Source organism: Oncorhynchus clarkii, chromosome 1 (assembly GCF_045791955.1).
Source record: "Oncorhynchus clarkii lewisi isolate Uvic-CL-2024 chromosome 1, UVic_Ocla_1.0, whole genome shotgun sequence".
NCBI classification, from domain to species: Eukaryota; Metazoa; Chordata; class Actinopteri; order Salmoniformes; family Salmonidae; genus Oncorhynchus; species Oncorhynchus clarkii.
In genome coordinates, this window is record NC_092147.1 from 37,776,959 (window position 1) to 37,849,047 (window position 72,089).

General features: G+C 43.9%; 1 pseudogene; it reads right to left on the reverse strand.

The window, feature by feature from the left end:
* Positions 1-20,980: 20,980 nt before the first annotated feature.
* On the reverse strand, positions 20,981-25,812 carry LOC139385779 (V(D)J recombination-activating protein 1-like; annotated as a pseudogene).
* Positions 25,813-72,089: the final 46,277 nt, after the last annotated feature.

Below are 72,089 nucleotides of genomic sequence, written 5' to 3' on the forward strand. Positions count from 1 at the left end.
CCAATAGGTTCACTGATGATGAAATCACCATCATATTGTACACTGCCCTGTCCCTTCTGGTCAAGAGGAATACCTATGTAAGAATGCTGTTCATTGACTACAGCTCAGCATTTAACACCATTGTACCCTCCAAACTCGTCACTAAGCTCAAGACGCTGGGTCTCGACCCCGCCCTGTGCAACTGTGTCCTGGACTTTCTGATGGGCCACCCCAGGTAGTGAAGGTAGGAAACAACATCTCCACTTCGCTGATCCTCAACACTGGGGCCCCACAGGGGTGCATGCTCAGCCCCCTCATGTACTGCCTGTTCACCTATGACTGCGTGGCCATGCACGCTTCCAACTCAATCATCAAGTTTACAGACGACACTACAGTGTCATCTGATTACCAACAACGAAGAGACGGCCTACAGGGAGGAGGTGAGGACCCTCTGGGTGTGGTGTCAGGAAAATAACCTCTCACTCAACGTCAACAAAACAAAACAAAGGAGATGATCGTGGACTTTAGGAAACAGCAGATGGAGCACCCCCCCATCCACATCGACGAGACAGTAGTGGAGAAGGTGGAAAGTTTTAAGTTCCTCAGCGAACACATCACGGACAAACTGAAATGGTCCACCCACACAGACAGCGTGGTGAAGAAGCCGCAACAGTGCCTCTTCAACCTCAGGAGGCTGAAGAAATTTGGCTTTTCACCAAATACACTTTACAGATGCACAATCAAGATTATCCTGTCAGGCTGTATTGCCGCCTGGTATGGCAACTGCACCGCCCTCAACCACAAGGCTCTGCAGAGGGTAGTGCGGTCTGCACAACGCATCACCCGGGGCAAACTACCTGCCCTCCAGGACACCTACAGCACCCAATGTCACAGGAAGGCCAAAAAGATCATCAAGGACAACAACCACCCGAGCCACTGCCTGTTCACCCCGCTATCATCCAGAAGGCAAGGTCAGTACATGTGCATCAAAGTTGGGACCGAGAGACTAAAAAATAGCTTCTATTTCAAGGCCATCAGACTGTTAAACAATCATCACTAACATAGAGAGGCTGCTGCCAACATACAGACTCAAATCTCTGGCCGCTTTAATAAATTGACTTAAAGGTATCACTAGTAATAAAGGTATCACTAGTCACTTTAAATAACACCACTTTAATAATGTTTACATGTCCTACATTACTCATCTCATATGTATTCTAAACCATCCACTGCTTCTTGCCTATGTCGCACGGCAATCGCTCATCCATATATTTATATGTACATATACATATTTATCCCTTTACATTTGTGTGTATAAGGTAGTTGTTGTGAATTTGTTAGATTACTTGTTAGATATTACTGCATTGTCAGAACTAGAAGCACAAGCATTTTGCTACACTCGCATTAACATCTGCTAACCATGTGTATGTGACCAATACAATTTGATTTGATTTGATGATTTAATGAAACAATATCAAATAAAACAAATGTAATATACACAACAACTGAAATATCTTTAAAGTAAAGTAACGTAAATAAATTATGGTTAAAACATTTTAAGCAGTAATGGGCAGTCACTGCCATAATTGTATTCATTATCTGTCATCACATTTTATTTCCCCCCTTCTCTCTGTTCTCTACACTCTTACAAAAAAGTCTTCCAAAAGGGTTCTTCGGGTGCCCCAATCAGATAGCCCTTTGAAAACCCTTTTTAGCTCCAGGGAGAACCCTTTTGGGTTCCATGTAGAACCCACTGTGGAAAGTGTTTTACACAGAACCCAAAAGGGTTCTACCTGGAACTAAAAGGGTTCTACCTGGAACCAAAAATTGTTCTTGAAAGGGTTATGCTATGGGGACAGCCGAATAACCCTTTTAGATGCTAGATAGCATCTTTTTCTCTACGACTATATGGTGACCAGTAGTCTAGTGGTTAGAGTGAGGAGCCAGTAAACAAAAGGTCACTAGTACAAATCCCCAGGCTGTCAAGGCCAAAAATCTGCTGATGTGCCCTTGAGCAAGTCACTTAACTGTAATTGCTCCCACCTAATTTGTATTATTTATCTAAACAGGACTCTTTGAGAGACAACATATGAGCCAGCTTTCAAATACAGAGCCTCACTATGAACTGTGTCAAAGACCCATGTTTCCTCTGACAGTTTCTTCAGAATACAGATACTGCAGCACGCAGCAGGAGGAATCAACAGCGGCATGGGAGAAAGGGTCACAGACAAACGGTGAGGGATGGTTGGATGTCAGGCATATGAAAGACATCTTAGGGGTGGAAGACCTTTATTTGTATTAAAAAGGTCTTGGTCGGCTATATTCAGAAAGAGAGAGAGAGCGAGCGAGCGAGCGAGCGAGAGAGAGAGAGAGAGAGAGCCCAAATAGCAGGACCCAAAACATGCTCCTGGTGATAATGTGGCCCTGACAAAGACATCAGGGCAATGGAGAGCGATCAGACTGAAAAGGACAGGCCTAGACTAGACAGCTGTCAAAGAGAGGGTGGGTATACGATTATGTGTCCCTGTGCGTTCATAAAAGGGAATTTTAATTCATTAGAGAAGAGCAGAGACCATTAAATATTGCCACTCTCCTATTTGGCTTTGCTTGGCAGCCACATCGACAGTGTTGATCTTAATTAAACAGCTAATTACTCTCACTGTGAAAGTCACACTCTGGGATGGGAGGAAGGCGGGGGGAGGGAGACGAGAAGGAAAGTGGGGAGGATAAGGAGAAAATGAGGAAGCCGAAAAGTAGAGATTAGGGTTGCAAATGCAGGGTATATTACTGGAAACTTTTACCAGTAAAAGTAAGTTTACCAGTAAAGTACCAGAATTCTGTACCTTTTGGGTACTTCAGATTATCACGTTTATGTAATTATCTTTGGCCCTCTGTGTGACCTTATCACATGTCAAATAAATTCAATAATCAAATAAGATTATAAACAAATATGTGAATGACAAAGCTGTAAAACCTGATCCTAATCATAAACCATCAACTTAGTGAATACAATTTGTGTTTTATATGAGGGTTTCTGCATGTAATATCAATTATATTTTATACACTTGTATTTGTTTTACTATGTCACTCTGTCTTTGTTCTTAATGTTGTGAAAAAGTAAATTGTTGCAGAGTTCATTTAAAATAATGCATATGCTTTTTTCATTAATTAGGCTATATTCTCTTGAACCATATGGTCTATCCATTAAAAACTCATGGACAATATGGACATAGATTTTATTTTTTTAAATAATTATTCAAGTATAAATTACCAAAGATAACATAGATTGACATAAATTACCTGTTATTTACAAAATGTTCAGATAACTTTGTTAAATTACGAGTAGCTTTGCAAACCTAGTACAGATGTAAGATGAAGCATGAGTGGGTGAAGGGATGCCATATTGTGTAGTCTATGCAGATGACAAAGTCACATTGTTCTTACAGCTAGGGGTTTCCGCTGAAAAGGCAGAGCGCGAAATTCAAAAATATTTTTGAAATATGTAACTTTTCTACATTCACAAGTGCAATACACCAAATTAAAGCTTAACTTCTTATGGCTGGGGGGCAGTATTGAGTAGCTTGGATTAATAAATTGCCCAAACTAAACGGCCTGCTCCTCAGTCTCAGTTGCTAATATATGCATATTATTATTAGTATTGGATAGAAAACACTCTAAAGTTTCCAAAACTGTCAATATATTGTCTGTGAGTATAGCAGAACTGATATTGCAGGCGAAACCCTGAGGAAAATCAAACCAGGAAGTGGCTTCTATTTTGAAATCTCCATGTTCCATAGCCTGCCTTTGCTCCATTTAAAGGGATATCAACCAGATTCCTTTTCCTATTGCTTCCTCAAGGTGTCAACCGTCTTTAGACATAGTTTCAGGCTCTTATTTAGAAAAATGGGCGAGAACGATAACATCGCGTCATTGTATGGCCGGGTGCCAGCAGCGTTTTGTATGCGTAACAGAGTTTGGGCAGCCATTGTCTGTCCCTCTCCTACTGATAAAGACAGTTGCGGTTGATATATTATCAATTATATATTTTAAAAACAACCTGAGGATTGATTATAAAAAACGTTTGACATGTTTCTGTGGATATTACGGAAACTATTTGGAATTTGTCTGTGTTGTCGTGACCGCTCTTTCCTGTGGATTTCTGAACATAACGCTCCAAAAAAATTGAGGTGTTTTGGTGTTACTGTAATTTAATTATACCAATGTGTTTTCATTAATTGAATTCCCTTAATATATTTCATGAGAATTTGTAAGTTTCTTGTTTGCATAAAATAGACGGAGACCAATCTTATCAATAATAGGTAACAGAATTTATTCTCGGAGCGCGCTGCCACGTTACCACGAGCAACAGTTTATATACAATAACATGACGTCATTTCATTGCTCCTAAAGGGAACTTTAAAGGTTCATTCTGAGTTCATTCTGACCCCCCTAGCACATACACAGGACACACAACATAACTGAATGAACTTTAGACCCCTCAACATTATCGATCACCACTTAGCTGACAGTTCTAATTAACAGAAAACCTAGGAATGCACTCACAGCCTTATCTAAAACACCCCAGAGCTCAGTTTCGGCGGTTCAACCATAGGTTAACTACCTTATCTGCTTACTTAATCCACAACCCATTCGTTTCTGCCTAGTTGGAATGGTGTTCATTAACTTTAATTACTCCTTGTCCGTGTCACACAATCCCTTCTTATGAACTCATATTGTTAATCAGATATAATAAAACAGAGTATAAGTTTACTTAGTTTCAGTTCAATTTAAGATGAAATCCAAACTCACTAGGCGCATGCAAGTCCAGACGAAAGTTCAGACAGTTATATTACAGTTCGTAGAAACATGTCAACCAATGTATAGAATCAATCTTTAGGATGTTTTTAACATAAATCTTCAATAATGTTCCAACCGGAGAATTCCTTTGTCTTTAGAATTGCAATGGAATGCAGGTCGCTCTCACGTGTGCACACGTGATCAGCTCATGGCACTCTGGCAGATCTCTGGTTGAATCAGCTCTCATTTGCCCCCTCTTCACAGTAGAAGCCTCAAACTAGGTTCTAAAGACTGGTGACATCTACTGGAAGCCTTAAGAAGTGCAATATGACCCCATAGACACTGTATATTCGATAGGCAACGAGTTGAAAAACTACAAACCTCAGATTTCCCACTTCCTGGTTGGATTTTTCTCAGGTTTTCATCTGCCATATGGGTTCTGTTATACTCACAGACATCATTCAAACAGTTTTAGAAACTTCAGAGTGTTTTCCATCCAATACTACTAATAATAATATGCATATATTAGCTTCTGGGCCTGAGTAGCAGGAAGGTTACTCTGGGCAGGCTTTTCATCCGAACGTGAAAATGCTGCCCCCTATCCCAAACAGGTTTTAAAGACCAAGTTTGAGAATGACAAAATGACCAAGTTAGTCTCTTATGACGAACATAACCTGGAGGCCACAGCTACGGTAAGCTTTAATGTCTCGGCGATAGATACCTTGCATATGCTCTTCTCAGAAACTACTAAAACACATGACAGCAGAAGTGTAAAAGCCATCATCCCTGACAGTCAGATTGATTCAGATGCCAAATACAGAGTGGTCATCGATCCTGATGTAAAGGCAATTACGATGTGCTCCGTGTCATAGAGATACAGTCGAGCCGCCTTCCACTACACTCCCCCCTCACCTCTTCTCCCCCTCACCTGATTTTACTCCCAGCGCAGCACATTGATAATTATACATGCTTATCCAGGTGGGAGTTCACTGTCAGATATTTGTGGGTGTCAGCACCTTGGACTTGTAGCCAGGGAGGCAATGTCGTGACTTGACTATCATTAATGTTCCTCTGTTCCTCTTGTGATGTAGAGGTTAATCCAGGCCCTGCAGCCCCAAGCACCACTCCCATTCCCCAGGTGCTCTCATTTGTTGACTTCTGTAACTGTAAAAGCCTTGGTTTCATGCATGTTAACATTAGAAGCCTCCTCCCTAAGTTTGTTTTATTCACTGCTTTAGCACACTCTGGCAAACCTGATGTCCTAGCCGTGTCTGAATCCTGGCTCAGGAAGGCCACCAAAAACTCTGAAATCTCCATCCCCAACTACAACATTTTCTGACAAGATAGAGCTGCCAAAGGGATCAGAGTTGCAATCTACTGCAGAGACAGCCTGCAGAGTTCTGTCATACTATCCAGGTCTGTGCCCAAACAATTCGAGCTTCTACTTTTAAAAATCCATCTTTCCAGAAACAAGTCTCTCACCGTTGCCGATTCATAAGGACCCCCCCTCAGCCCCCAGCTGTGCCCTGGACACCATATGTGAATTGATTGCCCCCCATCTATCTTCAGAGTTCGTACTGTTAGGTGACCTAAACTGGGATGTGCTTAACACCCCGGCCGTCCTACAATCTATGCTAGATGCCCTCAATCTCACACAAATGATCAAGGAATCTACCAGGTACAACCCTAAATCCGTAACCATGGGCACTCTCTTCGATATCATCCTGACCAACTTGCCCTCTAAATACACCTCTGCTGTCTTCAAATAGGATCTCAGCGATCGCTGCCTCATTGCCTGTGTCCGTAATGGGTTCGCGGTCAAACGACCACCCCTCGTCATCGTCAAACGCTCCCTAAAACACTTCAGCGAGCAGGCCTTTCTAATCGACCTAGCCCAGGTATCCTGGAAGGATATTGACCTCATCCCTTCAATAGAGGATGCCTGGTTACTCTTTAAAAGTGCTTATTAACTCACCATCTTAAATAAGCATGTCCCATTCAAAAAATGTAGACCTAAGAACAGATATAGCCCTTGGTTCACCCCAGACTTGACTGCCCTTGACCAGCACAAAAACATCCTGTGGCGTTCTGCATGAGCATCGAATAGCCACCACAATATGCACATTTTCAGGGAAGCGTGGAACCAATATACACAGTCAGTTATGAAAGCTAAGGCTAGCTTTATCAAACAGAAATTTGTATCCTGTAGCACTAACTCCAAAAAGTTTTGGGACACTGTAAAGTCTATGGAGAATAAGAGCACCTTCTCCCAGCTGCCCATTGTCTATCTATTATTACTTTTATTATTATGTGTTTTACTTTTCTATTAATTTTCTATTTTCTTTCTCTCTGCATTGTTGGGAAGGGCCCTCAAGTAAGCATTTCACTGTTAGTCCACACCTGTTGTTTACAAAGCATCCACCTCTCCATCCCTCCGTCCCCTGATCTCTCCATCTCCCCAGAGAGATGACTGGGTTCGCAGGGCAGCCTTGTTTGTCCACTCCTAGTACTCCCTTTGAGGAGAAAACAGCTGTCTGCGTATCAACCTAATACACTACTGTAAGGTATCTGCCCTATATGATCACATCCTGCGGGCCTGTGAAAGGCTTGGGGTCCATTCAGTTTTCAATTGAATTGGAAAATTCCTCATTGACAACCATGTCAATTTAAAATTAATGTCAGGTGTGTAAAGACTGTGACTGACCACGAGTCAGCAGGTGTTTGAAGGAGACTGACCTGGAGTCAGGTATGTGAAGGGGACAGACCTGGAGTCAGATGTTTGAAGGAAGACAGGAACTGGTATTAGATCTGTTCTGAAGGGCTGCAAAAATGCTTGAGGGCCTCCAGGGGGGGGGGGTGGGGGGGCGTGAAACAGAGACAGAGATGTAGACAGAGATTAGAGATAAGGTAAAGTGAGAGTGGTGAAAAGACAGGGAAAAGGTCAGAAAGAAATAGATAGAAATGAGCAGTGTTGGAGAACAGAGAGGGATAGGGTCTGATTATATAGGAGAGAGAGCAGAGCTGCAGCAGTATCGAAGGCTCACTTGTCGCAAAGAGGCTTATGAGTTCAGCATCATGGCGGCCATATTAGCCTGGCCCAGGTGGAATTACCCTGAATTATCCCGTTGCCAACTCTGTTCTGCTTAATCCCAATCACTACAGGGGGAGTGATTAGCATTACATTGAACAGCGATAAACATTGCAGTAATTATGATCGCAGAACATCACCACTCTCACTGCACCCATTTGTCAAAACATGCAGGGGAAAACACGTCAGGTAGTGAAACATTATAACGGGGTCAGAAACAGGTGCTGGAGCACTTTCTAATTACTCTGTTCTAGAAATCAATTATACACTGCAACTCGCTGCACAGCTCAGGGTCCATGGCTCACTGCTGAGCCTCCCATACACAGCACTGCACAGCACTGCACATACCCAGCAGTAGCATAAAGCATACCTTCGACAGAAATGTGTTGGTAAGGAACTGACTGACTAAGCAGGTTTGTTATTCCGTGCTGATTTGGATGCCTATAATCTTAACTCATGGAAGAAACATTTCCACAGTGCCAATTTAGCTGTTAGAGGAATGCTTTATTTCCTGTTTCTGGTGCTGTAGCGTAAATAGATTCTCCTTTCCTCCACCCCTCCCCACCCTCCTTGCCACTTCAAGCAACAGCTCAGAGAGAGACACAGGTGTTTCGCTGCTTGTTTGTTTTTAAGTTCTAACGTTCTTCCAGACAATCGTGGTTGCAGCCTTTGTTTTGCAAACTACCTTCTCACAGCCCCTCCAAAAAACACGAAAACATTATCTAATCAGTGGCAGACGTGTGTGTGTGTGTGTGTGTGTGTGTGTGTGTGTGTGTGTGTGTGTGTGTGCATACTTGGGAAGGAAATAAAGACAGTTTAATATGTGAGTCATGCATCAGGTGAAGTGTACTGTGAAAGGACATGTATCACAGTCCCACTGACTGCACATGGTACTACACGCCTGACACTCAACTGTGTTGTGTGAAATGCCAAACTGTTCACAGAGGGGATAATGATGGATGTCTCTCCAGATCATGGTTTTGTAGGGTTCACTGACAAAATGGGATACATACAATGATGCCCCTTAATGATCCGCAGCTGCAATGACAGACACACACACACACAGAGCAAGACAAAGAGCTAATATCCACCTTCACTTAGATGTGAAAGAGGTTTGCCAAATAAAACCTGGCTGTATGTCTGTGACTCAGTGTAACAAATCCAGCATTTACACTGCCACTGTGAGGAGTCCACAGCTGAGACCTGGGCTAACTCAGTAGAGGTATGTGATTGAACAGAGAGGATGAGCTGAAGAGAGAGAATAGAACGTTTGGTGCACTACAGTTGCAACAGTATGAAGGACTGGCATTCCTATTAACTCATAAACAGATTGTCTTCAAGGCTACCTTTGTTTATTCAAGTTTATATCACCAGAACAATAACAACACTGAAGCAAATGAACAAGAAAATCTTTCTTTGCAGAGAAACAAACTGTACTGTAAACAACCTAGCTACGGTTCAAATTAACGTTCTGAAATCATTTAACATAATCATTGTTCTTCAACTGTTATTACATGAACTGTAATTGGACTACCAGCTCATTGTTATTGCAGTATAATTTGAGCAGGCACCTCTCCGATTTAACTTAGTTAGTTGTCCGGATCTAGTACCTAATTGTTTCACTGTTGTCACCGTAAATATTATATTAAAAGCGATCAGCGTTAAATCAAGTTGCCTCCTCATTATTTCTCCTGCCTCCCAGAAAGACCATCACGTAAAAGCTTGGTGATCCTTCTGTGTAATCATCATATCCTGCCACACTGATTCCAGACCTGCTCTCTTATTTGTACATTGAAGTTATGGGGAGGGCCGGTGAAGTTAATAGGGGAGACCGAGGATGGTTATAACACTTTTAGCAGTTTTGACTTTGTCTCAAATATAAGGAGTGAAATTATCATTTACCTCACAGGTCAGTTGTAACAGGGCGAAATGTAACAGCTTGAAAAAATGCATAAATCATGACATGCAACAAAATATTGGAAGCCTTTATTGAGAACCTGAGAACAATTTAGGGTAATTAGGGGGGTATTTTAATCTCGCCATACCCTCTGGGTTTTGTGCTGGATTGCTACGTTAGCTGTCATTTTGTTTGGGTTGCGTTTTCTTGTGTTCTGTTGAACAGGTTTTTTTCTGGACGGTGTCCGGTTGTTTTGAGGCTACTGTTGTAGTCCTGTTCCTGTTCTTTGGACTTGTTAATAAAATGACCTTGTTCCGGAATTTGCTCTCTCCTGCACCTGACTCCACACCCACTTTTCCTTGGGGAGATTACTGACAGTTTGTGGTGTCCCTAATGAATTCCACATGTGAACACGTGAACACATGTGATCTTGTGTGATTACATGTGATTTTATATGAAGTTAATGTGACAACATGTAACTACACGTGACGACGTGAGCACATGTGAGAACACGATCTCATGTTAAATAAATGTAACATGGGGATGCAAAATTTCAACATGTGATACCAGAAACTACACGTGACATTTCACATGTGAAAACATGTACGCATGCACACCTGCCTGTCAGCAGTGGTCACAGACAGTTAACCTCAAGATCTGAAACGTATCTGAGTCAATCAAGCACCACAAGCTCTGTCAACCACTGTCTGTCTACATAGCTTAAAGCTACACAAAGCCTATTGCCTAACTTATTACAACATTCAATAACATTGGAGCCAAATATTCAAGTGCCTCGTGAAGCTCAGACAGTAGCTAGCTACATGAGCAGGTAAGCAATGCTGAAATTCTGATTTCAATGGGAGATTTGACACTGATTGTAGAAGCTAGCTATGAAGAAGATCTATATACGTTGATTGTCTGTATAACCTTTTTTTGCTAGATTTGACACTGATTGTAGTAGCTAAGATTATAGCTAGCTAACTCCAATGCCTGTAGACATTGTGCATTGTCTATATATAACGTTAGCTAGCTACATATACAGTGGGGCAAAAAAGTATTTAGTCAGCCACCAATTGTGCAAGTTCTCCCCTTAAAAAGATGAGAGAGGCCTGTAATTTTCATCATAGGTACACTTCAATGATGACAGACAAATTAAGAGAGAAAAAAATCCAGAAAATCACATTGTAGGATTTTTTATGAATTTATTTGCAGATTATGGTGGAAAATAAGTATTTGGTCACCTACAAACAAGCAAGATTTCTGGCTCTCACAGACCTGTAACTTCTTCTTTAAGAGTCTCCTCTGTCCTCCACACGTTACCTGTATTAATGGCACCTGTTTGAACTTGTTATCAGTATAAAACCAAAACCTCAAACAGTATATATAGACATTCGTTTCACATTGGAGTCATAGCCATGATTAGCATCAGCTAGAAGACAGCTAGCATTTATTGCTGTCTGAATGAGCAATGAGCAGGACATTTCAATGGGACCTAAAGGGATTGAATGTAACGGAACACTTGCTGTGTTTATCGTAGCTAGCTAACGTTATAGCTCTGCACATCAGAGACACACAGATGACTAACATTAACTAGCTAGCTACTGTCATGACGTTGCCCTCTTTGGGTACAGCAAGCCCATCCCCCTCTCCCTGCCTCCCCCTGCCTCCTTCAATTAGGCTGCTGTGGTCAGAGAGAGGTCGTAAATTCCTGAGAAGACCCTGCCTCATGGCCACACAGTATAAGAGACAGAGTGAATTTTCATAGAGAACAAAGGAATTTCATCCACCTCACAGAACTTGAGGTCAGAACAAATGTCATGTTCCGGACAAGGTATAAAAGATCGGTGAAGAATCCAGCTACGAACTGGTCCGTTTGTTACATTTTGGGGAAGCTCATGGGAGACGGTGTGGCCACATTGCCATAACGCTGTTTATATAATAGCCTCAGATATGAGGTTTACATCTAATTGTTATGTAAGATGAATGAGTGAGTATGATACTGTTTGTAAAATTGTGTGATGTGATTTTGGACTGTTTAATGAAGGAAACTCCAATTCCCTTTTGAGTTTAACTAAATCAGAGGACCACCCTGAGCCCAGTTAGGGTCAGGCATCCTGGGACAGCCCTTTTCTGCAATTCCGAATAAAACCCAACTTTGAGAAATTATCACCAGACCAGGTTTTCCTCCATTACGAGGGTACAAAGGTTGTAGACCATTGCTGAATCTTTTAACCATACCACGTGGTTAAACTCTTAGACTATCGATACCAACAGAATAAGAACAAGTCTTTGATATTAATTACTAGTCTGCAGATAGGAATTCGGTATCATTGAACTCGAAGAACGACAACCGCCAAAACATCCATTCTATAACGAATGAATGAATGTCAGTCTGACCCATCCACTCTAACCACAACACAGAGAGAGCAAGGACACCTTGAGGATGCGATAGGAAAAGGAATCTGGTTGATATCCCTTTAAATGGAGCAAAGGGAGGCTATGGAACATGGAGTTTTCAAAATAGAAGCCACTTCCTGGTTTGATATTCCTCAACTGCTCTGGTGGACATTCCTGCAGTCAGCATGCCAAATTGCACACTCCCTCAAACCATGAGACATCTGTGGCATCGTGTTTGATACGTTCCCCAGGTTCTGTGTTGTTGTGGGTTTGTATTTGTTCATGTGTGTATTTCAGGAAATGGCTTCCTGAAGTTCTAAGCAGCTGATTGGTCGGACCCATCAATAATTGGCGCTCTGACCCCGCCCTCTCTTCAAAGGATACAGCTGTCTTCAATTTGACTCCTTCTGCAGATTAAAAGCCAGAGTTCCTTTGTAAGGAAGAGAGAGCTTCTGGGTATGCCCCAGTATTGTTTGTTGCTAAGGGAGAGCTTCTTTGATGGCCTGTGTTAGTTGTTGCTCAGACAGTTTTTGTGAAGTATTTTGTAGCCGGTCCTGCTGAGGTATGTTTATGTCAAAAGGAATGTTTTGATTATTGAAATTGTTTGTATTATTCTGTTTAATTTGTTCCCAGGGGGAAGGGGAAGGCACCTTGGGAGTGCTTAGGCAAGAGGCCTGCGGCATACATATACCTCAAATCAAATCAAATCAAATTGTATTTGTCACATACACATGGTTAGCAGATGTTAATGCGAGTGTAGCGAAATGCTTGTGCTTGTCACGCCCTGACCATAGTTTACTTTGTATTTTCTATGTTTTGGTTGGTCAGGGTGTGATCTGAGTGGGCATTCTATGTTACATGTCTAGTTTGTTCAGTTCTATGTTCGGCCTGATATGGTTCTCAATCAGAGGCAGGTGTTCGTCATTGTCTCTGATTGGGAACCATATTTAGGTAGCCTGGGTTTCACTGTGTGTTTGTGGGTGATTGTTCCTGTCTATGTGTTTTCACCAGATAGGCTGTTTAGGTTTTCGTTACGTTCATTACGTTCTTTATTTTGTAGTATTTGTATTGATTCGTGTTTTACATTTGTTCATTAAAACATGGATCGCAATCTACACGCTGCATTTTGGTCCGACTCTCCTTCGCATCAAGAAAACCGTTACAGAATCACCCACCACCAACGGACCAAGCAGCGGGTCAACAGGCAGGAGCAGCGCGAGGAGAAGCGCAATAAGGATTTCTGGACATGGGAGGAAATCCTCGACGGGAGAGGACCCTGGGCTAAACCAGGGGAGTGTAGCCGCACTAAGGTGCAGCGGGAGAAGAAACAACAGGAACAGCCCAAGGAGGAGTACAGTATGGAGTATACTACTTGGGAGGAGATCGACAGGTGGGCAGCCGACCCAGGGAGAGTGCCGGAGCCCGCCTGGGATTCGCTGGAGCAGTGCGAGGAAGGTTACCGTAGAATGGAGGCGGTGAAAGCAGAGAGGCGCTGGTATGAGAAGGCAGCACGGCGACGCGGATGGAAGCCTGAGAGGCAGCCCCAAAAATTTCTTGGGGGGGGGCTAACAGGGAGTATGGCTATGCCAGGTAGGAGACCTGAGCAGACTCCCTGTGCTTACCGGGGGGCTAGAGAGACCGGACAGGCACCGTGTTATGCAGTGGTGCGCACGGTGTCTCCAGTGCGGGTGCATAGCCCGGTGCGGTATATTCCAGCTCCGCGTGTCTGCCGGGCTAGATTGAGCGTCGAGCCTAATGCCATGAAGCCGGCTCTACGCAGCTGGTCCCCAGTGCGTCTCCTTGGGCCGGCTTACATGGCACCAGCCTTGCGCTCGGTGTCTCCGGTTCGCCTGCATAGCCCAGTGCGGGCTATTCCACCTCGCCGCACTGGCAGGGCGACCGTGAGCATTCAACCAGGTAAGGTTGGGCAGGCTCGGTGCTCAAGAGCTCCAGTGCGCCTGCACGGTCCGGTTTTTCCAGTACCACCTCCACACCCCAGCCCTCCGGTAGCAGCTCCCCGCACCAGGCTTCCTGTGCGTGTCCTTGGCCCAGTACCACCAGTGCCAGTACCACGCATCAGGCCTACAGTGCGCCTCGCCTGTCCAGCGCTGTCGGAGCCCTCCTCCTCTCCAGCGCTGTCGGAGTCTCCCGCCTGTTCAGAACTGCCAGTTAACATAGAGCTGCCAGTTAGCATAGAGCTGCCAGTTAGCATAGAGCTGCCAGTTAGCATAGAGCTGCCAGTTAGCATAGAGCTGCCAGTCTGCAAGGAGCTGCCAGTCTGCAAGGAGCTGCCAGTCTGCATAGAGCTGCCAGTCTGCATGGAGCTGCCAGTCTGCAAGGAGCCGCCAGAGCTGCCTGTCTGCAGGATGCCGCCAAAGCTGCCAGTCTGCAAGGAGCCGCCAGAGCTGCCAGTCTGCAAGGAGCCGCCAGAGCTGCCAGTTAGCATGGAGCAGCCAGGGCCGCCAGTTAGCATGGAGCAGCCAGGGCCGCCAGTCAGCATGGAGCAGCCAGGGCCGCCAGTCAGCATGGAGCAGCCAGGGCCGCCAGTCAGCATGGAGCAGCCAGGGCCGCCAGTCAGCATGGAGCAGCCAGGGCCGCCAGTCAGCATGGAGCAGCCAGTCAGCATGGAGCAGCCAGTCAGCATGGAGCAGCCAGAGCTGCCAGTCAGCATGGAGCAGCCAGTCAGCATGGAGCAGCCAGAGCTGCCAGTCAGCATGGAGCAGCCAGAGCTACCAGTCATCATGGAGCAGCCAGTCAGCATGGAGCAGCCAGAGCTGCCAGTCGACCAGACTCTTCCAGATCTGCCAGTCGTCCAGACTCTTCCAGATCTGCCAGTCGTCCAGACTCTTCCAGATCTGCCAGTCGACCAGACTCTTCCAGATCTGCCAGTCGACCAGACTCTTCCAGATCTGCCAGTCGACCAGACTCTTCCAGATCTGCCAGTCGACCAGACTCTTCCAGATCTGCCAGTCGACCAGACTCTTCCAGATCTGCCAGTCGTCCAGACTCTCTCAGATCTGCCAGTCGTCCAGACTCTCTCAGATCTGCCAGTCGTCCAGACTCTCTCAGATCCGCCAGTCGACCAGATTCTCCCAGATCCGCCAGTCGACCAGATTCTCCCAGATCCGCCAGTCGACCAGATTCTCCCAGATCCGCCAGTCGACCAGATTCTCCCAGATCCGCCAGTCGGCCAGATTCTCCCAGATCCGCCAGTCGACCAGGATCTGCTGAAACCGCCAGCCAGCCAGGTTCTGGTAGTTTCTACTACCTGCCTGGGCTTCCTCTCAGTGCTGAGCTTCTTCTCAGTGCTGAGCTTCCTCTCAGTGCTGAGCTACCCATCTGTCCCGAGTTACCTCTGTCCCGAGCTGTCCCTCTGTCCCATGTTATCATTGTGGTGGGTAACCTATTTAGGGACGTTTAGGAGGGGGATTAAAACTGTCATGGAGTGGGGTCCACGTCCAGCGCCAGAGCCGCCACCGCGGACAGATGCCCACCCAGACCCTCCCCTATAGGTTCAGGTTTTGCGGCCGGAGTCCGCACCTTGGGGGGGGGGTACTGTCACGCCCTGACCATAGTTTACTTTGTATTTTCTATGTTTTGGTTGGTCAGGGTGTGATCTGAGTGGGCATTCTATGTTACATGTCTAGTTTGTTCAGTTCTATGTTCGGCCTGATATGGTTCTCAATCAGAGGCAGGTGTTCGTCATTGTCTCTGATTGGGAACCATATTTAGGTAGCCTGGGTTTCACTGTGTGTTTGTGGGTGATTGTTCCTGTCTATGTGTTTTCACCAGATAGGCTGTTTAGGTTTTCGTTACGTTCATTACGTTCTTTATTTTGTAGTATTTGTATTGATTCGTGTTTTACATTTGTTCATTAAAACATGGATCGCAATCTACACGCTGCATTTTGGTCCGACTCTCCTTCGCATCAAGAAAACCGTTACAGAGCTTCTAGTTCCGACAATGCAGTAATAACCAACAAGTAATCTAACTAACAATTCCAAAACGACTGTCTTATTCACAGTGTAAGGGGATAAAGAATATGTACATAAGGATATATGAATGAGAGATGGTACAGAGCAGCATAGGCAGGATACAGTAGATGGTATCGAGTACAGTATATACATGAGGTGAGTATGTAAACAAAGTGGCATAGTTAAAGTGGCTAGTGATACATGTATTACATAAGGATGCAGTCGATGATATAGAGTACAGTATATACATATGCATATGAGATGAATAATGTAGGGTAAGTAACATTATATAAGGTAGCATTGTTTAAAGTGGCTAGTGATATATTTACATAATTTCCCATCAATTCCCATTATTAAAGTGGCTGGAGTTGAGTCAGTGTCAGTGTCAGTGTGTTGGCAGCAGCCACTCAATGTTAGTGGTGGCTGTTTAACAGTCTGATGGCCTTGAGATAGAAGCTGTTTTTCAGTCTCTCGGTCCCAGCTTTGATGCACCTGTACTGACCTCGCCTTCTGGATGATAGCGGGGTGAACAGGCAGTGGCTCGGGTGGTTGATATCCTTGATGATCTTTATGGCCTTCCTGTGACATCGGGTGGTGTTGGTGTCCTGGAGGGCAGGTAGTTTGCCCCCGGTGATGCGTTGTGCAGACCTCACTACCCTCTGGAGAGCCTTACGGTTGTGGGCGTAGCAGTTGCCGTACCAGGCGTTGATACAGCCCGCCAGGATGCTCTCGATTGTGCATCTGTAGAAGTTTGTGAGTGCTTTTGGTGACAAGCCCGAATTTCTTCAGCCTCCTGAGGTTGAAGAGGCGCTGCTGCGCCTTCTTCACAATGCTGTCTGTGTGAGTGGACAAATTCAGTTTGTCTGTGATGTGTATGCCGAGGAACTTAAAACTTGCTACCCTCTCCACTACTGTTCCATCGATGTGGATAGGGGGGTGTTCCCTCTGCTGTTTCCTGAAGTCCACAATCATCTTCTTAGTTTTGTTGACGTTGAGTGTGAGGTTATTTTCCTGACACCACACTCCGAGGGCCCTCACCTCCTCCCTGTAGGCCGTCTCGTCGTTATTGGTAATCAAGCCTACCACTGTTGTGTCGTCCGCAAACTTGATGATTGAGTTGGAGGCGTGCGTGGCCGCGCAGTCGTGGGTGAACAGGGAGTACAGGAGAGGGCTCAGAACGCACCCTTGTGGGGCCCCAGTGTTGAGGATCAGCGGGGAGGAGATGTTGTTGCCTACCCTCACCACCCGGGGGCGGCCCGTCAGGAAGTCCAGTACCCAGTTGCACAGGGCGGGGTCGAGACCCAGGGTCTCGAGCTTGATGACGAGCTTGGAGGGTACTATGGTGTTGAATGCCGAGCTGTAGTCAATGAACAGCATTCTCCCATAGGTATTCCTCTTGTCCAGATGGGTTAGGGCAGTGTGCAGTGTGGTTGAGATTGCATCGTCTGTGGACCTATTTGGGCGGTAAGCAAATTGGAGTGGGTCTAGGGTGTCAGGAAGGGTGGAGGTGATATGGTCCTTGACTAGTCTCTCAAAGCACTTCATGATGACGGAAGTGAGTGCTACGGGGCGGTAGTCGTTTAGCTCAGTTACCTTAGCTTTCTTGGGAACAGGAACAATGGTGGCCCTCTTGAAGCATGTGGGAACAGCAGACTGGTATAGGGATTGATTGAATATGTCCGTAAACACACCGGCCAGCTGGTCTGCGCATGCTCTGAGGGCGCGGCTGGGGATGCCGTCTGGGCCTGCAGCCTTGCGAGGGTTAACACGTTTAAACGTCTTACTCACCTCGGCTGCAGTGAAGGAGAGACCGCATGTTTTCGTTGCAGGCCGTGTCAGTGGCACTGTATTGTCCTCAAAGCGGGCAAAAAAGTTATTTAGTCTGCCTTGCAGCAGGACATCCTGGTCCGTGACTGGGCTGGATTTCTTCCTGTAGTCCGTGATTGACTGTAGACCCTGCCACATGCCTCTTGTGTCTGAGCCGTTGAATTGAGATTCTACTTTGTCTCTGTACTGACGCTTAGCTTGTTTGATAGCCTTGCGGAGGGAATAGCTGCACTGTTTGTATTTGGTCATGTTACCAGACACCTTGCCCTGATTAAAAGCAGTGGTTCGCGCTTTCAGTTTCACGCGAATGCTGCCATCAATCCACGGTTTCTGGTTAGGGAATGTTTTAATCGTTGCTATGGGAACGACATCTTCTACCTGTAGTAAGTACTCTGTCTATGGACTCTAGGTAAGACCTGGGCGGACCACCCCCTGTATTTTGGTTAGCATGGCAGGTGGCGTTAAGAATACAGTGGGGCAAAAAAGTATTTAGTCAGCCACCAATTGTGCAAGTTCTCCCACTTAAAAAGATGAGGCCTGTAATTTTCATCATAGGTACACTTCAACTGTGACAGACAAAATGAGGAAAAAAAATCCAGAAAATCACATTGTAGGATTTTTAATGAATTTATTTGCAAATTATGATGGAAAATAATTATTTGGTCACCTACAAACAAGAAAGATTTCTGGCTCTCACAGACCTGTAACTTCTTCTTTAAGAGGCTCCTCTGTCCTCCACTCGTTACCTGTATTAATGGAACCTGTTTGAACTTGTTATCAGTATAAAAGACACCTGTCCACAACCTCAAACATTCCAGAGGCGCCCCCCCCCCCCCTCAGTCCAGATCGGGGTCCACGTCCCACACCCGAGCTGCCGCCGTAAGAAGGCCCACCCGGACCCTCCCCTTTAGAGTCAGGTTTTGCGGCCGGAGTCCGCACCTTTGGGGGGGGGGTACTGTCACGCCCTGGCCATAGAGGCTTTTTATTCTCTGTTTTGGTTAGGCCAGGGTGTGACTAGGGTGGGCATTCTATGTCCTTTTTTTCTATGATTTTCTATTTCTATGTGTTTGGCCGGGTGTGGTTCTCAATCAGAGGCAGCTGTCTATCATTGTCTCTGATTGAGAACCATACTTAGGTACCGTCAAAGTTAACTTTGAGGGCAGGGCACATAGCCCAAAGCTTCACGGTTTGGTTTTGTTCTTAGTTTTGTCGGCGTCATTTTTAATAAAAATAAAATGTACGCTTACCATGCTGCACCTTGGTCCAGTCCTTCAGCCAGCCGTGACAATTAATCAGTTCACACAGATGTAATTATATATGAATTGCCCCATCTGTAAACTGTCGAACACCTATGCTCAGTTATCAATAACATAATCACAATATATTTGGACTACAGGAAAGGTTAATACATTTTTGCTACATTTACAGTACATTAACAGTTTTGTAGAGGTGTAGTGTGTATATATATATATATATACAATTAATTCAGTGATCATCCAACAATAAAAAGGTAAATAAAACCATCAAATACACATTAAACAAATGAACAGTTAATAAATGTGCAGTATGCTACATGTTGTTATTTTCATTCAAATAATTGTTTTGGTAACATTCCTGAAATGTACTCTTGAAACATGACAAAACAGCAGATTGAATACACTGCTGATATGAGATTCACACAAACCATATAGCATATCATTCTATATGTAGTAAATGCTTTTCCATAAATTAAAATAAATTAAACCTACTCATGTAAAACATTATTTTATTGTGTGACTGACAACTGTTGAATGAAATATTACATATGAAAATATGTACACCATATGGTTAAACTAATGACAGTAAAATAGAATCAGAACATTGAAAGCCTCCAAAATACACAGTAAAGGGTGGCTACTTTGAAGAATCGCAAATATGAAATATATTTAGAGTTTAACACTTTTTGGTTAATGTGTAATTTCATATTTTTGATGTCTTCACTATTATTCTACAATGTAGAAAATAGTCAAACTAAAGAAAAACCCTGGAATGAGTAGGTGTGTCAACTTTTGACTGGCACTGTATATGTTTTAATTGCATGTCACAAGTTCCTCTCAATGGTCTCTCTTCCCTCCGTTTATTTTTGAAGTAAATGGCTGTGCTTGGCCCCAGAAGAGTCCTAGAGTCAGGGCGTGTGATGATTCAATAAAGATCATCTAAATACTTCTTGAGGCAAGTTTAAGGGTGTTAGGCCTAGTAGTGTACCATACAGCATCTTCATGCGATCAACGAAACGTGCAGTTTATTTTTTATTTAATGAATGGAGGTAGAGTGGTATCATTTCTCAAACGCTAAAACAGATACAAATGGTTTCAAAGACAACTAGGCCCACATTTTGGCCCTTGGGGACCCGAATATAAAGCTCTAAAGCAATATTTATTCAGAAGGCAGCCCTGAAACAAATACAATCTAAGTCTTCATGATTCCATTTTGCTACAGCTCTGCAGATAAATTAATACAGCGATCATAAATGTGAGCCTCTTTAACACAATTCTCTCTCCATTACAGTGCTTTTATTTGCTCCCATAAATAACCTCTCTGGATAAATTCATGGATGTGTCATAACCCATTCAATACAATACACTGTCTCGTATTTCACAGACACCCAGAGATAAAACACCAACTATCTTCTTGCTAAAAGCAAGAGGAAACGATGTCTGATCTCTGCACTCAAATTATTAACTCAAAATTAAGAAATATAAAACACCGATATAAAGTGCAAAGGCTGAGAAGGACAGTCAGAAACCTATTGGAAATGACGAATGAAAATGAAATGTAAGATAAAGCCTTTTCAAATTTCCTCAAAGTATATAATGGATCAAAGACATTTTGGGGCATTTTTAATAATATTGTGTCTTAGAGAATAAAGTATCTTCCTCCTACATCACTACTAATACATATATACTGTAGTTCATATTGTAGAGTAAATATTAAGTTTGAAACAGAACAGTACAAAACAGACTAGAATCATGCATGCTGTGGCTAAGACATATTCCTGACATAATCCACGAATTCCCAAAGAACTGTCAAATCAAACAATATTTGTAAGTCTGGGACATCTAGTGAGTTGCCAGCATCCTGCTGTGTCTCCTGACTCTCTAAAGGGTCAATCGTGACCTACACGGCTTTAGCAGAGTTTTGTGAGACTCCATGAACTTCTCCAGGTACTTGGAGTTGTAGAGCCGGTGGTGCTTCAGCACGTCCTCCAGCTCAAAGGCCTTGGACTGGCAAGCGTTCATCTTCCTGAACCGTCTGAAAATTTTGTTCCCAGACTTATTCCCCTCGCTGGTCCAGACACAGATGGAGCCATTCCTCTCCACGATCTCCGGCACGTGGGCCAAGGTCTTGTGCAGGTAGTTGGTGATCTTGCCGTCATACCTGTTCTTGAAGACAGTGGCGAACAGCTCTACGAAGCACTGGGAGTTGAAGTTATACCGGCAGAGCTGGTCTGGGCACTCCTTGGCCGAGCAGGTGGAGCGCCACACAGGCTCCATCTGGAGGTAAAGAACCATCATCTCCCTCAGGGCTTCCTGCCACTCCGCTTTGTGCACCAGCTCACACACCACCTCCACATCTTCATCTTCTTCCTCAGGGTGGCCTGCCAGCTGACTGGGGTTGGTATTGTGGTAGACCTCCCCTATCTCATCCTGGAAGATGTTGACGTTGCAGTGCAGGGTGGACTGGGTCTCCATGAAGGGCTTAGCAGAGACACCTTTGACCGGGTCTCACAGCAACATTCAGAATAAGGGTTGGTCCTCCAGAGTACGTAGCGCTCCAGGTTTTCGCCATGGCTGCGAGTAATAGAGTAGAGAGTCATATTGTGGGAGGCCTCTGCCTGAGTGGCGTCACACAGCATGCAGTAAGTGGAGCCTGAAGCCTCCAAACCCTCTATATCTCACACCATCATCTTGACGTTACCCGTGCCCCTGAAGTGGAAACCGATGGAAAGACAAAGGCCGCCCACAGACAGAATGAGACGACTGTGCCTCGTAGTGTTCCTTTCGGCCACCACGTGCCCCAGGATTTCTATGAGTGTCTCGTGGCCCGACTCGTCCACAAACATCAGACATCTCTGAGATGGGCATGAGCGCCCGGAAGATGGTGATTGCCTCATCCTCACCCTCAGCCTGGATAGAGACTGACATGATGGTGATGGAGAAATGCACAGCCTTTTCCAGGATGGCTGGTCCTCCACCTTGCTTCTCACTGATGTTGCCCATGCCATCGTAGGACTCCTCGATCATGACACTAAAGCCAGAGGTGCAGGTGCTGTCCTCCGGGCCTCGTATGTCTTCCTCTAGGTCAGGGGTGTCAAAGTCAAATGGACGGAGGGCCAAATAAAAAAATCAGCTACAAGACGAGGGCCGGACTGTTCGAATGTTCATTGAAAAATTTTTAAATGACGCATATAGTCTAGTGAACCTAATTGAACCTACTGAAAACCTAACAAATATATTACAATATGATCAGATAAATAAAGCAATATTTTCTTATGGCTCTGTCAGTAATCTTTAATTTTCAACAGACACAAAAGACAAATTTCCTTTATATAAATATCCCCATAACATGAACATTAAATGAAAGAAACCGGTATTCAAGGCACCATCAGTAGACTATATTTTCTATTTTAGCAAAAGTGGGCTAAATTTACTTCAAAGAAAAAACAATAATAGCAATTTTCTATCATCCACTCAACTGAAATATTTTTAAAATATAATTGGATTGAAATACAAAAAAATAAAGTGCAAAAATCTATTAATCAAAAACAACACTTTGTTTAAGGAGAAGTAACATGCAGTGAAAACAAATATTAAATTTTAACTTTTAAACTTGAACTGAGTAAAAACTCTAAATATGTGATTGCACAGTAATGTTCACTTGTTTGAGGTTGAGGGTGATACTTGGTGGTGTCCCATCTTTTCCACAAGTTCATCAATGTTCGGGGTAAGGCTCTGAGCTGAAGAAATCCTCAGAATTGAGTGGAGGTGTTCAGCAGTAAGTCGACTTCTGTGTGATGTTTTGTTCAGGTTCATCAAAGAAAACAGTTGTTCACACAGGTATGTGCTGCCAAACATAGACAACGTTTGAGCAGCCTGGATGCGCAGCTGGGGCATTGTGCCGGGGAGGAAACGGGCGAACTCCGCAGCACCCACTGCCGCATATTTTGCCCTCAGTGCATCATTGCATTGGAGGTCAATCAACTCCATTTGGAGGTTTGGTGGTGAGCTTTCCACGTCAACAGCAAATGGGTTACCGAGCAGTTCCAACCTGCTTTTTTGTGCTTCAAAGTCAGCAAATCGGCGTCGAAAGTCAGCGGCAAGCATACCTATTTTATCAGCCAACTGTGTGCTCGGGAACGCACTGGTAGAGAGCTTCTCTTTCATGGTCTGGCAGCTGGGAAAGTGGCTCAAATTTTCTTTCCGCATCTGCGTCTCCCACAGAGTCAGTTTGGTTTTAAATGCCTTCACTGTACTGTACATATCAGAGATGACACGATCCCGACCCTGCAGCTGCAAGTTTATTGCATTCAGATGACTCGTAATGTCACACAGAAAAGCCATTTCACACAGAAACATTTCGTCTCGGAGTTGTGTTGTGTCTTTCCCTTTGCTGTCCAAGAACAGACAAATCTCCTCACGAAGCTCGAAACATCTTTGAAGCACCTTTCCCTGGCTTAGCCATCGCACCTCTGTGTGATAAGGCAAATCACCAACTCCGTCAGAAATGCCTTGAACTGGCGGTGATTCAAACCTTTGGCTCTGATAAAGTTAACTGTGCGCGTGATGATGCTCATTACATGCTCCATTTTCAAGGCTTTACCGCACAACGCTTCCTGGTGTATGATACAATGATAAGCTGTCAGCTCACCTGTCGCGTTTTCCTCTTGCATCTTTTCCCGTATCTTCGCCACCAGTCCGCTCCTGTGTCCACACATCGCAGGTGCTCCGTCGGTTGTCAAACCCACGAGTTTTTCCCAAGGCAGCTCCATCTCATTTACACATCTTGACACCTCTTCATACAAATCATGCCCCGTAGTTGTGCCATGCATAGGACGTAAAGCCAAAAACTCCTCTGTCACGCTTAGGTTGGAGTCCACTCCGCGGATGAAAATTGACAACTGGGCAATGTCAGAAATGTCGGTGCTCTCATCCACAGCCAAGGAATATGCAATAAAATCTTTTCCCTTTTTCACAAGCTGCTCTTTTAGATTGATGGACAACTGGTCTACTCTCTCGGCAATGGTGTTTCTGCTCAGACTCACATTTAAAAAGAGTTGCCTTTTTTCTGGGCAAACTTCGTCACAAACTTTAATCATGCAGTTTTTGATGAAATCCCCCTCCGTAAATGGCCGGGCTGATTTAGCGATCTCTTCTGCCAAAATAAAACTGGCCTTGACAGCAGCCTGGCCTTGTGATTTGGCTTTTTTGAACAGAGCCTGTCGAGATTTGAGGCCTCGTTTTAATTCCTCTGCCTTTTGTAGCCTTTGTTCCATGTCCATATTCTTGTTTTTGTCCGCGTGTTTCGTTTCATAATGTCGTCTCAGATTATACTCTTTCAGTACCGCCACACTTTCTCCACACAGAAGACACACAGGTTTTCCAGCTACCTTCGTGAACATATACTCCAACTCCCACCTTGTTTGAAACCCCCGGTTCTCAGTATCCACCTTCCGTTTTGCCATTTTTGATGGGTATCTGAAAGTTAATTTTACTGTGATGCTGACGACTGCTGTGCCAATAAATATTGAAATGAAGCAGCCTACTGCTCGGTGCGTCACCTTTGCATTGTGGGAAATGTAGTATTGGTGCGTGTAAAAGATCTGCGGGCTGCCGGCTTGCTGCGGGCCGGTTCTAATAATAAATCAAGATCATCCCAGGGGCCGTAAAAAACCTTCTTGCGGGCCGGATGTGGCCCGCGGGCCTTGACTCTGACATATGTGCTCTAGGTCTTTCAAGGTCGACACCAGGGCCTCCTCTTCTTCCAGCTGGTGATCCAGACAGTGGGCGCTGAACGAGTCCTGCTGTACCCGCTCCCCACAGCTCTCTCTGAGGAGTGGCAGGGAGTGCAGCACCCCAAGGAAGGCCTTAGCCGGGGCATTGAGATTGACAGGGGCGCAGGGCAGGGTGCAAGCAGGGCAGTGGGGGCCCAGAGAGCATATTTATTTAGTGATGCAGAAGAGGTGTCTTCAGGGGGACTGGACGGGCTCAAACAGCAGTTGTTCACACAACTGATAGGTGTCTGACCTCAGGAAGTCCACAGGGAGGTTATCGGTCAGCAGCCTGGCAATCAGGTGCTCTTTCTGGCAGACAGTTATGCTCTTCATCCACTGAGCTCTCTGGAAGCTGGGTCTCACCCAGGGTCTAAGGCCAGGTCCCTGGTTGGGCTCTGTCTCTGTTCTCCAGGCTCTCTTCTCCCCAACAATATCAGCATTGTCCTGGAGGTCCCACTTGGTCCTCTTGGCTAGGCGTTGGGACTCCACGAGGGGGATTCCTCCTCTTCCTCCCTTTCCACTGTAGGGAGGGTTTCAAAGGGGGCAGTGGGTAGTGTGGGGTCTCCACTCAGGGACATTGATCCTGGAGAAGCTGCAGAAGCCCCTTCCTCGCATGGCCAACGTCCAGCAGCGGATGGGGTTGGACTGTCTCCATGTCCCCCGCCACGTCCACTTTGAAGACCTTGAGGATGACCTCTGGCCAGCTGGTGGCCTTGCAGCCCATCCTCCACAGGGCAATCCTGCAGGCCTCATCCAGAAGCCCATGGACCTCATGCTCTGGACCTTTGTCTGTCCTCAGGGCCACTCCACAGAGATGGCACATATTGTATACCTGCACACACACAGGAACGTTACGATATTGCATAGACCAAAATACTGTCTCTCTGATCTTTAATTACTGTATGTCTTAAACAGAGTGAAAGTACATTTCAGAACTTGTTGCTGATTAACAACCACTCTACTCTACATTGACAGATTTTTCAACTTGTCAGCTCGGGTATTCAAACCAGTGATCTTTTGGTTACTGGCCAAACTAACCGCTAGGCTACCTGCCACCCTATGTGCACTCTGAGTGGCATTTAGATCTTCAGTAAAATGAATTAGTTATTCAGCGATCGATCCACTGCCAAAAAAAAACATTTCTCTCTTCCCCCAATTCTGGTGCACAGGGAACTGCTGAGGCTATTTTTGCCTTGGACATAGTGACATTACTAAATGGACACCCCTATCCCTGGAGGACTGTTGTAACGATGAGTGCTGAGAGTCAGGAAGCAAATTCAAGGAGTGAGTGTTTTAATAAATAAACGCAACACAAAACAAACCATGATCAACGCACAGACTTAACCCTGGAACAGAAACAATAATGCCTGGGGAAGGAACCAAAGGAAGTGACATATATATAGGGAAGGTAATCAGGGAAGTGATGGAGTCCAGGTGAGTCTGATGGTGCGAGTAACGATGGTGACAGGTGCGCACCATAATGAGCAGCCTGGTGACCTAGAGGCCTGTCAATTACTTATATTAGTAATTTTCTTGGCTAATTAGTCCTCATTCCCATACAGTAGTCAATTGCCTTGTACAGATTCAGGATCTTAATTTCATTGCCTTGTTGCAGGAGAACTTTCCTGTAATGCCGTAGCAAATTAAGTTCCTACATCTGTAGCTTCCTTATACAATAATACTGTAATAACCTGGCTAGATCATAAAGGAACAATAGTCCAGACAGAGATTTGAGTTTACGAATTTACGGTTTATTAACCCAACTTCACACAGGATACTGTTTGGCCATAGCCCACGCCAAATATATGAAGGATACCCAATAAAATAACTGTGACCTTCTCGTGTGAAGGCCAGATGTAAGAGAGAGAATGGCTAAACCTGGTCTTAACTTCCAATGCTTAACTTCCAGGGAGTCCCTGGGGTTTGGGGAGAAGAGGCCCCTTTGTATGGGCTAACCTGTCCCGGTGCAGTGCACCCGGTAAACAACCTCCCCTAACCTCGCCAGGACACTGCAGGGTCCCATCCAGTGACTGCCCAACTTGAGGCATCTTCCTTTTTTTCTTAGGGGACTGTAGATCCAGACCAGCTCCCCAGCCACAAAGTGCCTTCCCCGGGTGTGCACGTCATAGTTCCTCTTCTGCCTCACACCTGCATTCACCAGCTGCTCTCTGGCGAAGGTGTGGACTGTCTACAGGCGGTCCTGGAGTCTCCGGGCATACTCCGGCCCCGGGGGAACATAAGGGCCATCCAGGGGCCGACCAAATGCCAGCTCTGCAGGGATGCAGATCTCTCTCCCCAGCATGAGGAAGGCAGGCATGTAGGAGGTGGAATCTTGGACAGCGGAGCGGCATGGCATGAGGACCATAGGCAGGTGCTTGTCTCAGTCATGCTGGTGTTTGGCAGAGACGATGGCCAGCTGCTGTCCAAGCCTTTTGTTGAAGCGCTCCACAAGGCCATCCCTATGAGGATGGAGAGGAGTAGTGCGGGTCTTGTGCATACCCAACCTCTCACACAGGACTGCCTTGGTTGGTGTAGATGGACTCCGCAGCTCCAAACCTGCTGAACATCCCCACTGTCAGAGTGTCGACAATGGTCTCCTGGTCAGGCAGAGCATAGGCCTCGGGCCATTTTGTGAAATACTTCATGGCCGTGAGCACCCAGCAGTTTCCACTGTCTGTGGTGGGGAACGGCCCAACTACATCCACTCCCATCCTCTCCATGGGAGCCCGCACATTAGCTGAGCATAAGAGCGGCCGGGGGTGTCCTTTCTCGCTGTGCAGTTATCACAGCGGTGGCAAAAGTCCTCCACATCCCTCGTGCTGCCCCCAGTAAGATCCCTGACGGAGGCAGCGGAGTGTTCTTGTGACCCCAAAGTGTCCAGTCCCCACCCCCCATGAGTGTTCTGGAGCACAGCCTCCCGCAGTGCTTTTGGGACCACCACCTGCCACCTCTCCTCTCCCGTAGCTGACTCCTTCCATGCCCGCTGTAGCAAGCCATCAGCCAGCGGCATTCTCTCAAACTTTGACCACAAGCCTTTGCTCGCGAGTGAGAGCGCGGCTCCTCTTCCCACGGTGGCCTCAGCTGCGCCTCTACCCACTGTAGCACCGGCTGTAGGTCTGTGTCCCGTCCCTGCTGCTGTCATGTCGACAGTCTGCACTACACAGCAGACAGGCCCGCTCGCCCGACACACTGTGGCACAGACCCACTCCTCTGCACACAGCTCCCTCTCACGTCCCTCTCTCCGCTCACAGTGGCGGCACTCGTCTGCAGTACAGGGCCAACGGTATATGGCATCAGAGTTGGAGTGGCATGCCCCTGCCATGTGCACCACTGTGAAGTCGTATGGCTGAAGCTCCTCCGACCAGCGGTGCCACCTGCCCCTCTGGCTCTCTGAAAGACATGTGCCACTGGAGAGCAGAATGTTCCATCCTTACGGTAAAGGGCAGGCCGCCCAGGTAGTTCTTGAAGTGTTTGATGGAAGCCACAACAGCAAGGAGCTCCCGCCGGGTGACACAGTAGCAGAGTTCATGTTTGTCAAATATTTTGCTGAAGTATGCCACCACTCTCTTCCCCTCTGGCCCCAGCACCCCATCCATTGCTCGCATCTGTGTCCAGGATAAAGGGCAAGTTGAGGTCAGGGGTAGCGAGCACAGGGGCCCTAATCAGTACATGTTTGAGGGTGTTGAATGCCTCCTCACACTCTAGTGTCCAAGTGAAGGCCTTGTCTTTCTGCAGCAGGCAGTTCAGGGGAGCAGTGACGCTTGAGAAGCCACGTACAAACCTCCTGTAGTACGAGGCCAGGCCCAGGAAGCTCCTGGGCCTCTGGGGAGAGGGGCACCTGCCAGTAGCCACTGCGGAGGTTTAGTGAGGAAAACCAGGAGGACCCCCTAACCAGGTCCAGCGACTCATCGATACATGGTATGGGGTATGAGTCCTTCCTGGTTACCTCATTCAGCCGCCTGTAGTCCGCACAGAACCTCAGCTTGCCCCCCTTCTTAGGAACCATGACGACTGGCACTGCCCAGGGGCTGTCTGAGGGCTCGATAAAGTCTGCCCGCTGCATCTCCAACACAGCCTTGTCTGCCACCTCCTGGCATGCCAGCGGGATACGGCGGGAACGCATCTTGATGGGCCGAGCATCACCTGTGTCGATCTCATGCTGCACCAGATGAGTCTGACCCACCTCTTCCTCACTCAGCACAAAGCTGTCTCTGAATTCAAACAGCAACTGCCACAACGTTCCTACTGCTTGGGGTCAAGACCAACACAGTTCCTCCCCCATATCTCCCTCACTGCAGACAATGTCCTCTCCTCTCCTATCTGGGATAGCTGGGCTGGGGGGGGCACTGCCCGGGCTCACGGAGGGATGTGTCGTGGAGGTAGCTGGGGGAATGTAACACAAATATTTGGGTGAGGGGGGCAGCCATGAGTCTCTGCTGCTTTAACTGTTGGAGTAAAGGGTTTGTTGGGTTGAGCGAATGTGACATTAGGGGGAGCCATGGTGACTGCCGGCCCTCCCTGGAAGCTCAGTGTGCCCCCATTTAGGTCCAACTGGCAGCCTGTGCTTCTAAAGAAGCGGAGCCTTGCTCCTCCTGAAGATGATGATAGTTGAGAAAGAGAGCCAGGGTTCCGCACACCCCGGTCCATGCGGACCCCGAGCCGTTTCTCTAAGCTCTGGGGGACATGGGGCAATCCCGGCGCATATGGCCTGGCTGGCCACACCCCCAGCAGACCCTGGGACCAGGGGCGTGTGTTTCGTGCCGCCTGTAGCGACATAGCACAAATTAGTTCAGTCATTTCAGCCACCCATGCAGGCTTTTCCAACTCTTGGCTGCTCTGCCCACCAGCCCGCATAGTAGGAGAGCGCCTGTATGAACTGGTCCCGTGCTAGCTCGCTCTGCACGGAGGGGGGCATGTGAGCATATGCCCGCCGAAAGAGGCTCTCAATGTCATTAGCTAGCGCCCGTAGTGGCTCTCCAGGCTGCCTGCATCTATAACTTAGTTCGGAGTGCAGTAGCCCGGGCTGTACACACTGTCCAAAGCGCCTCCTCACTGCTCCCACTAAGGCCCCATAATCACGTCTGTCCTCGGGGCTAATAGCGAGGTGTAGAAGAGAGAAAGGGAAAGAGGTAAGAACAGCGGCAGACAGTATGATTCATGATTCAGTTGGCCCGAAGGTTATCTTAAGAGCGAGTGAGGTGGCGATGATGGGACTGGCTTCCTCTCTCACATCAAAACATACCTGCAGATGAGTGACAAATAGATAGAGCGAGAGCATGATTAAGCCTTGTTTTTTTTTATTCTAACATGGTCAGTCATCTTAAATCAGGAGGTGAAATGCAAAAATGACCTTGGATCATTAACTCCTGGATGACTACATCTCTCTCTGTATTTAAATGTAAAGCATCTCTTTAATAATACTTCCTGTTGACCCGACCAAGTGACATCTCACCTATGATCATGCTGTGCCCTTTGTGTCAGCCAGTTCAGATGCGGGAGGGGTTCACCAAAACAGCTGATATAACATAGAGGATTTAGGGAGAAGGGGGAGAGGGATGAAGTGAAGAAGAGAGACTGTTATTGTGTGTGTGTGGTCTCACCTGGTGTCCACACTATGTGGCTACAGAGTACTTTATGCTGAAAAACAGACATATGAGGACAAACAATAGAAGATAATGTCAATAGAAGATACTGTATGTGACGCGGACACCTATCGGAGTGTACCTGAAACATGTAAATATATAGGGCTATGTGTCTCACCACTTGGTTATTGCAAAGCTAACCCCGAGGGAAATCATGACTTGGCAGCAACATATAGTCCAATGAAAATGGCTGTGATTATGTGGTGTATATCTGAAAATTAGCAGCTGATATCTAAAAAATTCTTAGGGATAGCCCCCGTTTTTTTCAATTGTTGACTAAAATGACATACCCAAATCTAACTGCCTGTAGCTCAGGCCCTGAAGCAAGGATATGCATATTGTTGGTACCATTTGATTGGAAACACTTTGAAGTTTGAGGAAATGTGAATTGAATGTAGGAGAATATAACACAATAGATCTGGTAGAAGAAAATACAATGAAGAAACCAACCTTTTTTGTATTTTTTTTCTACCACCATCTTTGAAAAGCAACAGAAAGGTCTCAAATCTAGCCATCACTCTGGTTGTAATTCTGATGGTGTCCACAAGAGTGCAGCAGTGTATGTGCAAAGATTGATAACTTGAAGTATGAGCAAGGTACATTACATTTAGTGTGAAGTCACCCAGGTACATTTGGGCAAATTGTGAATGACACATTTACATTTACATTACATTTTTCTGCAAGAATGTTGTCAAATCTACATACTTGGACTTTGATTTAGCTTTTCCAGTATTAGTAGCCATATTGTAAGTGCAACATTTGCAAAACACCCAGTTTTCATAACTTCATAACTCTCCATATTCTTGCAATTTTGTCCAAAATGAAAAGGCTTGCTGTCACACAAGGTTAGCAGTGACAGGTCCTCCCGTAAAGCTCTGCTCATTGGTTATCTAGCTAGCTTTGTTTGAGCCCGATTAGTGCTTATTTGACAAAGTTACAGTCAATCAAGTGACCGCCAGTGTCATCGTCACGCCATGAAGGCGTCGCTCTCTGACCAAATTTGGTGTCCTATAGGATATACTACACTACTAATGATATAGTGAAGTCTGGTTACGTTCTAGGATCTATGAGGAATGAATACAAACGTAATTTGACTGGTTGAAACAACGTTTAGGGTTAGATTTTCACAGATTCCTTTCTTTGCAAATTGAGTGGAAATACAAAATCGCTTGTGAATGTTATATGGACCTTTTTAGGATATGAAAAATGATTTTATCTAGCAAAACGACACTTCATGTTATCCTGGGACCCTTGGGATGATAAATCAGAGCAAGATTTCAGAATGTAAGTACAGATTTCACCAGGTGAATTTATCAAACCTATCGTGGTGAAAAAAGTGTTAGAAGCTCTCCTCAAACAATAGCATGGCATTTCTTTCAGTAATAGCTACTGTAAATTGTACAGTGCAGTATATTAACAAGAATTTAAGCTTTCAGCCAATATAAGACACTTCTGTGTACCGACATTTGTTGTTTCTCAAAAATTTGCGATCGTGACACACGGCGCTGCATGATTTACAACTGACCCGTTGACGGGACGCTTATCCCTATTAAGTTTTTTTTTATTAAGGCATGTGAGACAGGTTCCATGTACAACAAGACAGGCAGAGATGGAGAAAAAGGACACAGAACAGTTGAATTACCTCTGGTTATGGACACTTTTGCCAGCAATAAAGCTTCCACGGCCTGCTCCTTGGACAGTGAACATCTGGCAATGTCTACATTTTCGACCCCTTGGTCAGCTCACTCTCTGAAAGTAAAGAAAACAGCTTATTTTTTGTTCAATCTAAAGCAGCAGATGTCATTTTTAGGATACATCAATACAGCCCAGTGCTGCACACCTGAGATTCCATCTTCGTAGGCGTCCGCTTTGACTTCCTTTGTGTCGGAAAAAAGTTGCTTTCAGAACAATTTATTTTTGATTGAAAATAAAAAAGGTTTTGCTCTCGACAAAAAGACACAAATGTACCTCCATAGCATATAACAATTTGCCTGTGAATAACCACACCTTCATACAAACGTGCTACTGTATGCAGAATTCTTGACGTACACCCAAAGATGCTGCCATATCCTGCCAGCACGACCACAAGCGAGCTCCTCAGGAGCAGAATGATGATGCGTGGAAGAGGGAAAGGAATGCGATGGGAACAGCAATTTCTTGCAAGTTGGGGAGGAGGGCTAATAGCTGAATAATAGACAAATCAAATCGAATCAAATTGTATTTGTCAGATACACATGGTTAGCACATGTTAATGCGAGTGTAGCGAAATTCTTGTGCTTCTAGTTCCGACTATGCAGTAATATCTAACAAGTAATCTAACAATTTCACAATAACTACCTTTTACACAAAAGGAATTAAATAATTAAGGAATTAATAAGAATATGTACATATAAATATATGGATGAACGATGGCCGAACGGCATAGGCAAGATGCAGTAGATGGTATAGAGTACAGTATATACATATGAGATGAGTAATGTAGGGTATGTAAACATTATATAAAGTGGCATTGTTTAAAGTGACTAGTGATACATTTATTAAATACAATTTTTAATTATTAAAGTGGCTGGAGATTTGAGTCAGTATGTTGGCAGCAGCCACTCAATGTTACTGATGGCTGTTTAACAGCAGGGTTCACGCTAATAGTGTTTCAATCGGTGACGTCACTCGCTCTGAGACATTAAAGTAGTTGTTCCCCTTGCTCTGCAAGGGCCGTGGCTTTTGTGGAGCGACTTTTGTGGAGCAACTTTTGTGGAGCGATGGCCTTGAAATAGAAGCTGTTTATCAGTCTCTCTTTTTGGCCTTCCTGTGACAACGGGTGGTGTAGGTGACCTGGAGGGCAGGTAGTTTGTCCCCTTATTCAACCTTTACTAAAGAATAGTCTAATAGCCGAGCTAGGTGTGAATACTCCCCCTCCTATCATAGACCAGATTTGCCCTAATGACCAAGGGGTAGCTTGCTACTCAATGAAATAAAGTAATGACTTTTCAAATAAGTTACCTTACATGTTATGTTGGCTGACAATTTGTTAGCTATGCTGTCTTTACGAACCACACAGCATATCATTACAGCAGTATGTTAGCTATCTACCTAACGTTAGTAGTTATACATCAAATTTGCCAGTATGTTAACTATAGGCTAACTACTCAACATTTACTGACTTGATTATTCTCGTCATTCTTAGCTTACCTAAATTGTATAGTCGTTGTGCTTTCTCAATGGACATTCGGTGCTTTCATAAATTTGCTCTGGCTATCTATAGGCCAGAGCTGCCAGTATGCAAGGAGCCGCCAGAGCCGCCAGTCAGCCAGGAGCCGCCAGAGCCGCCAGTCAGCCAGGAGCCGCCAGTCAGACAGGATCCGCCAGAGCCGCCAGTCAGCCAGGATCCGCCAGAGCCAGAGGAAGAGACTAAAGTAGACAAAGACTATGGTGGAGTGGGGTCCACGTCCCGCGCCAGAGCCGCCACCGTGGGCGGACGCCCACCCAGACCCTCCCCTATGGATTTAGGTGTGCGGCTGGGAGTCTGCACCTTTGGGGGGGGGGGGGGGGGGGGGTACTGTCACGCCCTGGCCTTAGTTATCTTTGTTTTCTTTATTATTTTGGTTAGGTCAGGGTGTGACATGGGGGATTTATGTGTTTCGTCTGGTCTAGGGGTTTTGTATGTTTATGGGGTGTTTTCTAGTCTAGGTGTTTATGTAAGTCTATGGTTGCCCAGATTGGTTCTCAATTAGAGGCAGGTGTTTATCATTGTCTCTGATTGGGAACAATATTTAGGCAGCCATGTTCTTTGGGTATTTTGTGGGTGATTGTCTTCTGTCTTTGTGTCATTGCACCAGATAGAACTGTTTCGGTTTTCACATTTGTTGTTTTGTATTTTGTAGTGTTCGCGTGTATGGTCTTTATTAAACATGTTGAACTCTAACCACGCTGCATTTTGGTCCTCCTCTCCTTCAGCGGAAGAAAACCGTTACAGAGTCAAAATTCCCCCAAGGCTGAAAAACAGCTTAAGAACGTTGGCTAAGTTGGAACACTAGCGCGAGTCCATAGGAAATTAATGGAATGGAACGTTAGCAGAGCCTGTTTTGACTGGAGTGATGCTTAGAATTCCATAAAAAATGTTGCTCTTTTTATTTTACCTCTACAATCTGTTCGTTGGATGAAACTGGGAAAAAACAACTTGTGTAGAAAGTAAACATCCACACCTCGATGGTGTCAATTGTGTTTATGTCTGCGTAATGAAAAAGTAGAGAAAAATGAAAACTTCGGACTATTTCTGGTCTAGCGATCGATGACAAATGAGCTCGGTGCCCAGACTTACATAATTACAAAGAGGAGATTCTCTTGATTAAAATGGTACCAGTATAACAGTTTTGCTTCTGTCCCTCTCCTCGCCCCTACCCGGGCTTGAACCAGGGACCCTCTGCACACATAGACAACAGCCACTCTCGAAGCATTGTTGCTCCACAAAAGACTGCTATCTACATGGATTTCAGAGCACTTTTGTCTGAGTGTACCAGAGCGCAGAATAATTGCTTTACGAACGCTCAACACCTGTTGAATATGGCCGGTGTCAGTAAATGTAAAAAAAGCATCATTAAATTGTTTCCAACAGCACATTCACCAACTCTCTGGTTAACACTAAAACTGCCTTGCCAGCTCTGCTAGGGCAAGTAAAATGGTCAGAGTAGTCTCATTTGTGTCTGTAAGTAGCTAGCCAACGTTAGCTTGGGTGCTTGACTGCCGTTGTAAGGCCAGAATGCTCAAATCAACCCTACTCCTCGGCCCGAACATCCAGTGTGCTCTCTGAGAGCGAAATGGTCTGAATTTACAAACGGACAATTTTTCTCTGAATGGAAACACCATAATATTAATCAAATTAATTAAGCCAAATTCCTAAAATCAATCCCATATACTATGTTATTACAAAAAAGGTTTTAAATTCTCTGGTAATGTCGATACGGAATACTATCAAATGCTATCAAATGCTCAAAGATGCTCTCTGGTGGTCAAACTAGTAATAACTTGCAGTAACAGAAGAAATGGCTGAGAATTAAATGACGTGCCACAGAATGCTGCAACAGCACACAGGGTGTGCCACAGTATGAAGCAACTTTTAAAGGAGGAACCACTGTACCATGGCACGTGGAATTTTTCCTGTCTCCATCTCTGTGTGTCTGTTTTCACAGTGTGTGTTCTTCCTGGTTAGTTTGGCAGTCTGCTTCACTCCCAGCTCTCTCTGTATCGCTCAGACATACCTCTGAGTCTAACAGCTGAGCCAGTGTGTGTATGTGTGTGCGTGTGTGTGTCAGCGGGGCCCTTACCTTGTTCTTCGGTTTCAGCTGGCGTCAGTTCCCCTGGGGCTTCTCTCCACATGGGGGCACAGGGGAAGCCTTAGATCCACGGCCTGCACAGTGTGCGTGTATGTGTGTGTTTGTTTCTGTCTCTGGGCCTTGGGCTGATTCTTGACTTGGTGTGTCTCCCACTATGGATTGTTACTCCACGGGAAGGATACACTCACAGCAGATCAGAAAAAAATATGAGGTTAACCGCAAACACATACAAACACATATCCATAAACATCACACACACACACACACACAAACGCTGAATCTCACAAACTCATCACCAAGTGGGTATTGCTCTGTGTCACCCCTCTCCCTTACAACCCTCCATCTGTGAATTCAACACAACCAGGTGGTACAAAAAGGTGGAAGGGTATCAGAGAGGTTACCAGTGCAGGGTTGTAATGGATAAAAGTTGAATTGATGCTTCTTCAAGTCAGTGTACTTAACTTTCCAAATGTATCAGTAATGAAATTAAATAAGATCAGAGGGAAGAATGCAAACATAAAATTGAGTGTGCAATAACCTTTTTTAATTCATCAGATGAATGCTGGTTCCAGTCTTACCAAGCAGACCAAATGTTTTAAATGACAAGATCACTGGAGTGTGGAATGGATCCTTCATTTGATTCTGTTTTGCTTTGGGGGCAATCAAGCAATCCCTTTCATTTTGTCTCCAAACCGCCTCCCTCCTTGTCTCCATTATGACAAAACACTAATTAGAAAGCATTGTTTGATATGCTATCTCCGTGGAGACAGATAGACAGACAGTATTTGCCCAAGATCCCTCTTGTTTAGTGCCTTGCGACTGGAGCCTCTTGCCTTGCCACTGTCCACCTAGTCATTAAACACACAATAAGCTGGCCCCAGCAGCAACAGTGGAGTCATTCAACCTCTGTTTTCTCCTACTCATCTCTGCCTTCCACACACACTGGAGGAGGGAACACAGACTGTGGTGTTTGTTGTGTAATTTAAACAGTATTGTACAGTGGTGGGGTTTGACTGTTGATAAGGATGTTAGGTCAAATCTAATCAAATTGTATTTGTCACATGCTTCATAAACAACCGGTGTAGACTAACAGTGAAATGCGTACATATGGGCCTTTCCAAACAATTCAGAGAGAAAAAATTATAACATAAGGAATAATTACACAACAAGTAAAAATAACTTGGCTATATATACGGTAACCAGTACTGAGTTGATATGCAAGGGTATGAGGTCATTGAGGTAGATATGTACATGTAGGCAGGGGTGAAGTGACTAGGTAACAGGATAGATAATAAAGAGTAGCAGCAGTGTATGTTAGCTATCTGATGAACTATTTAGTAGTCTTGTGGCTTGGGAGTAGAAACTGTTCAGGGTCCTCTTGCTTCCATACTCAGTGCATCAGTACCGCTTGCCGTGCGGAAGCAAAGAGAACAGTCTGTGAATTGGGTGGCTGCAGTCTTTGACAATTTTTAGGGCCTTCCTCTGACACAGCCTGGTATAGAGGTCCTGGATGGCATGGAGCTCGGCCCCAGTGATGTACTGGGCCATATGCACTACACACTGTAGCACATTGCGGTCCGATGCCAAGCAGTTGCCATATCAAGCTGGGATGCAGACCGTCAAGATGCTCTCAATGGTACTGCTGTAATACATTGAGGACCTTTCATCCTCCTGAGGGGGAAGAGGCGTTGTTGTGCCTTTTTCATGACTGTGTTGGTGTGTGTGGACCATGTTAATTCCTCAGTGATGTGTACAGCGAGGAACTTGAGGGGGAGTTGTTGTCCTGGCACCACACTGCCAGGTCACTGACCTCCTCTCTATAGGTGGTCTCATCTTCGTCGGTGATCAGGCCTACCACCGTTGTGTCGTCAACAAACGTAATGACATTGTTGGAGTCGTGCGTGGTCATGTAGTTGTTGGTGAACAGGGAGTACAGGAGGGGACTAAGCACACACCCATGAGGGGCCCCCTTGTTGAGGGTCAGTGTGTTGTTGCGGATGTGTTGTTGCCTATCCTCACCACCTGGGGGCGGCAAGTCAGGATGTCCAGGATCCAGTTTCAGAAGGTGTTCAGTCCCAGGGTCCTGAACTTAGTGATGAGCTTGAAGGGCACTATGGTGTTGAACATGGAGCTGTAGTCAGTGAACAGCATTCTTACATAGGTGTTCCTCTTGTCCAGGTGGGAGAGGACAGTGTGGAGTGCAATAGCACGGCCCCCTTCCACCGCAGATGCTTTGGATTGAGACGCAGCCCATGCAAAAAAAATGATATCTCTAGCTTAAATTGACAGATTTTGATGGGGATTGTTTATGTTACTTTGATTGACGCACAGGTCAGTAGACTCTTAAGGAGTCAATGCACTTATTAATGGAGCCGGTGACTGATGTGGTTAACTGTGTTAGTGAAGCTGTAACACAGTGTAACTGTAACTTAGCATCCGCTTCTTCGAACCACTCACGTACAGTATTGAGCGCATCACTGGTACTTCCAGTTTGAGTTTTTGTTGGTAAGCAGGAATCAGGCTGGTATAGTTATGGTCAGATTTGCCAAAGGGCTGGTGAGAGAGAGCCTTGAATGCTTTTTGTTGTTGTGTGGAATAAAGGTGATCTATAGTTTTATTGCCTCTAGTTGCACAGGTGACATGCATGGTAAAAATGTTGAAAAACAGGTTTCAGTTTCCCTGCATTAAAATAACTGGCCACGAGAGGAGGCGCCTCTGGATGTAAAACATTTTTGTTTGCTTATTGCCCTACACAGCTCATTGAGTGCAGTCTTAGTCAAATCAAATCAAATGTTATTGATCAGATATGTGTTTAGCTGATGTTATTGCGGATGTAGTGAAATGCTTGTGTTTCTAGCTCCAACAGTGCAGTAATTACTTAAAAGTATTATCTAACAATTGGGGCGGCAGGGTAGCCTAGAAGGTTGCAAGTTCAAACCCCCGAGCTGACAAGGTACAAATCTGTCGTTCTGCCCCTGAACAGGCAGTTAACCCACTGTTCCTAGGCCGTCATTGAAAATAAGAATTTGGTCTTAACTGACTTGCCTAGTTAAATAAAGGTAAAATAAAATTCACAACAATACCCACAAATCTAAAGTAAAGGATTGGAATTAAGAAGATATAAATATATGGATGAGCAATGTCGGAGTGGCATAGACTACAATACAGTAGAATAGAATACAGTATATAAATATGAGATGAGTAATGCAAAATATATTAATCAAGTGACCAGTATTCCATTATTAAAGTGGCCAGCAATTTCAAGTCTATGTATATAGGGCAGCAGCCTCTAAGGTGCTACTGATGGCTATTTAACAGTCTGATGGCATTGAGAAAGACGCTTTTTGTCAGCTGTACTGACATCGCCTTCTGGATGATAGTGGGGTGAACAGGCAGTGGCTCAGGTGGTTGTTGTCCTTGATGATCTTTTTGGCCTTCCTGTGACATCGTGTGGTGTAGGTTTGGTATTTGATATTTTATTAGGATCCACATTGCAAAAGCAACAGCTACTCTTCCTGGGGTCCAATAGACAAGAACAACTCAAGGACAGAACTACATTAAACAAATTAAAAGGCACACATATCAATGCATACACAAACTATCTAGGTCAAATAGGAGAGAGTCGTTGTGCCGTTGCTTTATCTGTGTTTTGAAACCAGGTTTGCTGTTTATTTGAGCAATATTAGATGGAAGAAAGTTCCATGCAATAAGGGCTCTATATAATGCTGATGTGTATATGGTTGAATCATCAGCACACACATGCTTTGTTTAACTTCTCTAGGATAGGGGGCAGCATTCTGAATTTTGGATGAAAAGCATGTCCAAATTCAACTGCCTGCTACTCATCCCCAGAAGATAAGATATGCATATTATTAGTATATTTGGATAGAAATCACTCTGAAGTTTCTAGAACTGTTTGAATCATGTCTGTGAGTATAACAGAACTTATTTGGCAGGCGAAACCCAGAGGACAAAACATTCAGATTTTTTTTTTAGGTCACTCTCTTTTCAATGGGTTTCATTGGGAATCCAGATTTCTAAAGGGACCTTCTTGCAGTTCCTACAGCTTCCACTGGATGTCAACAGTCTTTAGAAATTGGTTGAGGTTTTTCCTTTGAGAAATGAAGAAGTAACACTGTTCCGAATGAGGCTCGAGGGAAGTGTACTCGTTGTTAGAGGCGCGTGACCTGAAAGCACGCTCCACTTTGTTTTCCTCCTGTATTGAACACAGATCATCCTGTCTTCAATTTTATCGATTATTTACGTTAAAAAATACCTAAAGTTGTATGACAAAAGTAGTTTGTAATGTTTGGACAATGCTTACAGGTAACGTTTGAGATATTTTGTGGTCACGTTGCGCAAGTTGGAACAAGTGTTTTTCTGGATCAAATGCGTCAAATAAATGGACATTTTGGATATATATCGACGGAATTAATCTAACAAAAGGACCATTTGTGATGTTTATGGGACTTAACTCTTGATACTACCCATCCCGGATCCGGGAGCGTAATCATCGCCTGAAACGAATTAGCATAACGCAGCGGACATAAATATCCCTAGAAAATGTGCCTATTCATGAAAATCACAAATGAAATATATTGAGACACAGCTTAGCCTTTTGTTAATGACACTGTCCTCTCAGATTTTGAAAATATGCTTTACAGCCAATGCTAGACAAGCATTTGTGTAAGTTTATCATAGCCTAGCATAGCATTATGCCCTGCTAGCAGCAGGCAACATTTTAAAGAAAATAAGAAAAGCAATCAAATTAAATCATTTACCTTTGAAGAACTTCGGATGTTTTCACTCACGAGACTCCCAGTTAGATAGCAAATGTTCCGTTTGTTCTTCATGTTTGGCTGAGAAATCGACCGGAAAATGCGGTCACTACAACGCCAAACTTTTTTCCAAATTAGCTCCATAATATTGACAGAAACATGGCAAACGTTGTTTAGAATCAATCCTCAAGGTGTTTTTCACATATCTATTCAATAATATATCCACCGGGACAATTGGTTTCTCATTAGAAGCGATTGGAAGAATGGCTACCTCTGTACTTTACGCAAGATTTTCTACGGGAGCCATCATGTGACCACTTGTTCAATGTGGTCCTTTTCGGCTATTCTTCAACATAAATGCGTAAAAATACGTCACAATGCTGTAGACACCTTGGGGAATACGTAGAAAGCGTAAGCTCATTCGTAGCCCATTCACAGCCATATAAGGAGTCATTGGCATGCAGCGCTTTCAAAATATGGGGCACTTCCTGATTGGATTTTTATCTGGGTTTCGACTGTAACATCAGTTCTGTTGCACTCACAGACAATATCTTTGCAGTTTTGGAAACGTTAGTGTTTTCTATCCAAAGCTGTCAATTATATGCATAGTCGAGCATCTTGTCGTGACAAAATATCCCATTTAAAACGGGAACGTTTTTTATACAAAAATGAAATACCGCCCACAGAGTTTCAAGAGGATAATGGAGTGCCAACAGAAGGAGCTCGTCAAAGGTAAGGCATGAATTATATTTTTATTTCTGCGTTTGTATCGCGCCTGCAGGGTTGAAATATGCTTTTCTCTCTTTGTTTACTGGGGTGCTATCCTCAGATATTAGCATCGTTTGCTTTCGCCGTAAAGCATTTTTAAAATCTGACAGGTTGGCTGGATTCACAACAAGTGTAGCTTTAATTTGGTATATTGAATGTGTGATTTCATCAAAGTTTAAGTTTTATAGTATTTTATTTGAATTTGGCGTTCTGAATTTTCACTGGATGTTGGCTAGGTGGGACTATACCGTCCCACATATCCCAGAGAGGTTAATGCTATCTATTAGATAGATAGCTCTGAATCCATGATATGGCAGAGGTTGAAAAGCCATAACACACACGTTTTGGTCAGGTTATGGTCAATAATATCAAAGACTGCACTGAAATCTAACATTACAGCTCCCACAATATTATTTTATCAATTTATTTCAACCAATCATCAGGAATTTCTGTCAGTGCAGTAGATGTTGAGTTCTCTTCTCTATAAGCATGCTGAAAGTCTGTTGTTAATTTGTTTACAGAGAAATAGCATTGTATTTGGTCAAACACCATTTTTTCCAACAGTTTGCTAAGAGCTGGCAGCAAGCTTATACTGTATGTCTGCAGCAAGCGTATAGATCTGCTGTTAGAACCAGTCAATGCCGCGTTACCACTCTTGGGTAGCCGAATTACTTTGGCTTCCCTCCAGGCCTGAGGACAAAGAATTTCCTCTAGGCTCAGATAATAAAAATTGACAGATAGGAGTGGCTATAGAGTCAGCTACCATCCTCAGTAGCTTTCTATCTAAATGGTCAATGCCAGGAGGTTTGTCATTATTCATCAATAACAACAATTTTTCCAACAATTATCCACACAAACTTCACATAATTCACACTTGCAATGATTTTCTTACATTATTATTATTTCTTTATTTTTTGGAGGGCAGGTCGTTTGGCCCCGGTGATGCGTTCAACACACTGTCTGTGTGGGTGGACCATTTCAGTCTGTCAGTGATGTGTATGCCAAGGAACTTGAAGCTCTCCACCTTCTCCACTGCGGTCATGTCGATGCTCCCTCTGCTGTTTCCTGAAGTCCACAATCAGCTCCTTTGTTTTGTTTACGTTGAGTGGGAGGTTTTTTCCGGCACAACACTCCCAAGGCCCTCACCTCATCCATGTAGGCTGTCTCATCATTGTTGGTAATCAGGCCTACTACTGTTGTGTCGTCTGCAGACTTGATGATTGAGTTGGAGGCGTGCGTGGCCACGCAGTCATGGGTGAACAGGGAGTACAGGAGGGGGCTGAGAACGCACCCTTGTGGGGCCCCTGTGTTGAGGATCAGTGAAGTAGAGGTGTTGTTTCCTACCTTCACCGCCTGAGGGAGGCCCGTCAGGAGGTCCAGGACGGAGTTAAAAAGGGCGGGGTTCAGACTCAGGGCCCCTAGCTTAATAATGAGCTTGGAGGGTACCATTTTAGTTGACTGGCCCACAATGGGTCACACAAAAAGGCAGGGATGGCCTAATCGGAAACTAGAAATAAATTGTATTTAATGCAGCTTAATAAACTGCATGCTTTCGCTAGTCGTAGTGGGAGGACCACACAACATATCATGTCACTCCAAGTTTACTTTGATGTGATGGTTATTATATCAATAGTTGCTCATAAAAGCGTTTCCAAATCCGTTTCTCTCATAATTAATTTTACAGACACAAAAAGTTCCCACCTTGTCTAGCGTATTTTGTTTTGTTGATATTTGGAAAGTTTAACGACACATTTTCTGTTTCCATCAGGCCTGTCATGAAATGTTTTATCCGACATGTACTTGACTCGCATAAAAAGGTTGGATTGAAACCTGGTTCCTGATGCTCAGTCATTTATCAACACTACCTGCCAGAACAGCTTCCTATCCCAAGCACTCATAATGCCCTTATCCGTCTCTTCCACTCTCTTTCCTTATCGCTCTCCGCTGTCTCCCTCTTTTGTCACCCACACCTTGCTAATAGCCATTAATGGAATTATCAGAATGATGGAGATTCATTGCTCGCGCCAACCCTCCCTCCCTCCATCTCTCTCTCTCTGCCTTTCAGGTAGAGCTCAAATAATCACAGACTGACAGAGGGCATAGGGGAGGTGAGTGATGTCTTCTAGAAGTCTTGTTGGGGCTGGCCCTGCTATGTGACCCTGTGTGATGGGGCTGTATTGGAGTCACCCTGTGGAGAGTTATAGGGCTTAAACACAGAGCTGGAATACACACACTCAACATCACTGCTCTTACAATTTTTCCTCAAAGGTTTTACTCTCGAGTGCGAGTAACGTCAGTGTTCTAACTAATTTGATTAACTCCTACAGTCCCACCGTGACGCTAGCGCGTTTTGGACTTCTAACCTCTTCAAAACATTGTGTGTTTGAGCTACAGACATCTGAGCTGTACAATTGGATCTGTCTATGTCTTCTGCATCCATTGATGCCAACCAATAACAGGGGCTGAGCTGCAAAGCGGCGTTTGTGACACAAGGTCAGATCCCGAAGTGGCTCAGGATGGGGTCTTTTTTACAAAAAGTCTGGTTGGTTTGAGCTCCCTATTAAAAGCTGACTCTCAAGAACACGTACGTGTAAAATGTTTTGCTCTATGATGTTCACAAGCTACACAAGAGTTCTACATATATCATAATAAATCCCAGGACATAGTGTCTACAGTATGTAATAATCTCACATACAGTGCCTTCAGAAAGGCACTGTATGTGAGATTATCTTCAACATTTTGTTGTGTTACAGTGGCATTAAAATGTTTTTTTTATTTTTATTGTCAACGATCTACACAAAATACTTTAATATCAAAGTGGAAGAAAATTCTAACATAAAAACATATATTTAAAAAAATGATGTAAGTATTCAACCCTCTGAGTCTCTAAAAGCTTTCCACACCTGGACTGTGCAACATCTGCCCATTATTATTTTCTAAATTATTCCAGCTCTGTCAAATTTGGTTGTTGATCATTGCTAGACAAGGAAATTTAAGTAAAAACTAACTCGGCCACCCAGGAACGTTCATGGCCTTGTTGGTAAGCATCTCCAGTGTAGATTTGGCCTTGTGTTTTAGGTTACTGTCCTGCTGAAAGGTGAGTTCATCTCCCAGTGTCTGGTGGAAAGCAAACTGAACCAGGTATCCTCTAGTATTTTGCCTGTAATTAGCTCCATTCCATGTATTTTTTCATCCTGAAAATCTCCCCAGTCCTTAACAATTACAAGCATACCAACAATGTGATGCAGCCACCACTATGCTTGAGTATATGGAGAGTGGTACTCATTTATGTGTTGTATTGGATTTGCACCAAACATAACACTTTGTATTCAGGACAAAAAGTGAATTGCTTTTCCACATGTTTTGCCTTGTTGCAAGCAGGATGCATGTTTTGAAATATGTTTCTTCTGTACAGGTGTCCTTCTTTTTTTTTATAGTGGAGTAACTACAATGTTGCTGGTCCATCCTCAGTTTTCTCCTATCACAGCCATTAAACTCTAACTGTTTTGAAGCCATCATTACTGCACACCGAGTGAGTCCATGCAACTTATTTAGCAAATGTTTACTCCTGAACTTATTTAGACTTGCCATAACAAAGGGGTTGAATACTTATTAACTGAAGACACTTCAGCTTAAACACTTGTATTAATTTGTAAAAACGTAATTCCACTTTGACATTATGGTGTATTCTGTGTAGTCCCCAAAAACGTCTGAATTCAACCCATTTTCAATTCAGGCTGTAACACAACAAAATGTGGAAAAAGTCAAGGGGTGTGAATGCTTTCTGAAAGCACTGTAGTTGTCACAAAATCCAAACTCCACAAAGGTGTCACTGACTAGTTGGATATTTCTTTCCCACTTAGCAACATTTTATGTACTTATAGCATTCATATAAATGCATTTTTATCAGGTATTTGTTTTGGGTCAGCTATTTGCCTCACTTTGATGTGAGGCTAAATATAAGGGCTGGACATGCATATAAATGGAAGCCCGATAAATGAAAAGTCAATTTTTTTGCTGCTGTCTCGAGATTGTGCCGATCTTGTTCTATTACATTGTTCTGTTCTGTAGAGTCTAGACAAAATAGGAAACATATCCGATCAAAGAACTTCTTTATTGCAAACGAATCCCAATACCAATCCCAGGTGTAGCCTGGTAGTGTGTTTACAGACAGTACCCTACACCAGAAGGGAAAAAAACCTGGAACTGATCAAGTGACAGCCACTCCAGATGGGTCTGATCCACTCTCTGCAAACCAAATAAAATTAAAGCCGGATTCAGGGACACTGAGGTAGTGTGGGGAATACGACCTGGCGTCTTTAATCAAAATAACAATGCTCTTTAATTCTGTGTTAATTAAATGTAGATTTCCCTAAGTGAGGAAGGGGCACCAGTGCCACGGGAGCCTTCAGACACATAAACACTCGCTTTGAGGATTTGTTTTTTAATAAACCCATATGAATTTACACAGCCGGCCCATCACCAGCAGATTAGTGTCTCCCAGACAAAACTTCTCAAACAATTACAGGAGTGTGCACTGGGTAGTCTCTGTCATGACACACATACTGCATGGTACTGCTTCATCTTGACACACACAGATGTGGTGGAGTCCTTCCATTCTTAGCTGGTTATTAGCAACAGTATCATGGAACTCTACAGAGGTGGTAAATTGAGTTTGAAAAGTTGTAGCCATCCTTCCCCAAAAGAGAAAGCACAGATTCCTCCCAAGCCTTGGGATATTTTCTATTTCTTTCTTTCTCTCTTTCTTCTGATCTTTCTCTTCATCGAGATGGCGCCGACAGAGAGGGCTGCCTCACTTTTAGTCTGTTTTGTTTTTTTTATGTATTATATGCTGTCGGAGTTGGTATAGCCTGGATTCTCAGTGCATCACACCGACAGCAATAAACATCTCTCCGGTAAGAAGAAGGGTGTATGTTTCATGATTAACAACGCATGGTGTAATTGTAATAACATACAGGAACTCAAGTCCTCTTGTTCACCTGACCTATAATTCCTCACAATCAAATGCCGACTGTATTTTCTCCCAAGATAATTATCTTTGGTTATTGTCCCAGCCGCGTACATCAACCCTCAAGCCAATACCACGACGGCCCTCAAGGAACTTCACTGGACTTTATGCAAACTGGAAACCATATATCCTGAGGCTGCATTTATTGTAGCTGGGGATTTTAACAAAGCCAATTTGAGAACAAAGCTACCTAAATTATATCATCAAATCAACTGCAGCACTCACGTTGGAAAAACACTGGACCACTGTTACTCTAACTTCTGCGATGCATACAAGGCCCTCCTCCGCTCTCCTTTTGGGCAAATCTGACCATGACTCCATTTTGCTCCTCCCTTCCTATAGGCAGAAACTCAAACAGAGAGAACCGGTGCTAAGGACTATTCAACCCTGGTCTGACCAATCAGATTCCACACTGTTTTGATCAAGCGGACTGGGATATGTTCCAGGTAGCCTCAGAGAATATATTGACGTATACGCTGATTCGGTGAGTGAGATTATAAGGAAGTGTATAGGAGATGTTGTACCCACTGTGACTATTTAAACCTAACCTAACCAGAAACAATAGATAAATGGCGGCATTCTCACAAAACTGAAAGCGCAAACCACCGCATTTAACCATGGAAAGGTGAATATGGCCGAATACAAACAATGTAGTTATTATTAAAATGTCATTATAGAGACAAAGTGGAGTCACAATTCAATGACTCAGACACGAGACGTATGTGGTAGGGTCTACAGACAATCACGGACTACAAAGGGAAACCAGCCATGTCATGGACACCGACGTCTTGCTTACAGACAAATGAAACACCTTCTTTGCCCGCTTTGAGGATAATACAGCGCCACTGACGCAGCCCGATACCAAGGACTGTGGGCTCTCCTTCTCTGTGGCCGACGTGAGTAAGACATTTAAACATATTAACCAATGCAAGGCTGCGGGCCCAGACGGCATCCATAGCCGCTTCCTCAGAGCATGTGCAGACCAGCTGGCTGGTGTGCTTACAGACATATTCAATCTCTCCCTATCCCAGTCTGCTGTCCTCACATGCTTGACGATGGGCACCATTGTTCCTGTTCCAAGAATGCAAAGGTAACTGAAATAAATGAGTATCACCCCGTAGCACTCACTTCTGTCATCATGAAGTGCTTTGAGAGACTAGTTAACATAAGGATAGGCACCTTTTTTTCAATTTTCGCCTAAAATGACATACCCAAATCTAACTACCTGTAGCTCAGGCCCTGAAGCAAGGATATGCATATTATGGTACCATTTGAAAGGAAACACTTTGAAGTTTGTGGAAATGTGAAAGGAATGTAGGTAGGAGAATATAACACATTAGATCTGGTAAAAGATATTACAATGAAAAAAACAAAGTTTTTTTGCATTTGTTTTGTACCATCATCTTTGAAATGCAAGAGAAAGGCCATAATGTATTATTTCAGCCCAGGTGCAATTTAGATTTTGGCCACTAGAAGACAGCAGTGTATGTGCAAAGTTTCCGACTGAGCTAATGAAACTTTTCTGTTCAAAATATTGTATCAAGACTGCCCAAATGTGCCTAATTTGTTTATTAATAACTTTTCAAATTCAAAACGGAGCACTCTCCTCAAACAATAGCATGGTATTCCTTCACTGTAACAGCTACTGTAAATTGGACAATGCAGTTAGATTAACAAAAATGTAAGCTTTCTGAAAATATCAGATATGTCTATGTCCTGGGAAATGTTCTTGTTACTTACAACCTCATGCTAATCGCATTAGCCTATGTTAGCTCAACCGTCCCACAGAGGACCTTAAGGATCATATCACCTCCACCTTACCTGTCACCCTAGACCCACTTCAATTTGCTTACCGCCCCAAAAGGTCCACTGACGATGCAATCGACATCACACTGCACACTGCCCTAACCCATCTGGACAAGAGGAATACCTATGTAAGAATGCTGTTCATTGACTATAGCTCAGCATTCAACACCATAGTACCCTACAAGCTCATCATTAAGCTTGAGGCCCTGAGTCTAGACCCCGCCCTGTGTAATTGGGTCCTGGACCTCCTGACGGGCCACCCCAGGTGGTGAAGGTAGGAAACAACATCTCCACTTCACTGATCCTCAACACTGGGGCCCCACAGGGGTGCTCAGCCCCCTCATATGTACTCCCTTTTCACCCATGACTGCGTGGCATTGCACACCTCCAACTCAATCATCAAGTTTTCAGACGACACAACAGTAGTAGGCTTGATTACCAACAACGACGAGACAGCCTACAGGGAGGAGGTGAGGGCTCTAGGAGTGTGGTGTCAGAAAACAACCTCTCACTCAACGTCAACAAAAACAAAGGAGATTACGTGGAATTCAGGAAACAGCAGAGGGAGCACCCCCCTATCCACATCAACGGGACAGCAGTTGAGAAAGTGGGACGTTTTAAGTTCCTCGGCATACACATCACTGATAAACTGAAATGGTCCACCCAAGCAGACAGTGAGGTGAAGAAGGCGCAAAAGCGCCTCTTCAACCTCAGGAGGCTGAAGAAATTTGGCTTGACACCTAAAACCCTCCCAAACGTTTATAGATGCACAGTTGAGAGCATCCTCCAGCTCTCCAGAGGGTAGTGAGGTCTGCACAACGTATCACCGGGGAAAAACTACCTGCCTGGACACCTACAGGAAGGCCAAAAAGATCATCAAGGACAACAACCACCTGAGCCACTGCCTGTTCACCCCGTTATCATCCAGAAGGTTAGGTCAGTACAGGTGCATCAAAGCTGGGACAGAGAGACTGAAAAACAGCTTCTATCTCAAAGCCATCAGACTGTTAAACAGCAATCACTAGCACAGAGAGACTGCTGCCTATATGGACTTGAAATCATTGGCCACTTTAATAAATTAAACACTAGTCACTTTAATAATGGCACATCAATAATGTTTACATACAGTTGAAGTCGAAAGTTTACATACCCCTTAGCCAAATACATTTAAACTCAGTTTTCACAATTCCTGACATTTAATCCTAGTAAATATTCCCTGTCTTGGGTCAGTTAGGATCACCACTTTATTTTAAGAATGTGAAATGGCAGAATAATAGTAGAGAGAATGATTTATTTCAGCTTTGATTTATTTCATCACATTCCCAGTGGGTCAGAACTTTACATACACTCAATTAGTATTTGGTAGCATTGCCTTTAAATTGTTTATCTTGGGTCAAACGTTCCAGGTAGCCTTCCACAAGCTTCCCACAATATGTTGGGTGAATTTTGGCCCGTTCCTCCTGACAGAGCTGGTGTAACTGAGTCAGGTTTGTAGGCCTCCTTGCTCACACATGCTTTTTCAGTTCTGCCCACAAATTGTGGTCAGGGCTTTGTGATGGTCACTCCAATACCTTGGCTTTGTTGTCCTTAAGCCATTTTGCTACAACTTTGGAAGTATGCTTAGGGTCATTGTCCATTTGGAAGATTAATTTGCGACCATGCTTTAACTTCCCGGCGGATGTCTTGAGATGTTGCTTCAATATATCCACATAATTTTGCTTCCTCATGATGCCATCTATTTTGTGAGGAGTTTCAGTCCCTCCTGCAGCAAAGCACCCACACAACATGATGCTGCCACCCCCGTGCTTCACGGTTGGGATGGTGTTCTTCTGCTTACAAGACTCCCCCTTTTCCCTCCAAACATAATGATGGTCATTATGGCCAAACCGTTTTATTTTTGTTTCATCAGACCAGAGGACATTTCTCCAAAAAGTACGATCTTTGTCCCCATGTGCAGTTGCAAACCGTAGTCTGGCTTTTTTAATGGAGGTTTTGGAGCAATGGCTTCTTCGTTGCTGAGCGGCCTTTCAGGTTATGTCGATATATGACTCATTTTACTATGGAGAGAGCTACTTTTGTACCTGTTTCCTCCAGCATCTTCACAAGGTCCTTTGCTGTTGTTCTGGGATTGATTTGCACTTTTCGCACAAAGGTACGTTCATCTCTAGGAGACAAAACGTGTCTCCTTCCTGAGTGGTATGATGGCTGTGTGGTCCCATGTTGTTTATATTTGCGTACTATTGTTTGTACAGGTGAACGTGATACCTTCAGGTGTTTGGAAATGTCTCCCAAGGATGAACCAGACTTGTGGAGGTCTACAATTTTCTTTCTGAGGTCTTGGCTGATTTCTTTTGGTTTTCCCATGATGTCAAGCAAAGAGGCACTGAGTTTGAAGGTAGGCCTTGAAATACATCCACAGGTACACCTCCAATTGACTCAAATGATGTCAATTAGCCTATCAGAAGCTTCTAAAGCCATGACATAATTTTATGGAATTTTCCAAGCTGTTTAAAGGCACAGTCAACTTAGTGTATGTAAACATCTGGTTAGTTTTTGGAATGAGGTGAGGACCAAAGCGCAGTGTTGTAAGTGTTCATCATTATATTTATTCAACAGAGAACACGAAACAAAATAACAAAGGAGAACGAAACGAAACAGTTCTGTAAGGTGACATACAGTGTAACAGAAAACATAATCACCCACAACTCAAGGGTGAAAACAGGCTGCCTAAGTATGGTTCTCAATCAGGGACAACGATTGACAGCTGCCTCTGATTGAGAACCATACCAGGCCAAACACAGAAATACCAAATCATAGAAAAAAGAACACACCCTGACCATACTAAAACAAAGACATCACAAAGGAACTAAGGTCAGAATGTGACAATTATAAGTGAAATGATCTGTCTGTAAACAATTGTTGAAAAAATGACTTGTGTCATGCACCAAGTAGATGTCCTAACTGTCTTGCCAAACTATAGTTTAACAAGAAATTTGTGGAGTGGTTGAAAAACGAGTTTTAATTAACTCCAACATAGGTGTATGTAAACTTCCGGCTTTCTCTGTATCTTGCATTAATCATCTCATATGTATATACTGTATTCTATACTATCTATTACATCTTAGCCTATGCCACTCTGTCATTGCTCATCCATATGTTCATATTTATATATTCTTATTCCATTCCTTTTCTTAGATTTGTGTGTATTAGGTATTTGTTACATATTGCTGCACTGTGGGAACTATAAGCGCAAGCATTTCGCTACACTCGCAATAACATCACATGTATGTGACAGTAAAATGTGATTTGATTTGATCAGTGTAGTGGGCAAATCACTGGCCACAGGAGAAAGGTGTGAAGAGAGAGGAAAAAAACAGTCATCCTGGTTGTCTGAGTGTGAAAAGAGCAGCATTGTGTATCAGCTCCAGCCCCCATGCTCATCAGGCCCCCCAACCCCTGATTGTCTCCTTATCTGGTCTCCACTCTCCTGGAGGAAGAAAAACAGAGCTGCTCCCACACATAGATCTGGTTATTATTTTTCTGCCCCTTAACTAAAACATCCATTATGGGAAATGCTAGGATGACCGTGCCCTTTTCAGCAGCGACTGTGTCATAGCTCAGACGGGGGATAATAGCACTGTGATTCAAGCCGATTCAGGACTGATTAAGAGTGACAAATCTGTAAACCAATTCACAGCCTATTTATCTGAGGGGGAGAGCGGGAGAAGTATGGGGGAGGGAGAGGGGGAAGGAGAGGTCCTCTGTAACTCAGTTGGTAGGGCATGGCACTTGTAACACCAGGGTATTGGGTTTGATTCCCGGGACCACCCATATGTATGCACGCATGACTAAGTCGCTCATGATAAAAGTGTCTGCTAAATGGCATGTATCATTATATTTATATTGAGGGAATTGTCAATTGAAAGCTTGAAGAGAGAAATAACAGGCAGGAGGAGAGGTAGTGGGAGAGCACAGAGAGGTAGAGATGGTTGTCTTCTGGAGGCTGGGAGGTCTAATTGGAGAGAGAAATGACAGGCAAACACAGCTCCGTTAAAATAATTGACAACTACTTGCCGATTTCATTATTAAGTAAATGGTATAGCTATTTGGTTTAAATATCACCTCTTGAAGAGCATAGTCAAAACTACACATTTTCGATTATTCCACATGTAGCTCTATCATCAGAGTTATACAGCAAGTAAGAGCATGCTTTTTGGGATCAGTAAACATAAATTGACCATGTATTTTCATATACGTGAGGGTAGCAAGATCCATTTGACATGTAGCTAGCTAGCTAAGCAAACAACATGTGAGATTAGGCTTGACATTTGCAAGTCATCGTCCTGGTAAAGTAGTCAGTCATACTACAGTCATCACCACAATAGATGGCAAGCAAATCAAACAATATTTGGATGTAGCCAACTAGTTTATCCCCTGAACGTTAGCTTGTTAGTTTCAAATTATCATCATCTGGTCAGTGGAACTGTGTTATTTATTACAGCTTGCTTGCTGTTGTTAGCTATCTCTTTGAAAATGATTTATAGGGCCTCCCGGGTGGCGCAGTGGTTAATGGCGCTGTACTGCAGTGCCACCCCTGTGGCGGGCCGGGCGGCAGTGCATGCTAACCAAGGTTGCCAGGTGCACGGTGTTTCCTCCGACACATTGGTGTGGCTGGCTTCCGGGTTGGATGCGCGCTGTGTTAAGAAGCAGTGCGGCTTGGTTGGGTTGTGTATCGGAGGACACATGACTTTCAACCTTCGTCTCTCCCGAGCCCGTATGGGAGTTGTAGCGATGAGACAAGATAATAGCTACTAAAAAAACTATTTGACACCACGAAATTGGGGAGAAAAAGGGATAAAAATAAAAAATAAAAGGATTTATGTCACGAGCTTCGTCGTAGGTGAGGACCAAGGTGCAGCGTCGTAAGTGTCCATATTCTTTAATAAAGTAATTGAACACTGAAACAATAAATAAAACGACAAACGAACAGTCCTGAATGGTGCTGGAAAAACACTGAACAGAAAAAAAACACCCACAAAACCCAGGTGGAAAAAGGCTACCTAAGTATGATTCTCAATCAGAGACAACTAACGACACCTGCCTCTGATTGAGAACCATACTAGGCCGAACACAAAAACCAACATAGAAAAACGAACAGACTACTCACGCCAACTCACGCCCTGACCATACTAAAACAAAGACAAAACAAAGGGACTAAGGTCAGAACGTGACAGTATCTCCCCCCCCCCCAGAACTGCGTACTGGAGACCAAACACACTGGGCTGGCACAACACGCCCTGGCTGCATGCCTACTCTCGCATGGCACTTGCAGGGGCTGGCCTATAGCCCACAAGGCTATGAGCACGTACTGGCGACACTGCGCGTTTGACCGCATAATACGGTGCCTGACCAGTACTGCGCTTCTTCCGATAAGCACGAGGAGTGGGCTCAGGTCTCCAACCTGAGTCTGCCCCACTCCCCGTGTGTCCCCCCCCCAAAACATTTTTGGGGGCTGCCTCTCGTGCCTGTCGCGATGTCTGTGAATCATTGTGCATTTAAACTTTTGATCACCAGTTACTTTGTGTGCTGAATGTGAATTTATTTTTTGCCATGGGAATTAATTTCGATTGGAAAATGCTTATGATAATAGTTGTGTTTTTGTATTCCTATGATTGGGACATAGTGGCCTTTTATGTCTGAGTGAATGGACTGCTTATCCTTTAGTATCATGCCCTGTGTGACTGCTATCTTTCTATTGGCCCTATGTGTTTTACAAAAGTGCATTCTCCTACATGGAGTGCGCTGGCCTTACAGTCACTGTCCTTTTAGCATCACAAGCCTGTGACACACATCCTTTTGGTAATTGTTTGATAGTGATGGCATTAGGCTACCATAGGTTGTGTAAGCAGTGCAACCTGGTCTCAGAGCATTTCGTATTATTCTGTATGTAAATCCGGGACTCTCCATTTGGTATGATATGTTACGTTTCGTATGGTATGTATTCATTTGTGAATGTCCATTGCCATATGATACGTTGGGAATCTGTTAAATGTGTGATATGTTATGAATTCTAGCTAGGTAGTTAGGTGGGTAACAGTAGCTATTGGCTAACATTAGCTAGGCTAGGGGTTAGGGTTAAGGTTGTGGTTAAGTTTAGGAGTTAGGTTAAATGGTTCAGGTTAGGGTTAGGGGAAGGGTTAGCTAAAATGGTTAGGTTTGGGAGGAGGCACCGGATGGACATGCTAACATGCTAAGTAGTTTTTTATTTTATTTTACCTTTATTTAACCAGGCAAGTCAGTTAAGAACAAATTCTTATTTTCAATGATGGCCTAGGAACTGTTCAGGGGCAGAACAACAGATTTGTACCTTGTCAGCTCAGGGATTTGAACTTGCAACCTTCTGGTTACTAGCCCAACGCTCTAACCACTAGGCTACACTGTCGCCCCAAGTAGCAATTGACAAGTTGTTAATTAGCTAAAATTGCTAGACGTTCGCCTTATATGTGACCCAATTCAGGAAACTAGGCGTATGTCGCAAGTCACAACTTCACAGGAGTTTGAACATAAAAAATATATTTGGATCAAAATTTGTTTTTTGGGCAGAAATGCCTTCTTGAACATGTGAACTTTCATATGCCTTAATAACAAACTTGTATGCTAACTGTAAATATGAATAAAATAGTTCAATTACGAGCCTTGTTGGTTAAGCCACAGAAAAAGTTGGCAACCGTCCCACTAGCAATGATTGGCTGGGATAATGAGTGGGATGGGCATGCCGAAAGAGGAGTACAGATTGGTCTGCCATAGAAGGTCGTCAGTCTGTGTTGGTAATCCTGACGGTTGCGGCTTTTTTCAAATGTATTGTGTAGTGGAGCTGCAAAAGTGTGGCTCTCCACTTTCTGGAGGATCAAGTTTTGAAATCAGTGGAATTGGAGTATGATAGCTAAAGAGATGAAGGAAACACCTGTCTCCGGATTACATCTTCAAACTAAAGGCAACCGTGGCATGGCATTCCTGACAGAGAGACGCGTCCATGCACGATGATGTATACAGCCAGGTAAGATAGTCTAGCGTTAGCTAGCTACATTTTCAGATAATACAAGTTTTCTAATTTTGACAGAAAGTGGTTTAATTTCAAGCTAAAGTGTACGGTTAGCTAGTTAATAATAGCTGGCTGGCTCCCTAGCTGACGTTATTATTCGTTTCCCAGAGCCGTTTGCTGTTCTAGTTAGAGCCTAATGTTAACTAGCTAACGTTAGCTGGCTGGCTCGTTAGCTAACATTATGTGATGTGTGTGAACTTACACTTTGTTTACCTAGCTAGGTAAATTTTTTACCTAGTTGGCAAGCTATATGTCTTCAGCTAAAGTGTACTGTTAGCTAGCTAGTTAAATTTAGATGGCTGGCTCCCAAGCTGACATCATTAGTTTCCCAGAGCTGTTTGCTGTTCTAGTTAGAGCCTAATGTTAACTAGCTAACATTGAACATGGTTGTTTAGCTCCCAGCACTGTGGAATTGTTGGCACTGTTTATTGCTTGACTAGCTAACGTTGGTTGGCTGGCTCATTAGCTAAAGTTACATGACGTGTGTACAACACCCATTGAATATGGCAGGTGTCAGTAAACGTCTGCAAAACAATGTAATAAAATTGTTGGCAGCCAAACTGGTTAGGCTGTTTTTATGTTATCCAGAGGTAAACAAATCATCGGCCAGAGCATCGAGTGTGCACTCCGAGAGCGAAACGAGATGGGTGGGGCTAAAGCTTAAGAGGGTGTGAAAGATGTTGAAGAGGTGTAGACAAAGAAGAGCTCTTTAATAGATAGCAAAACATTCAAAGGCAATTTTCTCAAAATTGAGTTTACAAGTTGATCAACTTTCAAAGCAGAATTACTTTTCCTCAAATGAGGAATTGTATGATATACAATTTTGTAGCTCTGAGTCTCTACATTTATATAATGTTTTTTTTAAATCTAATTTTGCTACATAAGACCGAATCCTTGTAGTGAGTCACATATGTCCACCCATCCAACCACCCTTCTTTCATTTTTGTATTGAGTAACCATCTATCTAGTGTAAGCATACCAAACATAACATACTCTAATTCTGTGTGAGTGGCAGCACGAAGCTCGGCTCAGCCTCTGGCCTGTTTGACTGTTATTTTTCTTGATTTGAGTATGGTACAATGTGTTGGAGGATAAAAACATTTCACTGAAGGCCTAGGTTCAATAGCCACGGTTCGCCACAGCGCAAACATGTTGATAATAGATACAGTTGAAGTCGGAAGTTTACATATACCTTAGCCAAATACATTCAAACTCAGTTCTTCACAATTCCTGACATTTAATCATAGTAAAAATTCACTGTCTTAGGTCCGTTAGGATCACCACTTTATTTTAAGAATGTGAAATATCAGCAAAATAGTAGAGAGAATTATTTATTTCAGCTTTTATTTCTTTCATCACATCTTTCATCCCAGTGGGTCAGAACTTCACATACACTCAATTAGTATTTGGTAGCATTGCCTTTAAATTGTTTACCTTGGGTCAAACATTTTGGGTAGCCTTCCACAAGCTTCCCACAATAAATTGGGTGAATTTTTGCCCATTCCGCCTGACAGAGCTGGTGTAACTGAGTCAGGTTTTTCAGTTCTGCCCACACATTTTCTATAGGATAGAGGTCAGGTCTTTGTGATGGCCACTCCAATACCTTAACTTTGTTGTCCTTAAGCCATTTTGCCACAACTTTCGAAGTATGCTTGGGGTCATTGTCCATTTGGAAGACTCATTTGCGACCAAGCTTTAACTTCCTGACTGATGTCTTGAGATGTAGCTTCAATATATCCACATAATTTTGCTTCCTCATGATGCCATCTATTTTTTGAAGTGCACCAGTCCCTCCTGCAGCAAAGCACACCCACAACATGATGCTGCCACCCCCGTGCTTCACGGTTGGGATGGTGTTCTTCGGCTTACAAGCCTCCCCCTTTTCCTCCAAACATAACAATGGTCATTATGGTCAAACTGTTGTAATTTTGTTTCATCAGACCAGAGCACATTTCTCCAAAAAGTATGATCTTTGTCCCCATGTGCAGTTCCAAACCGTAGTCTGGCTTTTTTATGGCAGTTTTGGAGCAGTGGCTTCTTCCTTGCTGAGCAACCTTTCAGGTTATGTCAATATAGGACTCATTTTGCTGTGGCTATAGATACTTTGTACCTGTTTCCTCCAGCATCTTCACAAGGTCCTTTGCTGTTGTTCTGGGATTGATTTTCACTTTTCGCACCAAGGTACGTTCATCTCTAGGAGACAGAACACGTCTCCTTCCTGAGCGGTATGATGGCTGCGTGGTCCCATGGTGTTTATTTCTTTTGATTTTCCCATGATGTCAAGCAAAGAGGCACTGAGTTTAAAGGTAGGCCTTGAAATACATTCACAGGTACATCCACACTTGACTCAAATGATGTCAATTAGCACAGTCTACCTAGTGTATGGTAACTTCTGTCCCACTGGAATTGTGATAAAGTGAATTCACTGTGAAATAAGTGAAATAACCTGTCTGTAAACAATTGTTGGAAAAATTACTTTTGTCATACACAAAGTAGATGTCCTAACTGACTTGCCAAAACTATAGTTTGTTAACAAGAAATTTGAGAAGTGGTTGAAAAACAAGTTTTATTGACTCCAACCTAAGTGTATGTAAACTTCCGACTTCAACTGTATAAAGACTGTTACAATTCCCCCCGGTCTCCCCTTACTAATAGTGAGCGAGCAACTTTCCAACAAGTCGCCCCACTCTTCCCTACAGACGAATTAACAAAATTCTGGCAAAAGCAACAATGTTTGAGGATATTTTTCAATGAAAGTAAAGAACAGTAATGTTAAGTGTAAATTAGGAGGAGTGTATATATTTTGTCATGATTGTTATAATGAGTGAACCAAGATGCAGCGTGGTATGGTTCCATCCGCTTTATTTTGAAGTGAAACTCAAAGAAAACAATAAATCGCAAAACGCAACGTGAAGCTACTATCGTGCTCGCAGGCAACTATACATAGTCAAGATCCCACAAAGCACAAAGGGGAAATGGCTGCCTAAATATGATCCCCAATCAGAGACAACGATAAACATCTGCCTCTGATTGGGAACCATACCAGGCCGACATAGAAATATAATCACCTAGATGACCCACCCTAGTCACACCCTGACCTAACCAACAAAGAGAATAAAAAGCTCTCTATGGTCAGTGACATATTTGGCCTGGTGAAGAGGTGAATGGAAGCCGATAATTACTGTATGAGTTTTTTATCCAGCTGGTGTAGTCTCAGGAAGAAATTATGAGTCCTCATTGTCCAAGACTGAGTCAAGACGGAGTAAAAATTTATCTGACACTGAGACAAGACCAAGACACTCAATATGTGGTCTAGAAAATGGTTAGAGACCAGACTCAAGACCGGTCTCGGTCTGGAGTACAACCACACTGCTCACATTGAATAAAGGCAAATAAATAAGACATAACACCTGCTTAGGAAAGTGTTTTGAGATAGATCCAGAGCCATTGATACTCTGTTGCTTTTCATATTAACATGTTAATATGTTTATATGACTCCAAACTGAAAGGGTAATAAGGGAATGTGGAGTGATAGGATTGCAACTTGCTTGTTTATAATGTTGATGATAAAAATGCTCTTATTTCTCTTTCCTGTAGTGCACTCTCATTCTCTCTTTCCCATCCTCTACCTCCCTCATTCATTCTAATACAAACCGCTTTCCATTTCCTCCTGTGAAAGACCTGCAGAACGAGGGAGAGACAAAAAGAGCCAGACAGCCAGAGAGAGAGGCGCAGAGAGAGAGAGAGGCACAGAGAGAGACACCGAGAGGGAGACAGAGAGAACACTTATTTATTCAGTCAGATAGTCTAACGTGGCTTGAATAGATTGATTTGAGGAAGCTGCCTTTGGGATCACGGGAGCCTGAACTAAATGACTATCGCCCTGTAGCACTCATTACTTCTGCAATCATGAAGGGCTTTGAGAGGCTAGTTAAGAACCATATCACCTCCATCTTACCTGACACCCTAGACCCACAACAACAGAACCACAGACAACGCAATCGCCATTTCACTGCACACTGCCCTATCCAACCTGGACAACAGGAATACCTATGTAAGAATGCTGTTCATCGACTACAGCTCAGCCTTAAACACCACATTTGCTCAGAGCCTTGAATCTGAACCCCTCCTTGTGCAACTGGGTCCTGGACTTCCTGATTGGCCGACCCTAGGTGGTGAAGGTATGCAACAACACCAACGCCAAGCTGATCCTAAACACAGGGGCTCCACAGGGGTGTGTGCTCAGCCCCCTCCTGTACTCCCTTTTCACCCATGGTTGCGAGGCCATGCACATCTCCATCTCAATCATCAAGTTTGCTGACGACACAACAGTGGTAGGCCTGATTACCAACAATGACGAGACAGCCTACAGGAAGGAGGTGAAAGCCTTGGTGGAGTGGTACCAGGAAAACAACCTCTCACTCAACATCAAGAAAACAAAGGAGCTGATCGTGGACTACATGAGACAGCAGAGAGAGCACACCCCCATCCACATCAGCAGGGCCACAGTAGAGATGGTCAAAAGCTTCAAGTTCCTCAGCGTGCACATCACTGAAAAGGCATGACAGAGCATCATCAACTTCAGGGGCTGAATAAATTTGTCTTGGCCCGTAAGACCCTCACAAATTCTACAGATGCACCATTGAGAGCATCCCGTTGGGCAGTTGGTACGACAATTGCACCTTCCACAACTGCAGGGTTCTCCAGAGGATGGATAATTAAGGACCTCAGCCACCCAAGCCACAGCCTGTTCAACCCACTACCATATAGAAGGCCGAGACAGTTCAGGTGCATCAAAGCTGGAACCAAGAGACTGATAAACAGTATCCCCAGGACAGCAGACTGTTAAACAGCCACCACTAAATGGCCTCCACCCAGTTCTCCACCCATATATATACCCTGCCCTCTGCCCAGCACCCTACTCTGCCCCTCAGTCACTAGCTGGCTAGCACCGTGTACTCTTACCCTGCACCTAAGGGACTGCTGCCCTATGTAAAGTACATTGAACACTGGTCAATTTAATAATGTTCACATACTATTTATATATCTACTGCTGTACTATTTGTTATTAGTGTGCTTGTTGACATTTACTGCATTTTATTTTATTTTTTATTTCACCTTTATTTAACCAGGTAGGCAAGTTGAGAACAAGTTCTCATTTACAATCTTGACCTGGCATTGAATGATAGTAACTAGGAACATTTCATTGCACCTGCCTTAACACCTACTAAACTGTGTATTCAACCAATAAAATGTCATTTAAATTATTATAATTTCAAGTTATTGCATCATCATTATCAAGTTATTACCTACCCAAAAATATCATAAGACTCCCCTTTGCAGTAAACTACAAGTGTGAAAAGTTAGCGGAGGACACATTTGAGACAGAATAGTGGAAAGTTTCACCTGAGGTTATCATTCTCATCACCTCTTTCTACTAATCAAATGTTTCATACAAGGAAATGTCTGTCTTGATACACCTCCCTTCTCCTACAACAACTCTTTACACTATTCTAAATTACTTCCCTACACAAAACAGTAAATGCTCAAAAGTTTCTGCCACCGGATCTCTGTACCTCTCTCTCTCACCACCAGATCTCTCTTTCCCCAGCTCTCTCCTCCTCCCTCCTTCAGATACTGTACCTTTGTCAATGTGAACAACAATGTAAAGAAAGTGTGTGACTGTATTTCATCAGGTATAGGGCAGAGTCCATTATTTCAAACAGGCCTATAGATGTAGGATCTTAATTTGATCAATCTTTTGTTGCTGATAATAATAATAAATAATAATAAATAATAATCACAGCAGGAAATGCAAACTTGTAGTGTATTTGAGGTTTAAAAAGGCTTATTTTTGTAATTTCCACTCTTAAGGCTCGGGGGCAGTGTTTGGAAGTTCAGATGACTGACGTGCCCAAGGTAAATTGCCTTGTTTCTTGAAAAATGAACAAGTAGTTGTAGTTTATCCAAGGTGTCCCTTATTAGAAAAGTAGTCTTGTTGCGAGCGTGGATGAGGTGCGTGCTCTTCGTTATTTATCTTCCCTATTGAACATCGATAAAGTCCCTCTTTATATCCCAAAAATTCAGTTTAGTTGGCGCCATTGATTTCAGTAATCCACTCGTTCAACATGCATACAAAAAAATCCAAAAAGTTACCGGTAAAGTTCGTCCAAACAAGTCAAACGATGTTTCTAATTAATCCTCAGGTACTCTAATCTTTAAATAAACTATAATATTTAAGATGGAGAATATCTTAAATATTATAGTTTATTTAAATATTAGAGTACCTGAGGATTAATTAGAAACATCTGCAATTTCACTAGAAGTTGTCATAGTGGCACGCTAGCGGGACACCGATCCCAAAGAGGTTTTTAACATTTCAGACTTGATTTGCAGTAACAATTTTTTTTATCAACACCTACAAAAAACTGTACATTTATTATAATCCACATAATAATCCACAATCATTAAAATGTCTTGTTGCTGCAGGATTATTACCTGCTGTAGCAAACTGGCTCAAATTAAGGTCCTACATCTGTATGAGTAACTTCACTCCACGCGTCTCCAAAGCAAGCACACTCTATATGCAAAGCAGAGGTACGCAGTTAAAGAAACTGGCACTGAGTGATTATATTTGTAATTTAATTTCCTTGGTCGCCAGGAGATAAGGGACGGAAGCGGCTGCAGTTGTCCAGGGATGAATAGAGAGATGACAATGGAGCCACAGCCTCATCGTCTGGACAAAGATGTCCAAGAGGAGAGACAAGGATACACACAAACACACAGGCATGCAAAAAATTATACAGACACAAACACACAGGCTAGGCCTATACAAAAAGACACACACACACAATCAGGCCCACTTAAATAGACACACAAACCCGATGAGACAAAGACAGTATAAAGGCCTTCAGTATATGTACTACCCACATACACTCACAACACACATACATACCTTCACACTTATAGACAAATGACTGTGACCTTTGACTAACAATCTGATTTTTTTCTTTTTTTCTTGCGCTCTCTTCCTTTCTCTATCCGGCTGAAGGGAATATAATCAGCAGGGGTGGTCTGGACAGGACAGAACGCTAGTCACAAAGAGCAAAGGCGCACTTAACATTCACCGGGAGTGACGGACAGCTGGGGTCCTTTCTGGGAGAGGAACAAGAAGGGAGAGACTGAAGGACACCAGGACACCGAATTTACTCTCACCACGTGCCTGTCCACCTTTTCCTCTGTCTTTTTTCTCTCTCTATTACTCTCTACCTCCTTTTCTCTGGGAGACCAAAAATCTTCTGACGTTCCCATTAGCATACAATCACTATTTACAATGAATGACTAAAATGTAAATTGCAATGGAATTGAAGGTAGAGAGCTGATAGAGAGATCATAATTTTACATTAGAGCAGAGAGAGGAGGGAGGAGAGAGTGAAAGAGAGAGACGGGAGGGAGGCTTTTTATCAAGACAGGTCTGTGACACAATGTTAAACCATCTTCGGTCTCTTTCTCTCTCTCTCCTGCTGTCTTGTCTTTCTGCATGTCCCCTCAGTGTCTCTGCTCTAAATGTAACAGTATTAAACTGTCAGATAAATTACAGATATTCAGAGGGAATTATGGAAACCACAGAAAAATACAACTGCAGTGAGCTCCGATTTCCTGCTTTATTTCATAAATAATCATCCTCCAAGACATAGCCAAATAAAACCGCCTTCTGGGTATACTTCGTTAGGGTATGTCTGTAACAAATCAAAACACACAGAAACATGTGCAAACGTGTGCACATACAAACATCCACACACACACACAAACATACACAGACACGTGGCATGAATCAATTTCTGTAATTTCATTACTCATCAAATGAAAGCAAAAAGTAAGAAGATATAACCCCCAATTTCAAGGAGCCTACATATCACGTTACACTAGCACCACCAAAAGGCCAAACAACATTCCTCTCCCTCTGTCCCTCTCCCTTCTTTTTCTTAACCATGGATGTACCATGAACACTGAAAATCAAATTAATTCTCTTTGGTCGCCAAAAAATGTAGGGTTTTTTTTCAGAGGGGGGTAACAGGTACACATTTTTTAAAAGCATATTAAGATAACCTCTGAACCATTGCCCCCCTCAGTCCCCAGCCACCCGCCCGCATCCTCCCTCCGCACCTGGAAACCATGATTTCCATCCATCCATCCCTTGAGTCTCCCCTTACATTCCCCCCATTCCCCCCAATCCCCCCCACAATAACCAGAGACTCATCCCTAACAAGTAAAATAATTATATTTGTTTTTTATGTGTGAGTCAAGAATACACGGAGTGTACAAAACATTTGGAATACTCCCTAATATTGAGTTGTAGCCCTTTTTTGCCCTCAGAGCATCCTCAATTCGTCAGGGCATGGACTCTACAAGGTGTGGAAAGTGTTCCACAGGAATGCTGGCCGATGTTGACTCTAATACTTCCCACAGTTGTGTCAAGTTGGCTGGATGTCCTTTGGGTGGTGGACAATTCTTGATACACGATAACTTCTAATAGTAACTGTATCAAATCAAATCGTATTAGTCACATGCACCGAATACAAACAGGCGTAGGTAGACCTTACAGTGAAATGCTTACTTAAGAGCCCCTAACCAACAACGCCGTTTTAAAAAATATGGATGTGAACAAGAAATAAAAGTAACAAGTAATTAAAGAACAGCAGTAAAATAACAATAGAGAGACTATATACAGGGATGTACTGGTAAATAGTCAATGTGCGGGGGCACCGGTTAGTTGAGGTAACATGTACATGTAGGTAGAGTTATTAAAGTGATTATGCATAGATGATAACAACAGAGAGAAGCAGCGGTGTTAAAGGGGGGGGAATGAAAATAGTCTGGGTAGCCATTTGATTATGTGTTCAGGAATCTTATGGCTTGGGGGTAGAAGCTTTTTAGAAGCCTCTGGGACCTAGACTTGGCGCTCTGGTACCGCTTGCCATGTGGTAGCAGAGAGAACAGTCTATGACTCGCGTGGCTGGAGTCTTTGACCATTTTTAGGGCCTTCCTCTGACACCACTGGTTAAATGGGAGAGAGTGAGGTGGTGGCCATCTTAGCCAAAAATGTTGCCTGTTAGCAGTAATCTTATCTGATTGATTGAGAGATTCAAAGGGCTATCATCATTAACTTGTTGAGGATAGGGGGCAGTATTTTCACTTTGGATGAATTGCGTGCCCATAGTGAACTGCATCCTACTCTGTCCTAGATTGCTAATATATGCATATTATTATTACTATTGGATAGAAAACACTCTGAAGTTTCTAAAACTTATGTCTGAGTATAACAGAACTCATAGGGCAGGCAATCTTCCAAACAGGAAGTGAAATTCTGAATACATCTCTAATTTCAAGTCATCGCCTATCCACTTCCAAATAAGATATGGATCTGGTAGCACTTCCTACGCCTTCCACTAGATGTCCTCATTCAGTAGAACGTGGAATGGAGCTTCTGGTGTGAACTTTGACCGAAATGGGAGGGGAAATAGTCACTGTCCCGACAGAATGCAATTTCCCTGTGGCGCATTTCTCTGTGGGTGCCACCGTCGTTCCATTTGGCTGTAGCTGAAAACGTATGATCCGGTTGGAACGTTATTGGATATATATGAAAATAACATCCTGAAGATTGATTCTCTACTTAGTTTGACCAGTTTATTCGACCTGGAATAAATATTTTTGAAGTTTTCGTGCGAGTTGTCCTGGGCATTTGGGCACGTGAGCTGAAAGTGGTAGCAAATGCAGCTAATTGGACACTAGTATTGGACATTATGGAACAAAACAACGATTTATTGTGGAACTAGGACTCCTTGCACTGCATTCTGATGAAAGATCATCAAAGGTAAGGGAATATTTATGATGTAATTTCGTATTTCTGTTGACTCCAACATGGCGGTTACGTCTGAGCGCTGTCTCAGATTTTTGCATGGTAGGCTTTTTCCGTAACGTTTAAAAAAAATCTGACACAGCGGTTGCATTAAGAACCAGTGTATCTTTAATTATATGTAGAACATGGATCTTTAGTCAAAGTTTATGATGAGTATTTCTGTTATCTGGCGTAGCTAACTATAATTCCTCCGGATATTTTGGAGGCATTTCTGAACATGGCGTCAATGTAAACCGAGATTTGTGGATATAAATATGCATATTATCGAACAAAACATTAATGTATTGAGTAACATGTCATATGAGTGTCATCTGATGAAGATTTTCAAAAGGTTAGTAATTCATTTTATTTCTAATCCTGCTTTTGTGACTCTATCTTTGGCTGGAAAAAATGGCTGCGTTTTTCCTTTGATTTGGTGGTGGTCTAACATAAATATATGTTGTGTTTTCGCTGTAAAACATTTTTAAAAATCGGACATGATGGGTAGATGAACAAGATGTTTATCTTTCATTTGAGGTAATTGGACTTGTTAATGTGTGAAAGTTAAATATTTGTAAAGAATATTTTTGAATTCCCTGCGCCACCTTTTCAGCTGAATGGGGGGGTGGAGTTCCCCTCGGGGATCGCCTTGCCATAATTAAGTAACAAAACTGAATGTTGTTACTTTGTCCCAGAAGCATTTAACTGCATGGCACTCCCATGTCATATGAAGGAATGTGCATACCTGATTTAGGGGACAGAGTGAACAGTTGAGAGTTGGGGCCAATTGTATTGTAAAATGTTTCCTTGGTGTTAAATAAATCAAATCAAATGTTATTTGTCACATACACATGGTTAGCAGATGTTAATGCGAGTGTAGCGAAATGCTTGTGCTTCTAGTTCCGACAATGCAGTAATAACCAACGAGTAATCTAGATAACAATTCCAAAACTACTACCTTATACACACAAGTGTAAAGGGATAAAGAATATGTACATAAAGATATATGAATGAGTGATGGTACAGAGCGGCATAGGCAAGATGTAGTAGATGGTATCGAGTACAGTCTATACATATGAGATGAGTATGTAAACAAAGTGGCATAGTTTAAAGTGGCTAGTGATACATGTATTACATAAAGATGCAGTAGATGATATAGAGTACAGTATATACGTATACATATGAGATAAATTATGTAGGGTATGTAAACATTATATTAAGTAGCATTGTTTAAAGTGGCTAGTGATATATTTTACATCAATTCCCATCAATTCCCATTATTAAAGTGGCTGGAGTTGAGTCAGTGTGTGGCAGCAGCCACTCAATCTTAGTGGTGGCTGCTTAACAGTCTGATGGCCTTGAGATAGAAGCTGATTTTCAGTCTCTCGGTCCCAGCATTGATGCACCTGTACTGACCTCGCCTTCTGGATGATAGCGGGATGAACAGGCAGTGGCTCAGGTGGTTGTTGTCCTTGATGATCTTTATGGCCTTCCTGTGACATCGGGTGGTGTAGGTGTCCTGGAGGGCAGGTAGTTTGCCCCCGGTGATGCGTTGTGCAGACCTCACTACCCTCTGGAGAGCCTTACGGTTGTGGGCGGAGCAGTTGCCGTACCAGGCGGTGATACAGCCCGACAGGATGCTCTCGTTTGTGCATCTGTAGAAATTTGTGAGTGCTTTTGGTGACAAGCCGAATTTCTTCAGCCTCCTGAGGTTGAAGAGGCGCTGCTGCGCCTTCTTCACGATGCTGTCTGTGTGGGTGGACCAATTCAGTTTGTCTGTGGTGTGTACGCCGAGGAACTTAGAACTCACTACCCTCTCCACTACTGTTCCATCGATGTGGATAGGGGGGTGTTCCATCTGCTGTTTCTTGAAGTCCACAATCATCTCCTTAGTTTTGTTGACGTTGAGTGTGAGGTTATTTTCCTGACACCACACTCCGAGGGCCCTCACCTCCTTTCTGTAGGCCATCTTGTCGTTGTTGGTTATCAAGCCTACCACTGTTGTGTCGTCCGCAAACTTGATGATTGAGTTGGAGGCGTGCGTGGCCACGCAGTCGTAGGTGAACAGGGAGTACAGGAGAGGGCTCAGTAGGGAGTACAGGAGAGGGGTGGAGATGTTGTTACCTACCCTCACCACCTGGGGGCGGCCCGTCAGGAAGTCCAGGACCCAGTTGCACAGGGCGGGGTCGAGACCCAGGGTCTCGAGCTTGATGACGAGTTTGGAGGGTACTATGGTGTTAAATGCTGAGCTGTAGTCGATGAACAGCATTCTCACATAGGTATTCCTCTTGTCCAGATGGGTTAGGGCAGTGTGCAGTGTGGTTGAGATTGCATCGTCTGTGGACCTATTTGGGCGGTAAGCAAATTGGAGTGGGTCTAGGGTGTCAGGTAGGGTGGAGGTGATATGGTCTTTGACTAGTCTCTCAAAGCACTTCATGATGACGGAAGTGAGTGCTACGGGGCGGTAGTCGTTTAGCTCAGTTACCTTAGCTTTCTTGGGAACAGGAACAATGGTGGCCCTCTTGAAGCATGTGTGAACGGCAGACTGGGATAGGGATCGACTGAATATGTCCGTAAACACACCTGCCAGCTGGTCTGCGCATGCTCTGAGGGCGCGGCTGGGGATGCCATCTGGGCCTGCAGCCCTGCGAGGGTTAACACGTTTAAATGTTTTACTCACCTCGGCTGCAGTGAAGGAGAGTCCGCATGTTTTGGTGTCGGGCCGTGTCAGTGGCACTGTATTGTCCTCAAAGCGGGCAAAAAAGTTATTTAGTCTGCCTGGGAGCAAGGCATCCTGGTCCGTGACCGGGCTGGTTTTCTTTTTATAATCCGTGATTGACTGTAGACCCTGCCACATACCTCTTGTGTCTGAGCCGTTGAATTGCAATTCTACTTTGTCTCTATACTGACGCTTAGCTTGTTTGATTGCCTTGCGGAGGGAATAGTTACAGTGTTTGTATTCGGTCATGTTTCCGGTCACCTTGCCCTGATTAAAAGCAGTGGTTCGCGCTTTCAGTTTCACGCGAATGCTGCCATCAATCCACGGTTTCTGGTTTGGGAATGTTTTAATCGTTGCTATGGGAACGACATCTTCAACACACGTTCTAATGAACTCTCTCACCGAATCAGCGTATTCGTCAATGTTGTTGTTTGACGCAATACGAAACATATCCCAGTCCACGTGATGGAAGCAGTCTTGGAGCGTGGAATCAGATTGGTCGGACCAGCGTTGAACAGACCTCAGCGTGGGAGCTTCTTGTTTTAGCTTCTGTCTGTAGGCAGGGAGCAACAAAATGGAGTTGTGGTCAGCTTTTCCGAAAAGAGGGCGGGGGATGGCCTTATATGCATCGTGGGAGTTAGAATAGCAATGATCCAAGGTTTTACCAGCCCTGGTTGCGCAATCGATATGCTGATACAATTTAGGGAGTCTTGTTTTCAGAATAGCCTTGTTAAAATCCCCAGCTACAATGAATGCAGCCTCAGGATGTGTGGATTCCTGTTTGCAAAGAGTCAAATAAAGTCCGTTCAGAGCCATCGATGTGTCTGCTTGGGGGGGAATATATACGGCTGTGATTATAATCAAAGAGAATTCCCTTGGTAGATAATGCGGTCAACATTTGATTGTGAGGAATTCTAAATCAGGTGAACAGAAGGACTTGAGTTCCTGTATGTTGTTGTGACCACACCACGTCTCGTTAACCATGAAGCATACGCCTCCGCCCCTCTTCTTACCAGAAAGATGTTTGTTTCTGTCGGCGCGATGCGTGGAGAAACCAGCTGGCTGCACCGACTCCGATAGCGTCTCTCGAGTGAGCAATGTTTCCGTGAAGCAAAGAACGTTACAGTCCCTGATGTCCCTCTGGAATGCTACCCTTGCTCGGATTTCATCAACCTTGTTGTCAAGAGACTGGACATTGGCGAGTAGTATGCTAGGGAGTGGCGCGCGATGTGCCCGTCTCCGGAGCCTGACCAGAAGACCGCTTCATTTGCCTCTTTTACGACGTCGTTGTTTTGGGTCGCAGGCTGGGATCCATTCCGTTGTCCTGGGTGGAAGGCAGAACACAGGATCCGCTCCGGAAAAGTCATATTCTTGGTCGTACTGATGGTGAGTTGACGCTGCTCTTATTTTCAGTAGTTCTTCTCGACTGTATGTAATGAAACCTAAGATGACCTGGGGTACCAATGTAAGAAATAACACGTAAAAAAACAAAAAACTGCATAGTTTCCTAGGAACGCGAAGCGAGGCGGCCATCTCTGTCGGTGCCGGAAGTATGTGAACAACTTAAAATGTCTACATTTATGATTCAGATTATAGACTGTCAAGTTCATATTTTTCCATATTCTGTTAAACTTAAAGGGTTGTTCAGATTCAATTATATCTGTGGACCATGCTTTTTAAATGGCTATCTCAGAATATAAGCTTTCCAAAAGTTGTTTATATATTATAGAGATCAGTCCTTTCGAGAGCTCATATAATTTATTTATAAATCCCATCATTGGATGGTTCGGTAGTTGGGTTTCCCAAGGAACTCCATAGGCCAGCATACAGTGGCTCGCAAAAGTATTCACCCCCTTGGTATTTTTCCTATTTTGTTGCCTTACAACCTGGAATTAAAATAGATTTTTGGGGGGTTTGTATCATTCGATTTACACAACATGCTGTGAAGATTTAAAATATTTTTTTTTGTGAAACAAACAAGAAATTAAACAAGAAAAACAGAACTTGAGCGTGCATAACTATTCACCTCTCCAAGGTAAATACTTTGTAGAGCCACCTTTTACAACAATTACAGCTGAAAGTCACTTGGGCTATGCCTCTGTAAGTTTGGCACATCTAGCCACTGAGAGTTTTGCCCATTCTTCAATGCAAAACTGCTCCAGCTCCTTCAAGTTGGATGGGTTCCGCTGGTGTACAGCAATCTTTAAGTCATACCACAGATTCTCAATTGGATTGAGGTCTTGGCTTTGACTTGGCCATTCCAAAACGTAAAAAATGTTCCCCTTAAACCACTCGAGTGTTGCTTTAGCAGTGTGCTGAGGGTCATTGTCCTGCTTGAAGGTGAACCGTCCCAGTCTCAAATCTCTGGAAGACTGAAACAGGTGACAGTGACATGGCGCCAACAGAGATGGTCTCCTCACTTTGCGTTCTTAGGAAACTATTCAGTATTTAGTTTTTTTATGTATTATTTTTTACACTGTTACCCAAGGAAATATTAAGTCTTATTACATACAGCCGGGAAGAACTATTGATATAAGAGCAACGTCAACTTACCAACATTACGAACAGGAATACGATTTTCCCGAAGCGGATCCTCTGTTTGGACCACCACCCAGGACAATGGATCAGATCCCAGTAGGTGACCCAAAACAACGCCACCGCAGAAGGGGCAGACGGAGCCGTCTTCTGGTCAGGCTCCATAGACGGGCACATAGCTCACCGTTCCCGAGTATACTACTCGCCGATGTCAAGTCTCTTGACAACAAGGTAGACGAATTTCAAGCATGGGTTGCCTTCCAGAGAGACATCCGAGATTGTAACATTCTCTTTTCCCAGCCACCCGATTTCTTCACGCATTGCGCCAACAGAAATAAACATCTCTCTGCTAAAAAGAAGGGCAGGGCTGTATGCCTTATGATTAACAAGTCATGGTGTGATCATAACAACATACAGGAACTTAAGTCCTTTTGTTCACCTGACCTAGAATTCCTTACAATCAAATGCCGACTGCATTATCTACCAAGAGAATTCTCTTCGATTATAATCACAGCCGTGTATATCCCCCCCCCCCCCCCCCCCCCCCCCCCAAAAAAAAGCAGACACCTCGACGGCCCTAAATGAACTTCATTGGACTCTATGTAAACTGGAAACCACATATCCTGAGGCTGCATTTATTGTAGCTGAGGATTTTCACAAAGCTAATCTGAAAACAAGGCTCCCTAAATTTGATCAGCATATCGAATGTGCGATCCGGGCTGGCAGAATTCTGGATCATTGCTACTCTAACTTCCGTGGCGAATTCAAAGCCCTCCCTCGCCCTCCTTTCGGCAAATCTGACCATGACTCCATTTTGTTGCTCCCAGCCTATAGACAGAAACTAAAACGGGAAACGCCCGTGCTCACGTCTGTTCAATGCTGGTCCGACCAATCTTATTCCACGCTTCAAGATTGTTTCGATCACGTGGACTGGGATATGTTCTGGATAGCCTCAGACAACAACATTTGTGTATACGCTGATTCGGTGAGCGAGTTTATTAGCAAGTGCATCGGTGATGTTGTACCCACGGTGACTATTAAAACCTTCCCCAACCAGAAACCGTGGCTTGATGGCAGCATTCACGCAAAACTGAAAGCACGAACCACTGCTTTTAATCATGGCAAGGCGACCGGAAACATGACTGAATACAAACAGTGTAGCTATTCCCTCCGCAATGCAAGCTTAGAGTCAGTATAGAGAGACAAAGTAGAGTCGCAATTCAACAGCTCAGACACGAGACATATGTGGCAGGGTCTACAGTCAATCACGGATTTAAAAAAGAAAACCAGCCCCGTCGCGGACACCGACGTCTTGCTCCCAGACAAACTAAACAACTTTGCTCGCTTGGAGGACAATACAGTCATTGACACAATGCCTGCTACCAAAGCCAGCGGGGTCTCCTTCACCACAGCCAACGTGAGTAAAACATTTAAAAGTGTTAACCCTTGCAAGGCTGCTGGCCCAGACGGCATCCCTAGCCGTGTCCTCAGAG